A 60,329-nucleotide genomic window follows, 5' to 3' on the forward strand; every position below is an offset into this window, starting at 1 on the left:
AGTTCATCTGAAAGTAAAAAAAAAAAAAAAATAGTTATAGGTCTTTAAGTGTTAAGAGTTCATCGATGTCCATGGGGTGGGATAAGAGGTTTTATTAGTCAACTTGTTATGTCCTTAATAATATTTGTGTTAGCTAACTTTATTTTCACTATTACATTCAGTTCTATGCATCCTGTACTCTGCTGAATGAATGTATGGTATAAAATCCCAGTTAAAAAATATATATATAAAAAAAAGAGTTCCTAGATGTTGAATTCTGATTGTGGCATGAAGTTTAATATAATTACACATCTTACCAAAAAAAAAAAAACTAAATTGATGTATAAAAACTGCTGTTCAACAGTCTATGAACTAGAGAGAAAAATATTTAATGAGTAATAATAATAATTTGTAAAAATGACAATCTGGAAATTTAATTTACACAAACTAAACAACTCACTCAAAATCACAATGCAGATTGAATATAATATAAGTAACTGATTTTTTAGAACTCAGTGCATTCTCTTTAATAATAATAATAATAATAATAATAATAATAATAATAATAATAATAATAATAATAATAATAATAATAGTTTAGATTTCTATAGCGCTTGGCCCAAAGGACTTTACATCATAGATCCATTATTCATCTGCTCTCACATTCACACTCTAGCGGTGGTTACACCTCTGCATGTCATGTCATTTCATTTTCATTTTTCATTTTATTTTATTGTGCTCATCAACAAATACACAGTATGGAGCACAAACTCCATGTCATAACAGAAAAAAACAACGAAATACTTTCAACAATAACAAAATGAATTGAAAAAGAAGTGAAACCCTTTTCAGAAACACTACATGTTTACAGCTTTAGGAGTCTATATATACATAACAGCAGACACTGTTCAGAAAATAACACTGCTGGTGTTAAGTCATGTAATAAATTCTAGATCTTGAAACTTCCAGTGAGGTCCGCTCAGCACTGCCATTATCAACAGGACACAGTAAAAAGTGAAGTAGTGCAAATATAATTAGCAAATTGCAGGTTTTACGGCCCTTGCAGCTTATCACCTGTGATGCGCATGATTGGACCGTCTGCAACCTGTTGGTGTACTTTCAGATTGAAGCACCTGTCGTCATTTTAGTCATTTTAGTCATTTTAAAGTGTTACCACAAAAGGATAAAACCATTCTGAGGTGAGAGTGTACAAATGAAAACAGCCATTCATTTATTATCGTTATTATTTACTTGACCCACTTGAGGTTCTGAAATAAATGATTAGATGTTCAATACAAATAAACCTTTAGACTTTTGCTTACATTTAAGCTGGCTTTATTTGTTTTGGTTTTTTCACTCAGTGCCATAATGAGGGATGGGAATCAAGAACCAGTTCTTTTTGAGAACCGGTTCCCAGTAGCTTGATTCCATGGAATCATTTGCCTGCCTGCTTAACGATTCTGCTAATCGATTCCACCTTTGTTGCATAATGATGTCACAATCTGTGCTAATATAACTTGCGCATAAAAATTTACCGAATGGAAAAACGACAATTTCACCAAATGTTACGCCCTAGTCTAGGGGTAAAATAAGGCATAACATAAAATGACTCCCCACTCGATTCCCACTCCCAAGGAAGACCGTGACAGATAAGGTTAAATTAAATCCGAGCAGCAATTTATTTAACGTAGGGTGAGCAGTAATAAAAATAACAAACAAAACCAACTCAAACACTCTGTACTTCCCTAGTAAAAATAAAAGAACAAAAATACACAGGACTAACCTGGCCTCCTAACTCAAAAACAGGAGAAAACGTGATGAAAATAAAATTCACTTCTCACCCTAAACAAGTGCTGCGGTGTCCAATTAACTATTTACAATGTGCATAAATACTGAATTCAAAATGTCGAAAATCTCTCTCTAATCATGCGAGCTGGCGGCGTTAGTTGGGAGCAGGACGAGGACGAGGAGCGGGGCTGGGCTGTCCACAGGCGGTTTTAAAGGCGGGCTCCGTCCTCCTCCACCAATTAGCGTTCTGTGCGCTCCAGGCTGGCCAACCCACAGGATGCGCGCCCCACCAATCCAATAAAGCCACCTGGACTTCAACACACATACATAACAGAAAAATACACCACTGGCCCTCTACAGGCCAGGGTGGGATAACAGGACAAATTACAAACACATATATACGACCTCAGGGTCGTAACACCAAAAGTCTCATTTTTCGATTAAAAGTTTTTGCGCTGGCAAGAGGTGGTTTTTGGGGCGTAGCACAAATGGTATGTCACACAAAACTGCAATGGAAAGACCTTTTATCGCAACTAGAGTCATGTGAATTTAAAAAATGGATGTTGATGAACATTACAACAAGCGAAGAAGAAGAAACTTGTCGCGGTATGTGTGAACACACCAGGAAACCCAAACATTTTTTAATTTAGTACGAGATAGAGGGGTAATATATAATAATAATGAATATATCTGTAAATCAATTCCATGTTTACGTTCGTCGCCATGCTTATGGAATGACTTTTTGTGTCATCTCGCGATAATAAATAAACAAATCATCGCATTTGTGATTTAATGGAAAAACTGACATGACACACTTCGTTTTTTTTGACACTTAGTAAATATCGGTAAAGTTTTGCGCAGATGTCCAATGGAAAAGCAACTAGTGAAATGTGCTGCCGTGAATTTTCTGTTTCAGTCCTAAAAGCTGCTGTCAGTATGAACTTGTGTTCCTTTTCTTCAGTGGTTTTTCTTTACTGTGTGTTTTAGGGTCAAAACAGCCTGCATTGGTATTTACTGATTATTTATTGTTGATAATTTAATGCATCTGTTCAAAGTAGCTTCCAATGATATTATATTTGTACACTGATTTATGTTTGTCACATTGCACTTTGGATGTGGGCTGATGTCTGTGGTAAGCTGCAAATGAGTTACCTGTAAGGCAGGGCTGTCAAACTCATTTTGGTTCAGTTCCATATTCAGCCCAGTTTGATCTCAAGTGGGCTAGACCAGTAAAATAATGACTTAATAACCTATAAATAATGACAAATCCAAGTTTTTCTTTATGTTTTAGTACAAAACCCCCAATTAAATTATGAAAATATTTACATTTTACAAAAAAGATGTGAATAACCTGAAAAAACAGAAATTTCATTTGAAAAATTAGTGCAATTTTAACAATATTATGCCTGGACTTATTATTTATACATGTACGTTTACACACAATGTTACACAAACCTTGGTAACAGGCAGAATATTGTGAAAAATTTGCAGTTAGGAACTAAAATTTGAACAATTTCTACAATATTCCATCTCTTATTATTAACACAACTACAGATCACAGTGGATCCATTAATGCACCAAACATTTAGTAACAGGTGGAATATTGTTCAAATTGCACATGTGAGGTTGAACATCTTTGTTTTTATTTATGTATTTATTTGCGTTTTATTGTGAAAGAATAGTTTTGTAAATGTAAATATTTTCACAGTGTAATGTTATTTTTTTCACTTACTTTTTTTCCACATTATTTTTCACCAAGAAAATTTGTTGTTGTCATTATTTATGGTTTATTGTGTTGTTATTTTGACTGTAGATCACATTGGTCTGTATGTGGAAGCTGAACCAAAAAGATTTGGACAACCTGGACTGTTCAGGTTCATTTTTGCACTTTTATCCTGTGGGCCGGAATGGAACCTTTGGCGGGCCAGATTTGGCCCCCGGGCCGCATGTTTGACACCTATGCTGTAAGGGATAAATAAAGTTTTCTGAATCTGAATTTGTTTGCATAGCATTAAAGTTGTGTTTTTTTGTTTTTGTTTTGTTTTGTTTGGGCTTTTTCAGTCAGTGGTATCTTGTGAGTTAAATCAGACCAGTATCATGCTGAGCCGTCATCATGGAGCTAAAAAAAACAATGTTGACATCTTTACACAGTTCGCAGACTTGGGTTTATTCCAGGTTGTGTCTTTGGCAGAAGAAAACAAATTTGTTTTTCAGCTTAGAGCAGTAGTGTTGCTGTGTGTTGGACCATGATACTCGGCAGTTAAAAATATCACAGGAATATAATCACATATTTGCAAGACGTTCTACAGTTTAGCAGCTGTATCATTCAAATTCTGTTTTTAATAATAATTTTGCAGATGACCTTTTGGCTCACGGCCTTGATTCAGTGCCATGTGTTCCCTGGATATTGACATCAGACTATTGAAGGGAGCATTGGCCCTCTGTCTGTGTAATGTAAAGACAGACGGATCAATATTTGAAGAGTGCATTTAAAGCTGCAGTGACTGTCATTATTCACACAGGTGATTGAATGAGCACGTGTAGAAAAGTGTCCTTTTACAGCTGCAATAACACCTGCCGTTGCACTGAAGCGGAAGATAAAGTCAGACTCAGGTATACACTGCAAAAATCTAAATCTTACCAAGTGTAGTTTTCTCATTTCTAGACAAAATATCTCATCACACTTAAAATAAGACATAATCACCTAAAGAGGAACTTTTCAGTGAGATATAACAACTTATTTTTAGACAACAGATCTAGAAAATCTCATTTCAAGAAATCTTACCAGGATAATTTTCACTTATTCCTTTGGCAGAATTTTTGGTTTTGAATTAAGCAAAAAAATCTTGAATTAAGCAAAAAAAAAAAAAAAAACTTGAATTAAGAAGAAAAAAATCTGAAATTCAGCAAAATAAATAAATAAATCTTGAATTAAGCAAAAAAATTCTTGAATTGAGCAAAAAAAAACCAACTTGAATTAAGTAAAAAAAAAAAAAAATCTTAAATTAAGCAAAAAACTATTTTGAATTAAGCAAAAAAAATCTTGAATTAAGCAAAAAATTGAATATAGTAAAAAAAAAAAAAATTTTAAATTGAGCAAAAAAAAAATCTTGAATTAAGCACAAAATATCTTGAATTAAGCAAAAAAACCAAACAAACTTGAATTAAGTAAAAAAAAAAAAAATCTTAAATTAAGCAAAAAAATCTTGAATTAAGCAAAAAAAAAAAAAAAAAAAACTTGAATTAAGAAGAAAAAAATCTGAAATTCAGCAAAAAAAAAAATAAATCTTGAATTAAGCAAAAAAAATTCTTGAATTGAGCAAAAAAAACAACAACTTGAATTAAGTAAAAAAAAAAAAAATCTTAAATTAAGCAAAAAACTATTTTGAATTAAGCAAAAAAAATCTTGAATTAAGCAAAAAATTGAATAAAGTAAAAAAAAAAAAAAATCGTAAATTGAGCAAAAAAAAATCTTGAATTAAGCACAAAATATCTTGAATTAAGCAAAAAAAAACAAACAAACTTGAATTAAGTAAAAAAAAAAAAAATCTTAAATTAAGCAAAAAATCTTGAATTAAGCAAAAAAAAAAACTTGAATTAACCAAAAAATCTTAAATTGAGCAAAACAAAACAAAACAAAAAAAAAACTCTTGAATTAAGCAAAAAAAATCTTAAACGATGCAAAAAAATTCTTGAATTGAGGAAAAAAAACCAAACAAACAAAACTTGGATTAAGTAAAAAAAATCTTAAATTAAGCAAAAAAAAAAAACCTTGAATTAAGCAAAAATAATTGAAATAAGTTAAAAAAAAAAAAAAAAAAAAAAAAATCTAAATTTAGCAACAACAACAAAAAAAAAAACTTAAGTGGAAAAAAAAATCAAATTAATTAACAAAAATCTTGAATTAAGTAAAAAAAAAAAAAATCTTAACTTAAGGGAAAAAAATCTTAAAGTAAGGGGAAAAAATCTTGAATTAAGCAAAAAAAAAAAAACTTGAATTAACTAAAAAATCTTAAATTGAGCAAAACAAAACAAAACAAAAAAAACTCTTGAATTAAGGAAAAAAAATCTTGAACGATGCAAAAAAATTCTTGAATTAAGCAAAAAAAAAACCAAACAAACAAAACTTGGATTAAGTAAAAAAAAAATCTTAAATTAAGCAAAAAAAAAACAACCTTGAATTAAGCAAAAATAATTGAAATAAGTAAAAAAAAAAGAGTTAACTTTAGCAAAAAAAAAAAAAAAAAAAAACTTAAGTGAGAAAAAAATTAAATTAAGCAAGAAAAATCTTGAATCAAGTAAAAAAAAAAAAAAAAATCTTAAATTAAGGGAAAAAAATCTTAAATTAAGGGGAAAAAAAATCTTGAATTAAGAAAAAAAAAAAAAAAAAAAATCTGCCAATGGAGCAAGTGAAAATTATCTTGGTAAGATTTCTTGAAATAACATTTTCAAGATCTATTGTCAAAAAATCAGTTCTTATATCTCACTGAAAAGTTCCTCTTTAGGTGATTCTGTCTTATTTGAAGTGTGATGAGATATTTGGACTAGAAATGAGAAAAATACACTCGGTAAGATTTTAATTTTTGCAGTGTATGCTCTGTATCCCATGTTGACCTCAATGTTGTTACTGCATTTACTTTACATAATAAATACATAGCTCTATTTTTAAATCAACAAGATAAACAATATACCTTCAATATTGAATTTCTATAACAATGAAATTCGACGTCTTTATTTTGCATAAACACAAAATATGCTTTAGAGGTGTTTGTTTACTGTAATCATAGGTATTCTGTTTGTCTAGCAAGGATTATATTTGCTGTTCTTGGAAAAATCATTACCGGAATGGACATGTTTTGCTGTGAAATATGTGGGGGGTTTTTTTGCAGAAAATGATACACATATATTAAAAACTACAGCCGAGAGCAACAAAATACTACAGTGTTCTATCAAAACAGGCAGTAAGAGGAAATGACCAAACATAGCACCATCCCATACGTTTACAGATCCCCTTCAGTAATTGGCTGGGACATGGACTGAGCCTGTCCACACCCCTAACACAAATCTGAGCCCAGTCCTGTCCTGAAGCCTCCTCTGAACCACATGAACTGAAGCTTTATTCTCAGTGTGACCTGAAAGATCACACACATCCATGAGGTTTTGTTCTGAAGCTAAACTGTCCGTTGAATAAAATCATAACCCTTTCGTGCATGAATTATGAGAACCTTAGTCAATAATTTTTTCCTGACTGTTTTTATTCCTTTTTAGGCACGAAAAAAAAAACAAACAATGCAAGTGAATTTTTTTTTAATGAACCTATTTTTCATGGAGTTCCAAAAATGTCTACTCAGCTGGACACCATGTGTTTAATTTTTGAAGCAAAGAAACATAAAATGCAAGATCAGAAAGTGATAAACTGTGAAAACTATGAAATAAAAACATTTTTAACCCTCCGGTATCCCGTCCAGCAAGGCCCTTACTAAGCACCAAGTGTGTCTTTTTGGCACACTTGTGGAATAACGTCAAAAAAATTTTCATACAGTTTGTTTTTCATTCTATTACACTTTTTTCTATTTCATCAACTTGAGCCGTAAATAAAAATACCAAATACTCAATAATTGTCACATTTTTTAACCCTTTAAATGCCGTTTTTGTAATGTAAACAAACCATTTTTTTTTTGCAAAAAACACAATTTTTTTTTCCAATATACTACATAAAAAGTGGATCACATATTATTTGATTTTTTCATCCTGGCATATGTCAGTGATTAACTCCAACACTGGTTAATTTACATTATGATTTTTGGCGCTAGGTCAAATGTTCAAAAATACTAGCATCTGTCACCAAGTGTGCGTAAAAGGCACACCTATAAATCAAACTATTAAATACTATATATTGATTTATTTTTCTGCTCTAATTTGATTTTATTTTTGTAAATCCAGGTCAGCCCTAATCATACATATCAAATGGGAGAAATCGTGCATTTTAGGCACACTTGGGAGACAGATGCTAGTCTTGTAATTTTCTTTTGTTTACAATGTGCACATTTTAGTTGGTGGCCAGAATTTTAAAGATCATGCACAAATGAACAACTTTTGAATTCTAACCTTATTTAAATTGTGAAAAATAATATGAAGTTTTTTAACACAAAGTGCAAAGTGTGCCTAAAAGGCGGAGGATTAATGCAGCTAATCTGATATTTTCTCACATTTTATCGTATTTACAATTTTTATAGCAATTAATTTACACTCAAACATGTTACTGCAGATCAGGTTTATCAAGAACAGTAAAGTTACAGTAATAGTATGAATGTCAGTGTATTATGGGATGGTGCATAAGTGTCCACTGTGTTGGCTGATATGAAACTAAAACAACAAAAGCCATGAATATATTAGAGAACAGCTGGAGAATAAACTGTCCACTGTGGTGACCACTGTGCATGAAAGGGTTAAAATCCTCTATGTAAATATTATTTTTCAGGAACATTGTAAATCTCTTTTAACTCATAAAGACCCAAATATTCATCACCAACTGAAAGCACCTACTGATCTAAACTGTTTAACACCTACTGATCCACTAATTCTATCAATCCATGTAAATAATTGGTGTAAAATGCAGTACTTTTCATGGTCATCACATATGACCCATTTGGACGATCAGAGGCTCTGTAGTTACCATGGAAACACCGTCATCTTAAACCCAGTGGATGGATACACTTGGTTTATGTTTATTTAATGATATTTTTGTCCCATTTTCTTCAGGTTTCTCTGTTTTGATGTAACAACCATTGAATTTTCTCTGAGTTTTCATGAACATCTGAACTAAAATAAGATATTAAATATAGGAAAATACATAATTTACAGTGAAAATGCAAAATATAGAGCACAATACTGTAATAAATAGTGATAAATTGTGGAGAGTAAAATTCATTTGGGAACTGACACAATAGTAACACTGGGTCTTTATGGGTTAAAGCCAGTGCAAATGGGTTATTTGCACTGGCTTTTAATACAAGTGTGGGACTTTTGATTTGTTTTATTTTCTGGTTGTATTTTTAGAGACTATTTCATTATTGTGTACTTGTTTTATCAGTTTTAGTATATCTTAGCTTTTATATCCATCTGTTTTTATTAGTTTTATTATATTTTGCATTTTTCTATATCCTCCTGAGACCCAGTAAGCCACAGGTGTCAAACATGCGGTCCGGGGCCCAAATCTGGCCCACCAAAGGTTCCATTCTGGCCCTGGAGGATGAAAGTGCAAAAATGAACCTGAACAGTCCAGGTTGTCCAAATCATTTTGGTTCAGGTTCCACATACAGACCAATGTGATCTACAGTCAAAATAACACAATAACCCATAAATAATGACAACGACAAATTTTCTTTGTGAAAAATTATGTGGAAAAAATGTAAGTGAAAAAAAAAAAACATTACACTGTGAAAATATTTACATTTACAAAACTATTCTGTCACAATAAAACACAAATAAATGCGTAAATAAAAACAAAGATGAACAACCCGAAATGTGCAATTTGAACAATATTCCACCTGTTACTAAATGTTTGGTGCATTTATGGATCCACTGTGATCTGTAGTTGTGTTAATAATAATAACAGATGGAATATTGTAGAAATTGTTCAAATTTTAGTTCCAAAATCCAAAATTTTCACAATATTCTGCCTGTTACCAAATGTTTATGGAACACTGTGTGTAACATACATGTAGAAATAATAAGTTGAGTCATCATATTGTTAAAATGGCACTAATTTTTCAAATGAAATTTCTGTTTTTTCAGGTTATTCACATCTTTTTTGTAAAATGTAAATATTTTCATCATTTTATTGGGTTGTTTTGTACTAAAACAAAAAGAAAAACTTGGATTTGTCATTATTTATAGGTTATTAAGTCATTATTTTACTGGTCTGGTCTGCTTGAGATCAAATTGGGCTAAATATTGAACTGAACAAAAATGAGTTTGACACCCCTGCAGTAAGCAAAAGTTTTTTTTTTGTTTTTTTTTTATTTAAATAATTGCCGTGATTGGAAACCATATGATGCCACAGTTTTTCAGTGTTTTTTTTTATTTTTTTTTTTATGAAATGTCTTTTGCAGTGGACAGTTTTTTGTTTTTTGTTTTTTAATAAAGATGTGAAATTCTTGTCCACTACAGAGGACAAAAATTAATAGCTGGGTCTCAGGAGCATATCCTTGTGCAGCACTTTGGACACTTTGCATTGTTGTAAATGTGATATAGAAATAAACCTGACCTTGACCTCACGAAAAAAAAAATTATTAGACCACCCCTTGTTTTCTTCAATTGCTTGTTCATTTTAATGCCTGGTACAACTAAAGCTACATTTGTTTGGACAATTATAATGATAACAACAAAAATAGCTCATCATAGTTTAATTTCAGAGCTGATATCTATCCATTTTCCATGTTTTCTTAATAGTAACCAAAATCACTTCATTTCTTCCATCATTATCTATGGCATTGTACTGACAAAAACAGTGCTTTTAGACATTCCATGTTTTCTTTTGTGTCTGTTTTAGTCACATGATACACACAGGAGTTAGTACTGGATTACATAACTATTCTTTTTGATGACTTTTGATGGTTTAATATTTTTTTTCATGACTGTATATGAAATCTTTCCTTAGAGCCTGTTTTTGTCTTGTGACATCCTCATGTGACAAACCTCTTTGAAATGCATAAATCCAACCTTACTTTGTAATATTTTTTCAATACAATGTAGTGTTTTTCTGAAATGTATAAATCAGTCCTCCTACAGTTTATTTACAACACACTTGAATCAACAATTCACTCCATATTAGTGTCATTTTACATCTGCTGTATAACATTCCTTTTATGCTTTTGTTAATAATCTATTTTTGACATTAGGATTCCCTAAAAATAGAAAACAGATTTTGCTCAGATCTTGCTGTCACACGGCACCACAGTGTCACAGTGTAGATGCTGCTGTTGGCAGACAGTTGCATCAGTGCTGTCTTGAAATGAGTTTTGACAACTTTTTTAATATTTTGCACCAGAGCTGAGAGACAGAACAGCTGAGAAAAGCACACTGGCTGCTGGTTTTATTCTAGTTCTACTATAGAAGCTTCAGTCCATTTTAGAGTAGGTTCAAAATAATAAGGCTATCATCTGTCATAACTGAATATTTTCTTGAATTATTTAAAACACAGGTGTCAAACAAAACCAGCCCTCCAAAGGTTCCGATCTGGCCTTCGGCATGATTTTATGGAGTACAAAAATTACACTGAAGATATAAACAGTCCAGGGTGTTGAACTGGTTTTATCCCAATGTGATCTAAAGTAAAATAATAGTCTATTAACCCTTACAATAAAATGTAAACAACCTGAAAATAAATTACAATTTGAACAATATTCTGTCTGTTACTAAATGTTTTGTGGATTTGTAGATCCGATTTGTAAGTTGTGTTAATAAGTTGACACATAATATTGTAGACATTCTTATTTTAGTTCCACATTCCAAACTTCAAAATTTCAACAGTGTTATGTTTGTGTAACATTGTATGTAATGTACATGTACAAGTGATAAGCTGAGGCATAATATTGTCAAAATTTAGCTTATTTTTCTTAAGAAATTACATTTTTTTCTGGTTATTCACATCTTTTTTGGTGAAAAGATAGTTTGTAAATGTAAATATTTTCATAATTTAATGGTTTTATTGCACTAAAATGAAGACAAAAACTGGCAGTTGTCATTATTTATAGGTTTTTATGCTATTATTTTAATGGTTTGGCCTGCTTGAGATTTAATTAGGCTGAATGTGGCCCCTGAATTAAAAATGAGTTTGACACCCCTGATTTAAAACAAGTGGTGCCAGGCACAACAAACCCCACCCCTCGCCTTGCTTATTTTGGCATCAATCCAGCTGATGTCATCATGTTTATGCGTGGGCTGATGTTTGCATATCAGTTTTCTCTATATATGTGCTAAGTTTGAAGCAAATTGAAACAAAATTGATGTTTTTATAGACATGTGAAATTTTGCCCAGTATAAGTAAATGAGAGAAGATTGTTTTTTTTCTTTAATTCCTAAAAAAATTTGAACTTTAACCTACTTTTCCCAAAATATAATGACATCTGTCCCAGGTCACTGGCAATCTATAAACCAAATATGGTTTGAATTCAACCAATAGTTTTGCTGCTAAAGACATGTCAATTTTTGCCCATTATAAGTGAATGGGGAAAAAAAATTTTTTTTTAAATGACAGAAAAATTTGATCTTTCACCTACTTTTCCTAAAATGTAATGACATCTATTCTGGGTCACTGGCAATCTATAAACCCAATTTGGTATGAGCTCAATCAACAGTTTTCCTGCTACAGACATTTAAGATTTTGCCCATTATAAGTAAATGGGGAAAATGTTTTACTTTTTTTAAATTCAGAAAAATTTGAACTTTCACCTACTTTTCCTAAAATGTAATGACATCTATTCTGGGTCACTGGCAATCTATAAAACAAATTTGGTATGAATTCAAGCAATAGTTTTCCTGCTATAGACATTTGAAATTTTGCCCGATATAAATAAAAGGGGGGAAAAAAAGATTTTAAAAATTCAGAAAAAATTTGAACTTTGACCTACTTTTCCCAAAATGTAATAACATCTATTCTGGGTCACTGGCAATCTATCAACCAAATTTGATATTAATTCAACCAAAAGTTTTGCTGCTAGAGTGTTAACAAACAAACAAAAAAAGAAATACAGAAACAAACAAACTGTACCAAAAACAGTCCCCCTTGCCTCCCCTTCGGGGGTAGGGAAACAAAACATAAAAACAAAAAGCCAATCTACACAATCACAGTCCACGCATGACATGAGGTTGGATAATACATGTTCAGTTAAGCAGTAAATTCCCATTATTGATATCTTTTTGTTTTTGTCGTTTATCACTTATTGTGTGCTGAGAGAAAACAGAGAGCAAAACATCTTATCTAGTGTTGTTTTTGTTTGGAGAGAATTGCAACACACACACACACACACACACAAACACACAAACACAAATGTAGGTGAAAAAAATAAAGCCAAAACTGTAAATGCATTGTTTTATTTTAATCTTTATTCACTGGTTTTCACACAAGGAAAAACAGGTTCTTCTTCTTCTTCTTCTTCTTCTTCTTCTTCTTCTTCTTCTTCTTCTTCTTCTTCTTCTTCTTCTTCTTCTTCTTCTTCTTCTTCTTCTGTGACCTCTGGGTTCAGTTTTACATGAAAGCCAAATTCATTAATCAAAAAAATATTTACAATATGTTACTTGCATTGAGTAACCTTACATTTAATTGCAGGTACTCTTCAGTCTGTAGTGAAGTATGTTCTAAAAGTGAGTTCCACTGTTGTCTGTTCAATCAGACAGTTCTATGACTGTGGTTTTTTGCTCCCTCTAGTGAATCATCATGTTCCTGCAGAATAACACTGTGGATAACCTCCTGGTGATGATCCATATTAACCCTTTCATGCATACTGGTCACTCCAGTGGACAGTTCTTCTACAGCCGTTCTCTTGTGTATTCATGGGTATTGTTGTTTTAGTTTCATATCAGCCAACACAGTGGACACTTATGCACCATCCCATAATACACTGACATTCATACCATTACTGTAACTTTCCTGTTCTTTTATCTAAATCAGTTGCTAATTGTTATTAGACTGTAATTTTTTTAATTTTTTTTTTTTGCGCATTATCTGAGTGAATAATAACTAGTAATATAGTGTGTTCAAATGTGAGAAAACATCATATTAGCACCATTAACCTCCTGAGACCCAAGAAAATGAAAAATTTAGCTTTTTTTTTTTTTTCCATTGAACAGTTGTCTTGATTGGAAATCGCATAATGCTGCAGTTTTTTTTGTTTTTTTTGTTTGTTTGTTTGTTTGTTTTTTAGATACATTTTTTAAAATCATTTTTTAAAATTTATTTATTTTTAATGGAATATCCTTTGTAGTGGACAGCATTTTTTAAGTGAAATTGTCAAACTTTTGTCCCCTACACAGGGCAAAAATGCATTGCTGGGTCTCAAGAGGTTAAAAATGTTTTTATTTCATAGTTTTCACACAGTATGTCAGTAAATGTATGTTTCTTTGCTTCAAAAACTAAATGCATGGTGTCCAGCTGAGTGTACATTTTTGTAACGCCATGAAAAATACGTTCATAAAAAAAAAAAAAAAAAAAAAATCACATTGTTTTTTTTTCATGCCTACATGTGAATAAAAACACTTTGGAAAAAAAATCTTGATCAAGGTTCTCATAATTCATGCACAAAAGGGTTAAGACAAAAGATTGGTCTGTTGTGGTATGTTTAGGTAAGACACGAGAGAAGATGTACTCTTTTCTCATTTATACTTTATTATTGATTAACTAAGGCAGGGGTGTCAAACATGTGGCCCGGGGGCCAAATGTGGCCCGCCAAAGGGTCCAGTTTGGCCCCTGGGATGTTTTTGCTAAGTGCAAAAATTCCACAGTCTTGAATTGAATTTGAAAAAAAAAAAAAAAATTAGCTTGAATTAAGGAAAAAAATCTTGAATTAAGCCAAAAAAAATCAAAAAAACAAAAAAAAAACCTTCAATTAAGTAAAAACAAAATCTTGAATTAAGCCAAAAAAAACCCTCAAATTTAGCAAAAAATCTTGAATTAAGCCACAAAAAAAAATTAAAAAATTCTTCAATTAAGTAAAAAGAAATCTTCAATTAAGCCAAAAAAAAAAAAAAAATCTCAAATTTAGCAAAAAATCTTGAATTAAGCCAAAAGAAATCTTCAATTAAGTAAAAAAAAAAAAAAAAAAATCTTGAATTAAGCCAAAAAAATCTTTAATTAAGTTTAAAAAAATTTTTTGAATTAAGCAAAAAAAAAAAAAAATCTTCAATTAAGTAAAAAAAATTGTGAATTAAGCAAAAAAAAAAAAAACTTCAATTAAGTGAAAAAATCTTGAATTTAGCTAAAAAAATCTTCAATTAAGCCAAAAAAAATCTTCAATTAAGTAAAAAAAATCTTGAACTGAGCAAAAAAAAAAAAAAAAAATCTTCAATTAAGTAAAAACATCTTGAATTAAGCAAAAAAAAAGTCTAGAATTATGAATTTTTTTTTTCTTTGTTTTAGTGCAAAAAATAACATTAAATTATGAAAATATTTACATTTCCAAACTATCCTGTAACACTAAAATGTGAATAACCTGAACAAATATGAACAACCTGAAATGTCTAAAGAAAATTAGGCACAATTTTAATAATTTTTCTGCCTGTTCCTCAGTGTTTAGTGTCTTTGTAGATCTGATCCACAATGCACATGGACAAATGATTAACTTGAAGAATAATATTGCTAAAATTGCACTAAATTTTCTCACGTTTTTTAATTTAATTTTTTTTTTTTTTTTGATAGTTTATAAAAGTAAGTATTTTCATAATTTAATGTTTTTTTTTTTGTTTTTTTTTTACATGAAAACAAAGACAAAAATGTGGAGTTGCCATTATTCATAGGTTATTCTGTTATTATTTTTCTGGTCCGGCCCACTGCAGATCAAATGTAGCTGAATATGGAACTGAACTGAAATGAGTTTGACACCCCTGAACTGATGATGATGATTAACTTGAAGAATAATATTGCTAAAATTGCACTAAATTTTCTCACGTTTTTTAATTTATTTTTTTTTTTTTTTTTTTTTTTGATAGTTTATAAAAGTAAGTATTTTCATAATTTAATGTTTTTTTTTTGTTTTTTTTTACATGAAAACAAAGACAAAAATGTGGAGTTGCCATTATTCATAGGTTATTCTGTTATTATTTTTCTGGTCCGGCCCACTGCAGATCAAATGTAGCTGAATATGGAACTGAACTGAAATGAGTTTGACACCCCTGAACTGATGATGATGATTAACTTGAAGAATAATATTGCTAAAATTGCACTAAATTTTCTCACGTTTTTTAATTTAATTTTTTTTTTTTTTTTTTTTTTGATAGTTTATAAAAGTAAGTATTTTCATAATTTAATGTTTTTTTTTTGTTTTTTTTTACATGAAAACAAAGACAAAAATGTGGAGTTGCCATTATTCATAGGTTATTCTGTTATTATTTTTCTGGTCCGGCCCACTGCAGATCAAATGTAGCTGAATATGGAACTGAACTGAAATGAGTTTGACACCCCTGAACTGATGATGATGATTAACTTGAAGAATAATATTGCTAAAATTGCACTAAATTTTCTCACGTTTTTTAATTTAATTTTTTTTTTTTTTTTTGATAGTTTATAAAAGTAAGTATTTTCATAATTTAATGTTTTTTTTTTGTTTTTTTTTTACATGAAAACAAAGACAAAAATGTGGAGTTGCCATTATTCATAGGTTATTCTGTTATTATTTTTCTGGTCCGGCCCACTGCAGATCAAATGTAGCTGAATATGGAACTGAACTGAAATGAGTTTGACACCCCTGAACTGATGATGATGATTAACTTGAAGAATAATATTGCTAAAATTGCACTAAATTTTCTCACGTTTTTTAATTTAATTTTTTTTTTTTTTTTTTTTTTTGATAGTTTATAAAAGTAAGTATTTTCATAATTTAATGTTTTTTGTTTTTTTTTTTACATGAAAACAAAGACAAAAATGTGGAGTTGCCATTATTCATAGGTTATTCTGTTATTATTTTTCTGGTCCGGCCCACTGCAGATCAAATGTAGCTGAATATGGAACTGAACTGAAATGAGTTTGACACCCCTGAACTGATGATGATGATTAACTTGAAGAATAATATTGCTAAAATTGCACTAAATTTTCTCACGTTTTTTAATTTAATTTTTTTTTTTTTTTTGATAGTTTATAAAAGTAAGTATTTTCATAATTTAATGTTTTGTTTTTTTTTTTTTTTTACATGAAAACAAAGACAAAAATGTGGAGTTGCCATTATTCATAGGTTATTCTGTTATTATTTTTCTGGTCCGGCCCACTGCAGATCAAATGTAGCTGAATATGGAACTGAACTGAAATGAGTTTGACACCCCTGAACTGATGATGATGATTAACTTGAAGAATAATATTGCTAAAATTGCACTAAATTTTCTCACGTTTTTTAATTTAATTTTTTTTTTTTTTTTTTTTTTGATAGTTTATAAAAGTAAGTATTTTCATAATTTAATGTTTTGTTTTTTTTTTTTTTTACATGAAAACAAAGACAAAAATGTGGAGTTGCCATTATTCATAGGTTATTCTGTTATTATTTTTCTGGTCCGGCCCACTGCAGATCAAATGTAGCTGAATATGGAACTGAACTGAAATGAGTTTGACACCCCTGAACTGATGATGATGATTAACTTGAAGAATAATATTGTTAAAATTGCACTAAATTTTCTCACGTTTTTTAATTTAAATTTTTCTTTTTTTTTTTTTTGATACTTTATAAAAGTAAGTATTTTCATAATTTAATGTTTTTTGTTTTTTTTTTTACATGAAAACAAAGACAAAAATGTGGAGTTGCCATTATTCATAGGTTATTCTGTTATTATTTTTCTGGTCCGGCCCACTGCAGATCAAATGTAGCTGAATATGGAACTGAACTGAAATGAGTTTGACACCCCTGAACTGATGATGATGATTAACTTGAAGAATAATATTGTTAAAATTGCACTAAATTTTCTCACGTTTTTTAATTTAAATTTTTCTTTTTTTTTTTTTTGATACTTTATAAAAGTAAGTATTTTCATAATTTAATGTTTTTTGTTTTTTTTTTTTACATGAAAACAAAGACAAAAATGTGGAGTTGCCATTATTCATAGGTTATTCTGTTATTATTTTTCTGGTCCGGCCCACTGCAGATCAAATGTAGCTGAATATGGAACTGAACTAAAATGAATTTGACACCCCTGAACTAAGGGGTTTTATGCATAAACAGCAAATACATAAAAACTCATACCTATTCAGCACAGTTATATATTATGTGCTTATCAGTAAACAAGCCCAAACATGCTCTTTTTAAGCGATTGGCGGCAATGTTTCTCATCCTCACTACTTCAACAATAACAGGTCAGTGAGGGTATTGAGTTGCAATTTGGCATTATAGAAACAACAGCAACCTCAGACTACTTTATTGCTGCGTCAGCTCCCCCAAGGTCTGTATTGTACACACTCTTAGGCAGAGATAAACACTCCATGTGCTTATAGAAACAGGTGTCAGGCTTCAGGAAGACACACATGCACACGCATACACACACAGTTAATTATTTATCCACTCACTCAGATGCTGACATACACACCACCCTACCTGTAGTGTCACTTTAGACTACGCAGGAGATGTTACTATCACAGGTGGTGATGGATGACTATTTGTCTTCAGAGACATATGCAGTGAAGGATAAAAATGTAGTAGAATTTAATCATGTGTAATAATAGGGCTATGTTCAAGTGCAGTTCCCACAATTTTAAACCACCTTTTAACCCCCATAGAGCTAAATAACTAAAAACATCTGCGGCTCTAAGACCTTTAATAACTTCTGAGCCACTAATCTTATCGAATAATTCTAGTAAAATACAGTTTGTTTTCTTTTCGTCAGCATCACATGTTCATCAAACATCAAAACACCATTCATCAACGTTATTGCGTCACGGATAAAAAACTATATTGGTTGAAAATACTTGTTTTTATGTTCAGTTAATGACTGTTTTGCTTAAAAAGCCAGTTTTAGCTCTGTTCTGTTGTAATAACCTCTGATTTTACTATTAAGTTTTATAAACATTTACACGGTCAGTGAATCAAATATAGGAAAAAAGCTGCTGGATTGTATTTTTCTGCAGATAATGTTACAATAAATGGAAAAAAAAAAATCATTTGATGTAGAAGTAAATCACCAGGAAATGTAAAGCATAAATATCCTGTGGATTTAATTTTTTTTTTTTTTTTTAGGTCTTTAAGAGTGAAACAAGCAAAAACAAACTACTATAACTCCTATATTTTCTTTTTAATGAATTTACTATTAAGTTTTACAAACATTTACACGGTCAGTGAATTAAATATAGGAAAATAACTGCTGGATTGTATTTTTCTGCAGATAATGTTACAATAAATGGGAAAAAAATCACTTGATGTAGAAGGAAATCACCAGGAAATGTAAAGCATAATTTTCCTGTGGATTTTTTTTTTCTTTTTTTTTTTTTTTAGGTCTTTAAGGGTTAAACAAGTAAAAACAAACCACATCTATGACTCCTATTTTTTTTTTCCAACTTTATTAACAACATTTGAGTACACAGTACAACATTTTAAACAAACAACAAGATGTCAAAAGGGAAAAGCATTTGAACATATAAGTTTAAGAAAATAATGCATAGTTTTAAAAATACAAAGCATAATATATAAATAATAGTAAAAAAATAAATGAATAAAAAAAAGCAAATAAATAAAAAATAATAATTCTAACAAATATGAATAAATTAATAAATGCAACAGAGAGTTCAGTCAGTATTAAAAAATTGTTTATAAATAATTGAGGTGTAAGTGCTTTTTTTTTTTTCTTTTTTAATTATAAATGAGTTCTAAAGATTTAATATAATTTCCAAATTCTAATAGGAAGATTTTAAAATTTGGGAGTGTTTTAGTATATCTGTTTTTATGTATATGAAATTTTCCAAATAATATGAACAAATTTACAATAAATTCTAGATTGTTAGTATCATGTTTAAAATAAGTAATTACAATTTGGGATGTTATATTTATTTTTATGTTACTTTTACATATGATATAATTTTCCATTTTGGACCAAAAGTCAGAAGAATATTTACATAAAAAGAATAGGTGTAGTGTAGTTTCAGATTCAGATTGACAAAAGTTGCATATTTCTTCCACAACATAAAATCGACACAAAATAGCGCTGGAGGGATATATGTTATGTCAAAGTTTGAACTTCTATAACTCCTATATTTTCTTTTTAATGCATCTTTAGCATCACAAAAAGAAGCACCTCACAAAATCCCCACATATGACAGAAGCCTCTTCTTTTTTTTTTTTTTTTAAATGTACTATTTTGTGTGTAATGCACATGTACAAGTGATAAGTTGAGGCGTAATATTGTTAAAATTTAGTTTATTTTTCTTAAGGAATGACATTTTTTTCTGGTTATTCACATCATTTTGGTGAAAAGATAGTTTGTAAATGTAAATATTTTCATAATTTAATGGTTTTATCGCACTAAAATGAAGACAAAAACTGAGAGTTGTCATTATTTATAGGTTTTTATGCTATTATTTTAATGGTTTGGCCTGCTTGAGATTGAATTAGGCTGAATGTGGCCCCTGAATTAAAATGAGTTTGACACCCCTGATTTAAAACAAGTGGTGCCAGGCACAACAAACCCCGCCCCTCGCTTATATCGTTGCTTATTTTGGCATCGATCCAGCTGATGTCATCATGTCTATGCGTGGGCTGATGTCTCATATCAATTGCCTTTATATATGTGCCAAGTTTGAAGTAAACTGAAACAAAATTGATGTTTTTTATAGACATGTCAAATTTAGGCCATTATAAGTAAATGGGAGAAAATAAAAGATGTTAAAAAATCATTAAAAATTTCAACTTTGACCTACTTTTCCCAAAATGTAATGACATTTATTCTTGGTCACTGGCAATCTATAAACCCAATTTGGTTTGAATTCAACCGATAGTTTTGCTGCTACAGACATGTAAATTTTTGCCCATTATAAGTAAATGGGAAAAAATAAATAAAAAAATAAGAAAATTAAAAAAAAAAAAATTGAACTTTCACCTACTTTTCCTAAAATGTAATGACATGTATTCTGGGTCACTATCAATCTATAAACCAAATCTGGTATGAATTCAACCAACAGTTTTCCTGCTACAGACATTTGAGATTTTGCCCATTATAAGTAAATGGGAAAAAATAAATAAATAAGAAAATTAAAAAAAAAAAATTGAACTTTCACCTACTTTTCCTAAAATGTAATGACATTTATTCTGGGTCACTGGCAATCTATAAACCAAATTTGGTATGAATTCAACCAAAAGTTTTCCCACTACAGACATTTGAGATTTTGCCCATTATAAGTAAATGGGAAATTTTTTTTTTTTTTTTTAATTCAAAAACATTTGAACTAAAATGTAATGACATTTATTCTGGGTCACTGGCAATCTTTAAACCAAATTTGGTGTGAATTCAATTAATAGTTTTCCTGCTACAGACATTTGAGATTTTGCCCATTATAAGTAAATGGGAATTTTTTTTTTTTTTTTTTTTAAATTAAAAAAAAATTGAACTTTCACCTACTTTTCCTAAAATGTAATGACATTTATTCTGGGTCACTGGCAATCTATAAACCAAATTTGGTATGAATTCAATCAATAGTTTTCCTGCTACAGACATTTCAGATTTTGCCCATTATAAATAAATGGGGAAAAAAAAGTTAAAAAATTCAGAAACATATGACAGAAGCCTCTTCTTTTTTTCTTTTAAAATGTACTATTTGAAGGCTGTGAGTGGAGCTTTTGAGCTTTTGCCTGACTTGTGTAACGTTTATTTAAGATATTGGGCTAATAATAGTCTCCAGTGATAATTTTCCACAGGACGCTCCTGTGACTGTTTCTGCAATAGATGTGGACGAATCCATTCAGTTTGTAGGGGGGTGTTGGAATATTACGCGTACACGACAAACCACATTTATAAAGAAAAACACCTTTAACTCAATCTATCAAATATATATGTGTATATTAAAGTTCTTTTTTATACTATAAATCAAATTATATGTTGATTAAATGGTGTTTTCCCTCTCTTGGAGACAGCTCACCCCTTTAGTTGTGACTTGGGTGAGTCGGATGAAAACCGAGCTGTGTGCCACATCTTCCTCTGAAGGATAAAGCCGCTACACCGGGATGTGGAGGTAGGACCGAGTCCAGAAAAACGCAGATTAAAAGCAGGTTTTAGGCACTTGTGTTAAACTTTATCGGATTTATAGTTCCAAGTGTGAAAACGACCACGAAACACGCCCCCGTGTGGCTTCTGTCCTGTTGTTTGGCGGACTTCAGTGAGTAGGAGGTTCAGGAGTGTTCAGGTCAGTGAAGTTAACGGTGAAGTTGGACCGGACCGAAGAACCGGAAGAACCAACAAAACTAACCCCACCAGAGGTAAGTCTGAGTGAGTTAAAGGAGAAATGTATTTAATGCCTGTGTCCGTTATGTTCAGTGTTACATTCTGGGGCATAAAAGGTTTTACGAGGGTTACACCCATCCACAGCAGCCTTCACCTCAAGTGCATGTGTTCAAGTGGGCTCTTATTAAAACACAGAACCCCACTCCAAAAAAAAATAATAATAATAATAATAATAACACTTACCCATAATATTTAAATCCCTATCACCTAAAAAAAAAAAAAAAAAAAAAAAAAAAAAAATCTAATGTTTTTTGCATTAACTGAATCTGGGTGATGAGCTACTATTATTAAAAAAATATTAATATGTAAGTTATCATTGATATCACCCTTGTAGTCACAAAAAGGCAAGAACACACTCTTTAAAGTTATCAGTAGAAATATATGAATGTGTAACTGCCAGTATAACTTCATATTAACATATATTTAAAAAAACAAAAAAAAACAAAACGTCATTAATAACTATTATTAAAAAAAATATTAATATGTAAGTTATCATTGATATCACCCTTGTAGTCACAAAAAAGGCAAGGACACACTCTTTAAAGTTACCAGTAGAAATATATAAATGTGTAACTGCCAGTATAACTTCATATTAACATATATTAAAAAAAAAAAAAAAAAAAGTCATTAATGTTTGTCTTTTTGCATCAACTGAAACTGGATGATGAGCTACTATTATTAAAAAATTATTAATATTTAAGTTATCATTGATATCACCCTTGTAGTCCCAAAAAGGCAAGAACACACTCTTTAAAGTTATCAGTAGAAATATATGAATGTGTAACTGCCAGTATAACTTCATATTAACATATATTTAAAAAAACAAAAAAAACAAAACGTCATTAATAACTATTATTAAAAAAAATATATTAATATGTAAGTTATCATTGATATCACCCTTGTAGTCACAAAAAAGGCAAGGACACACTCTTTAAAGTTACCAGTAGAAATATATAAATGTGTAACTGCCAGTATAACTTCATATTAACATATATTAAAAAAAAAAAAAAAAAAAAGTCATTAATGTTTGTCTTTTTGCATCAACTGAAACTGGATGATGAGCTACTATTATTAAAAAATTATTAATATTTAAGTTATCATTGATATCACCCTTGTAGTCCCAAAAAGGCAAGAACACACTCTTTAAAGTTATCAGTAGAAATATATGAATGTGTAACTGCCAGTATAACTTCATATTAACATATATTTAAAAAAACAAAAAAAAACAAAACGTCATTAATAACTATTATTAAAAAAAATATTAATATGTAAGTTATCATTGATATCACCCTTGTAGTCACAAAAAAGGCAAGGACACACTCTTTAAAGTTACCAGTAGAAATATATAAATGTGTAACTGCCAGTATAACTTCATATTAACATATATTTAAAAAAAAAAAAAAAAAAGTCATTAATGTTTGTCTTTTTGCATCAACTGAAACTGGATGATGAGCTACTATTATTAAAAAATTATTAATATTTAAGTTATCATTGATATCACCCTTGTAGTCACAAAAAGGCAAGAACACACTCTTTAAAGTTATCAGTAGAAATATATGAATGTGTAACTGCCGGTATAACTTCACATTAACATATATTAAAAAAAAACAAAACAAAACAAAAAAAAAAGTCATTAATGTTTGTCTTTTTGCATCAACTGAAACTGGATGATGGGCTACTATTATTTAAAAAAAATATTAATATGTAAGTTATCATTGATATCACCCTTGTGGTCAGAAAAAGGCAAGAATACATTCCTCACAGGTATCAGTAAAAATATATGAATGTGTAACTGCCAGTAAAACTTCACATTAACGTATATTTAAAAAAAACAAACAAACATAAAAACCCAGCTCATTAATATTTATCTTTTTACATCAACTGAAACTGGATGATGAGCTGTTATTGAAAATTATTATTAATACATAAGTTATCATTGGTGTCACCCTTGCAGTAATAAAAATGCAAGAACACATTCTTCACAATTATCAATAGAAATATATGAATGTGCAACTACCAGTTTAACTTCATATTATCATATATTAAAAAAAAACAAAACTCATTAATGTTTATCTTTTTGCATCAACTGAAACTGGATGATGAGTTACTGTTATTCAAAATTATTAATATGTAAGTTTTCATTGGTATCTCCCTTGCAATCATAACAAGGCAAGAACACACTTCTCACAGGTACCAGTAGAAATATATGAATGTGTAACTACCAGTTTAACTTCACATTATCATATATTAAAAAAACAAACAAAACCAAACAAAAAACAGCCCAAACCATCCTTCCACACATGTTTATTTTTACATATTTATCTTTACTGCTCTGTTACATATTCCTGCTGTTTTAGTTGTAGTAGTAGTAGTAGTAGTAGTAATTTATTTGTCCATTTAACAAAACATGATATATACATACATACAGTTTGGATTTTTATATCTATAAACATGGGCGAAAAGGTGTAGGCTGAAGCAACAGCTTATTTATGCCTACCCTATTTACGAAAAAGAAAGTTGCAGAAACAAAAAAGATGGCGCAGTTTTGAACAATAATATAAATAAACAAATAACAGGCTACAGTTTAAGCAAAATCTTAGACTTATGCCGATAATTTGCTTACTTTATCCTAATATTTTATATTTATTGAATACCTTAGTTTAAACATCCTTTTAAATATAGTGACTGATGTTTTCTTCACCTTCACAAATCTTATTAAATATTTCATAAGAAGAACATAAGTTTCATTTTTATTTTTCACGGTTTCATTGGAAAATATGCTAGTAGCGTGATGCAACTCTTGCTCCATTTGACACATTCAACAGTGAGTGAAATATACACACCCACAACATGAAATGTTCTTTTTTTTTTTTTTCCTTTTCAGTCTCAGTGTATCTCTTGCCCTGCGTGTGCCCTAGATTGATAGTTATACCGCCCTCCTCTCATAAGCCTCAGCACTACTATCCCGTTGCCTTGACTACTGGTGTGTCAGGGGACTTCATCCTGATCTACTGCATGATTTTCTCCGACTCTAGTTCAGAGAGACTGCGGCGCTGAAAAGAGAGAATAACGAGAGAGCTCATTTTCTCTTTTTTTTGCCTTTTTTCTTACACTCGACCAACTCCTCACCCACCTGATGCAGTCTTAGCTGCAAACGCACACACTGCTCACGCCGAGCTGCATATCTGCTCTGCTCATCCACTTCACAGCAGGTTATACGCAGCATTAAAATGGAAAGTTTGTCTTCTATTCTTTCAAAACATTCAGTTGATTTCATTTACATTCCTGTCAAACTCCTGATAGCAAGTGAATATCGTCTGCGTTGTGCTTAGGCAGAGATAATAAGAGGAAATGATCTGTATGACCCTTCTGACATACTGAGAAGAAATGTTGAGGTTGACCTTTTAACTTTTCGCCAGAATGCAGAAATTGTGTCTTTTTTTAAAAATGTGGGCGCAAATTTTGACATGCATGGCCTTTAGTTTCCTCACTAAATATGCAACGCACTGTCAGAAGCATACTAAGCAGTGCATTTTGCTTTCTTACAGCGCACGCATCTAACGAAAACACACAGTGCATCTTTGTTTTTCAGAGAATTCACAGTCAGAATGAACATCTGCTAAAAGAAGAACGGTTTTGTTTGTTCTGACAAGCTATTAACCAAGAAATGAGGTGTGTCTGAGCGCAGCCAAACCTGGTCAGAGGTTTACAGGAAGACCACTGTCGCTTTGAGGAAGGGGGTTGCATGCATGTCGGAGGGGAGTCTGGAGCTTGTGCGAAACAGTCTCATTAAGTAGAGAAACCACTGGAAAAAAAAAAAAAAAGTGGCCCAGGAAAGGAGAAGGGGGTTGGGGACAAGGAGACAGGCTGTTGTTGTGTAATCGAGGGGGAATTGCAAACACTGAAAGTGGAATGGCAATCTGGAGGGGCTGTTGTACATCAAGTTCGCAGACGGTTCACAAACGTCTGGCAGTGCAAGGAGAGCGTGTTTTCCCCGCAAAGGACATTGTATTGACTTTAGAGTGATGTCCAGCAGTTCCCTCTAAACATTCCTGGCGCGGAAAGTTGTCATTTAAAGAAGAATGTGACCAGAAATCCTCTCCAACTGTGAAAACATTTCAAACATTCAGGACTGTGTCAAATGTCAGCCTTTATGACTGTACCATTTTATAAGCACAAATCCAATAACATTTTGTATCATTCAACTAGTGTTTTGAGAAGAGCGACAATGCCTGCAGCAGAAGCATGAATTCAATTCTAATACAAGTGGTGGCAGGCAAAAGAAACCCCGCCCCTCGCACGTATGGAGGATTATTTTGGCATCGATCCAGCTGATGTCATCATGTCGATGCATGTGCTGATGTCAGCAACGACATAGACAGCATAGACACATTTCAGCTGTTATAAGTAAACGGGAAGAAAAAAAAGATGTTAAAAATTCATAGAAAATTTGAACTTTCACCTACTTTTCCCAAAATATAATCACATCTAGTCTTGGTCACCAGCAGTCTAAAAACCCAATTTGATGTGAATTCAAACGATGGTTTTACTGCTGCAGACATGTGAAATTTTGCCCATTATAAGTAAATGGGGAAAAAAAAAAAATGTAAAAATTCAAAAAAAATTTTAACCTCCACCTAATTTTCCCAAAATGTAATTACATCTCCTCTGGATCACTGGCAATCTATAAACCCAGTTTGGTTTGATTTCACCCAATAGTTTTGGTGCTACAAACATTTGAATTTTCACCTATTATAAAGAAATGGGAAGAAAAAAAAAGATTAAAAAAAATGTGTTAAAAATTTGAACTTTCACCTACTTTTCCCAAAATATAATCACATATAGTCTTGGTCACCAGCAGTCTATAAACCCAATTTGATTTGAATTCAAACAATGGTTTTACTGCTACAGACAAGTGAAATTTCGCCCATTATAAGTAAATGGGAACAAAAAAAATTTAAAAGTTCATAAAAAATTTTAACCTCCACCTACTTTTCCCAAAATTTAATCACATCTATTCTGGGTCACTGGCAATCTATAAACCCAATTTGGTTTGAATTCAACCAGTAGTTTTGCTGCTACAGACATGCAAAATTTCACCCATTATAACGAAATGAGGGAAAAAAAGATTTTAAAAATTCATAAAAAATTTGAACTTTCACCTAATTTTCCCAAAATGTAATTACATCTCTTCTGGATCACTGGCAATCTATAAACCCAGTTTGGTTTGATTTCACCCAATAGTTTTGCTGCTACAGACATTTGAATTTTCACCCATAATAAGTAAATGGGAAAAAAAAAAAAGATTTAAAGAAATTCGTTAAAAATTTGAACTTTCACCTACCACCCAAAATGTAACCACATGTATTCTAGGTCACCTGAAATCTATAAACCCAATTTGGTTTGAAATCAACCAATAGTTTTGCTGCTACAGACATTTGAAATTTTGCCCATTATAAGTAAATGGGAATTTTTATGTATTTGTTTATTAATTAATAAAAAAAATGAAACTTTGACCTACTTTTCCCAAAATGTAATGCCATCTCTTCTGGATCACTGGCAATCTATAAACCCGATTTGGGATGAATTCAACCAATATTTTTGCAGCTAGAGTGTTAACAAACAAAGAAAATGAGAAAAACAAACAAACAAACAAACAAACAAACAAACAAACAAACCAAAAGCTATACCCTTTGCCTCCCTTTCGGGGGGGTGGGGTAACAATCCTGATAATTCCATGTGTAATTAGAATAAACAGTTTGCACATAAGACTTGCACAATATGTAATAAACTTTTAATTGCAGCCCACATTTTCTTTGGAGGAGCTACTTTAACTTACATATCTGAGGTCAGTGGCATCTGTCGCACAAACTTTCCAAAGTATGTGCATATTATTATAACTAACAATCATTCTGCTAAAAATGCACTCAATTTTTTTCCTCTCCTGTTGCGAGACGGTCTTATTTTTAGCCCTCAATCGTCACAGCACCACTTTTCAGTCTTCCACTTGGAATATTCTTGGTTTCATGTGGTTTTTGTGTGTTCGGGGGAATAAATAGCAACGCCCATATTAGTGTCTGCTCCAGCTCAGCCTGCGCACAGAGCTGTCCTGGAAGAGTTCATGTGACCCAGAGTCGAGGAGGTGCTGTCGCTTCCTCATCCTGTTGTATGGTAAAGCGGAAGAACCACAGGCAGGTGTGATTTATAGTGAAGCCCGGTCGAACACAGTCAGTTGGATGTGATTATAGGCTTCGAAAATGAGCATCGCTGTTGTTTTAATGGGACTTTCCTGCAACATGATGGTCTTGCAGTAATTTTCTTAATCTATCCAATATTTCCTGTAGATCCTTATTTGTTATACATACCTTTTGTATATTTCAGTAGTTCTAGTAGTGCTTTAGTAGCGCATGTGTATTTTATATTTTATTCTGGAGCTTTTGAACATGTCGATATTTTTCTTTAGTATTTTGTGTGATATTTAATACAGTTTAAGTGTTTTTGCTGCTAAATTGAACAGAGCTGCTAAACTCATTTTCATTGTTCATGTGACATTAGTCGGTTTTCCATTGAACCTCAAATTGCGCGAACATAAATTGTGCTTAAAAATTTACCTCATAGGTCAAAACACGGTATTCAGAATCTCTCTGATGGGATATTTTAGACAATTTGACAGATTAGTGTTGCTAAATGACCCACATTTTTACTTTAAAATACATTTTTGCTTTAGTTGGACCATAAGGGATTATCCAAAACAAGGAGCTACTTTATATTGAAATAAATGTTGGAATGGGAAACAATTAAAGTTCGCTCTCTGTTACTGGGTTTTGACCCTAATGGGAAAACGACAACTTCGCCAAAACTCTCATTTTTCGATTGAAAGTTTTTGCGCTGGCAAGAGGTGGTTTTTCCGGCATAGCGCAATTGGTGTATCACACAAAACTGCAATGGAAAGACCTTTTTCCGCAGCTAGAGTCACATGAATTGAAAAAGTTGATGTTGACGGATGTTACAACATGCGAAGAAGAACAGTTTTTAAAGGAACATGGCATGGTATGTGTGGACACACAAGGAAACCAAATCATTTTTAAATTTAGTACGGGATAGAGGGGTAATATTTAATCTATTTTATTTATTTATTAAAATATTAATATTTACAATATTTACATTCATCGCCATGTTTATGGAATGACTTCTTGTGTCATCTCGTGATAATAAATAAACAAATCATCGCATTTGTGATTTAATGGAAAAACCAATGTTATGCACTTCTGTTTTTTCAACATTTAGTAAATGTCAGTAAAGTTTTGCGCAGACGCCCAATGAAACAGCGACTACTGATAAGACCATTTTACTGCATAATAACTACTTTAAATGTTCACAGTTTAAATACGTTTTACTGAATACTTCAACTATGTAAGGTTATGAAACTTCCCTTAGAATCATTTTCACCTTCTCATTTTATTACTGTACCTAAATAAAAGATATGTTGTTAATATTTAAATGTTTTAACTGGTGAAATATAATTATTATCGTGCTCTGGGGTTGGTTACTACTAAACCCCCCCAGAAAGACTCTGAGTTCACAACAACCTCCTCCTGAACCATACAGTGGGGGTGCAACTCAAAAACACCACACTCATGTTTACCTCTGCTTTCTGGGTACAGTCCTATTTGAAGTGGATAGACAAATATAAAAGACCTCCTGTCTATTCTATTCTATTCTATTCTATTCTATTCTATTCTATTCTATTCTGTTCTGTTCTATTTTGTTCTGTTCTGTTCTATTCTCTTCTTTTCTATTCTATTCTATTCTCTTCTATTCTATTCGGTTCTATTATGTTCTGTTGTTCAATTCAATTCTATTTTGTTCTATTTTGTTCTATTCTATTCTATTCTGTTGTTCAGTGCTATTCTATTTTGTTCTGTTCTGTTCTATTCTGTTCTATTGTATTGTATTCTGTTCTGTTCTATTTTGTTCTTTTCTATTCTGTTCTATTCTATTCTATTCTATTCTGTTCTGTTCTATTCTGTTCTATTCTATTCTGTTCTATTCTATTCTATTCTATTCTATTCTGTTCTGTTCTGCTCTGTTCTGTTCTATTCTATTCTATTCTATTCTATTCTATTCTATTCTATTCTATTCTATTCTACTGCTGCAGGAGCTTGTGTATTTATGTTGCTTTGGCTCTCTGGTCTTTATCAGTGAAGGTCATTTCTATCAGATCAGCCATTTTTGAGAAGTTGGGGCCGATGTTCTCATTTTTCTCTTTCCACCCTTCCTCTTTGCAAAAAAAAGGAAATCAAATAATACATCTGAGCAGCAGTGTACTCATACAAAATCATATCTACGCAACCAAGTTAAGAATCATCCTGTTATTACTTTGAACCTTAAAGGGAATATTAAATTACTCAATTATCTACACATGGGTACATTTCTTTTCCCATATGACTAAGTGGAATTTTAAAGAGTTCTCTCCTGTTACAGCACAGTGTGACAGCCTTTTGTGAAACACCAGGAAATTACACCTGTGTGCCAATTATGAGAAATGAGGGCACCCGTGTCTAGAAAAGAAATCTCAATTCATGCCGCTGTCATTTGTTTTACGTCTGATAAAATCGTGCCGGTGCCAGTAACACATGAGCGATGGGGTTTCAATAATTGAAAGAGAGAGAGAGAAGGGGTGGATAATCGCCCTCATCTCGCTCTCTCTCCGATAAATTCATTAGAGGTAACTCAGAGGAGTGGAGGTGTTATTCAGAGGGATGATTATGTAATTTCAACCTCTGGTACTGGTTAAAACGACTTTGCAGTATAGCTGGAAATAGTTTTTCTTTCTATGTGTCATACTTTTCCATTCTTTCTTCCTCCCCGCCCCCGCACATCTCTCGTTTCTGTCCCTCCCACTCGCACTTTAACAGATACATGTAAAAGATTAACCGAAGCTTTGGCCAACTCTTACTAAAATATTCAACTTTCATCTCTTCTACTTTTTATTTTATGTTACTTTATTTCGTTGTTTTCATGGACCTATCTGTGGTTTTTTTTCCATGCTCACACTGAAGTCAGATTTGGACATGGTTAATATTTAGGGGTGTGTATTGGTAAGAATCTGGCGATACGATACAAATCACAATACTAGGATCATGATACGATATATCACGATATATCATGATACTGTAAAAAAGGCAATTTTTTGTTTGTTTCTTTTTTAAAAGATGATTATTTCCTGGAAGAATTGAATTACACCAGAAATATGCACAAATACTAAACACATTTTTATTTGATCACAACAGGATCTAATGCTATATCACAAAATGTTCCCGTGTTCAAACTTAAATTATATTTTACAGACATTACAGTTTAAGATCCTGTTCAAATGTTCATATTCTTAGTTCATAACTGACATCATAACATTATTTTTGTGCAATCCCAACAAAGGAACTAACATCTGCCTCTCTCAGACAGTAAAAAGTGCTTTTAGGATGCTTCAAATAATCATTAATTAATAAAAGTGTTAGATAACGCTGGTCAACAACAAATTTACTGTTTAAGTTTTTTGAGCTGATTTAGGATAATTTTGGTGTGCTGAATCCAAAAATCACATTAATTTTGCTCAATCAGGTCAACTTTCTGAACTATGCTACATATTGGCTTTTTAACATTTTTGCTTACATTTATGGGCATTTTCACATCATATGATACAAAATTCTTTCGTATTTCTTGCAATAAATGAGTTCTGAAGATTTTACTTTTGCCAATTTATGATTAATGGTTTTTTTAATATTACAGGTGAATGAAATGGCTTCGACTAGAAGAAATTGCAAAAATAAGCCTGACGTATTCTGCTACATCTGCGGTGAATACACCATTGTACCTAACAGGAATCAAGTCACAAGTTTCATAAAGTGTGCTTACCAATCTTATTTTGGTATTAATTATTATATTTTGTGAGAAGATCAAATTTTTCAAAATCAAATTAGGAAAAAAACCTGACCTGACTGAGAAAAACAGATGTCATTTTTTGATTTAGCGGTGTAAAATGGTCCTAATTCAGTTGAAAAAACCTAGACAACTTGCAAAAAACATTTTTTTGTAACCCAGTGTAATAATAAATAAAATATAAACAATAAAGAAAACCAAAAAAGCAAAAATGAACCTCCACAATATCTGCATTTGAATAAATACCTAAAAATATGGATACAGTACTTTTTAATATCGATACAGTATTGTGAAACGAAATATTGCGATATATTGCAGAACTGATATTTTCTAACACTCCTATTAAAGAGATAGATTTTATATTTAATTTTCAATAAACTGCACTTTTAATTGAATCACGTGCAGTTATACATCCATCCATCCATTATCCACCGCTTATCCGGGGCCGAGTCGCGGGGGTAACAGTCTAACCAGGGATGCCCAGACTTCCCTCTCCCCAGACACTTCCTCCAGCTCTTCCGGGGGGACCCCGAGGCGTTCCCAGGCCAGCCGAGAGACATAGTCTCTCCAACGTGTCCTGGGTCTTCCCCGAGGTCTCCTCCCGTTGGGACATGCCCGGAACACCTCCCCAGGGAGGCGTCCAGGAGGCATCCGAAACAGATGCCCGAGCCACCTCAGCTGGCCCCTCTCGACGTGGAGGAGCAGTGGCTCTACTCCGAGCTCCTCCCTGGTGACTGAGCTCCTCACCCTATCCCTAAGGGTGCGCCCAGCCACCCTGCGGAGGAAACTCATTTCGACCGCTTGTATCCGGGTGCAGTTATACAGCCACAGAAAAAATTATTAGACCATCAAAAGTCATCAAAAATAATAGTTATGCAATCAAGTACTAACTCCTGTGTGTATCATGGGATTAAAACAGACCTGATCGATATCAGAACAGTCAATACCTACAGTTATCATCATGACACCAGTGAGATACAGCAGGATCTCAATGAAAATATCCATTCACATCTTTTAATATTCTTTTGGTATTGTTATTCATGTGAATATTGCCACACAGTTGTTATTGTAGCTAGTTTGGTACCTGGCCTCTTCAATGTAATTATTCAAAATAGAGCCCAATGGGATTTTTGGGGCCGATGTCGATACTGATACTGGGGGCTAAAAAAAGCAAATATCCGATATATTGGCCGATAACCGGTATATTGGCACATATATGAAATAATAAATTACTACCAGGAAATATTCAAAAAGTATTCATAGAAAGGGAAGGGGGTTATGAATTAACCCTTAGGGGTCCACGGTCACGGCCCCGCGACTGAATCACATGACATTTTCAACACATTGTAGCATCAGAAGTCGGTCATGTAGACCACTGCAGACAACTGCATTTGAAAGTGCGGATTTGAAACACTCTCCCACTCTTTATTTGATGCTGATAGAATAAATACAACCGCAGATATGATGGTTTGAACTCGGAGCAAATGAACGTGAATAAAAGTATAAAAATGAGGTGGGGGGGCGTTCTATTTCTGACCATATCTTCGTCATTTTTTGTCCTTTTTCAAAACTTAAAAAACTGGCTTAATCTTTGGATTCTAATCCACAGACTGCATTAGCATTACAGGTAAGGGTGAGAATGACCCCCACCTGAACCGGATGTGGAAACCAGGAGGACTGCGGGTGTAAAGATATGCTTTTATGTCAAATATTTGAGTATAGTTTCAATTTATTACAATTTAAATTTTATAAACCTAATATTTGGAGCCGATATTCACTTTTAAAGTCTTTGAAATGCTTCGTTAAGCATCTTTTTGTTATTTATGCAATAAATTATATAAATATTTCAAATTGGGTTTTATATTTTTTGTGTTTTTTGTCCTTTTGTGTTGATATAGTAGGCTAAAGTCAAAAAATAATAGGCCGATGACATAGATGAAGTTGTGCTGAAAAAAAAAGATACCAAACATGGGCGTAGTAAACATTTCTGTATATAGTAGCCTATATAAAGGCAAAATCAAAAGTACTCAAAAACATCCAAAATAGGCTCAGACCCCTAAGGGTTAAGAGGACAACATAATTTCAAAACTTTCCGGGGGGGTGGAAGTGAAAGTGAAACTGACGTGCTTTACTATTCCTCTAACGCTCCGCTGGCACAGATACACAGGAGCAGAGAGTGACAGAATCTCCGTGTAGCAAAAAAGTTGATAAATCGGCTACATATTGGCCAATGCTGATTAATCGGTGATACGCTATAATCGGCGCCAATTAATCGGCCGGGCTCTAATTCAGAAAAGCACTTTTTATGGGTCTGTACCACATAATCACAGTGACTCACAGTTTTTTTTTTGTAAAGATATGCTTATTAGGAATGTATGCACACAGTTTGTACGAAATAGATACATTCCATAAATTAAGCATGTCATCCATTGGAACAGCACCACTCCTAATCAAATCATTCAGGGTCATTTTACAATAACACATGACAAAAAATAAAATTAAATCAACATACAGTCGCGAAAAAATTATTACACCATCAAAAGTCATCAAAAATTATGGTTATGCAAGTAGGTACTAACTCCTGTGTGTATCATGTGACTAAAACAGACAGAAAAGAAAACATGGAATGTCTAAAAGCACTGTTTTTGTCAGTACAATGCCATAGATATTGATGTAAGAGCTGAAGTGATTTTGGTTATTATCAAGAAAACCATGGAAAATGGATAGATATCAGCTCTGAAATTAAACTCTTATGAGCTATTTTTGTTGTTATCATTATATTTGTCCAAACAAATGTAGCTTTAGTTGTACCAGGCATTAAAATGAACAAGAAATTGAAGAAAACAAGGGGTGGTCTAATAATTTTTTCCGCATCTACAATTTAACCCTTTCATGCATGAATTATGAGAACCTTAGTCAAGATTTTTTTCTTGAGTGTTTTTTTTCCTCTTTAGGCATGAAAAAAACAATGCAATTGAATTTTTTTTAATGAACCTATTTTTTATGGAGTTACCAAAATGTCCACTCAGCTGGACACCATGCATTTGATTTCGGAAACAAAGAAACATGTATTTAAAACGGATGGTCAGAAAGTGATAAACTATGTGAAAACCATGAAATAAAAACATTTATAAAGTCACTAATGCCATTTTATCATATTTTATCATACTCTAATACTAGTTGTTACTCAATTCATGGAGATAATATGCAAAAAAATAAATAAATAAATAAATAAACTTTTTGATTAGGAAAACTGTTAATTACAGTCTAATAACAATTAGCAATTGATTTACACTAAAACATATTACTGCAGATCAGGTTTATCAAGAACAGCAAAGTTTTTTTTTTTTTCTTTCCATTTTCTTTATTTATTTAGACAAGGACAATGCACAATATACATTAACCTTAAAAAGGAGAGCTATAGTGTACCAGGTTCTAGCACTAGTGCTAATTTCCACCTGTAGTCCCTGAACAGGCTGATGTTCTCATTAAAAAACACACATTAATACAAACTACAACATTAAAAAACATTAAAAAAAAAAAAAATGCATTTCTATAACTCCATCTATATAAAATATTCATTCACATTCAACCATTCACTCTTATTCGTCCCACGGCAGTCCGTCACACACATTAATGGTATGAATGTCAGTGTATGGAATGGTGCATGAGCGTCCACTGTGTCGTCTGATATGGAACTAAAACAACAAAACCCATGAATATACAAGAGAACAGCTGGAGAATAACTGTCCACTGTAGTGACCAGTATCCATGAAAGGGTTAAAGGCCCAGATTTAGGAGGTTATAGGGTGATCTATTTGTAGAAATGAAAAAATAAATACAGCCTCATAAATCACCATTTGCAGTATGATTTTATTACCAGATTGTTTAACCCTGTTGCCTTTTTTTTTTTTTTTTTTTTTTTTTTTATCGCCACTGATTCTCTAAATCAATCTACAACATCCCAGTTTGATTCAATATCTCTTCAGTTTAATCCAATTTACAATCAGTTCCAGTTGTGATGCACGGATGCACAATGGCTGATGTCAGCTATCAGTAAATTCATTTTCACTGATGGCAGTAACAGTGGCTGCTGGGTAATAACCTACACTGCATGACCAAAAAAAGACCACTCCTGTATTTAGCAAAGCAAACAGGAAAAGCCTTCCATTGGATAATTACTACTGTAACGTAATGTAATGTATGTTTCAGCTGCAGCAAGTTATTTAAACTGAACTGATGCAGTGAGAAGCCTCTTAGTTCTCAAACAACCGAAAGTTTGTTCTAGAGCAGGGGTGTCAAACTCATTGTAGTTCAGGGACCACATTCAGCTAAATTTGATCTGAAGTGGGCCGGACCAGTAAAATAATAACATAATAATATATAAATCATGCCAACTCCAAACTTTTCTCTATATTTTAGAGTGAAAATGTAAAATTAAACAATGAAAATGTTTACATCTGCAAACTATCCTTTCAAACAATGTGAATAACATGAATGAATGAATGAATGTTTATTTCAGTTAAATACAAGATACAAAACACACACATATAAAAAAGACAACAAAACAAAACACCTACATATTAAAAAAAGAAACAAACAAGCATAAAATTAACACATTTTGTAACTGAAAAAGGAAGAAGCTGAAGCCGGAGGCTTATTTCTGCTTCTCCTATTTACACCCTTAGTCCATGTCCACACCTTAAGTTGCAACAGAAAAATACTTAAACTTAAATTATACTACATTCAGTGTAATAAGTTATTTTGTAAACATATTACTCTCATAGCCCTTCATAATTTGACCAATTAAATTCTTTTTGAAACTCAACAGTGAGCTACACAATTTCACTTCATCCTTCAATTCGTTCCATAGCTTGACACCAATAACTGAAACACTGTGATATTTAACGTTTGTTCTTACTTTACACTTTTCAAACACAAACATCCCTCTTAAATTATAATGTCCTTTTCTTAACTTAAAGATTTTCTGAATACAAAAAGGAAGGTTTTTACTTTTAACGTGAAACATAAATTCCATTGTTTTTAAATATACAATGTCAAGAAATTTTAGCAAACCAGATTCTACAAAAAGTGGATTACTTGATTGGAGATAACCAGCTTTGTTTATGACTCTAATAGCTTTTTTTTGGAGTTTAATTATTGGGTCTAAATTAGTCTTATACACATTGCCCCATATTTCCACACAATATGACATATATGGCATTACAAGTGAACAATACAACATATGCAAACATTTTTGCTTAACAAGTCTCGAGTTTTATAAAGAATCGCAACAGCTTTGGACATTTTGCGTTTGATATATTCTATTTGTGGTTTCCAACAGAGTTTATGGTCAATAATCACTCCCAAAAATTTTGTTTCATACACCCTTTCAATTTCAATTTCATTAATTTTCAGTTTTATATCATCACTTCCCCTAGCACCACCAAAAACCATAAATTTTGTTTTATCTTCATTAAGTGATAACTTATTTACATCAAACCATTTTTTAACTTGCTCAATTCCTTTTCCACAATTTCTAATATTTGTTTCATATTTACTCCCGAATAAAGCAAATTAGTATCATCTGCAAATATTGTAAATTTTAACTTACTAGATGCCATAAAGATATCATTTAGATAAAGTATAAATAACTTGGGTCCCAGAACTGAACCTTGTGGGACCCCACATGTTACGTTTCTAAGTTGTGAATTTGTATTTCCAATTGATACATACTGAGACCTATTTTGTAAATAACTTTTTAACCAGTTTTGCGTCACACCTCTTATACCATACATTTCACATTTCCGGAGTAATATTGAGTGATCAATTGTGTCAAATGCTTTCCTTAAATCAATAACATGAACAAACTGAAACAATAAGTGTAATTTTAACAATATTATGCCTCACTTTATCATTTCCACATGTTCATTATAACTTACAGATCACAGTGGATCTACAAATACACAAAATATTTAATATCAGGCAGAATATATTTAACATTGTGCTTACCTCTCTTAAAACATTTCAGGTTGGTCATATTTGTTCAGGTTATTCACATTTTTTGGTGAAATTATACTTGTTTTAGTGTAAATACATGAAAATATTTACATTTACTAAGAGAAAAAAATTTGGAGTTGTGAGTATTGATAGGTTATTATGATAGTATTTGACTGGTCTTACCCATTTGAGATTGAATTGGTCTGAATGTGGAACCTGAACTAAAAGGATTGTTAATATTTTAGTGTAATTTTTGCATTTCACAAATTCATCCCAAGGGGCCGGACTGGACCCTTTGGCGGGCCGGATTTGGCCCCCGGGCCGCATGTTTGACACCTGTGTTATAGAGCATAAAGTTTGGACAATGCCAGGATTCTTTAGGCCTGTGACATCATTTTCACAAGTTTGGTCCTCCAGAGTCCAGACCTGAACCTCAGTGAGAATCTTTGAGATGTACTAATGATGTTTTGCAGTGGTGTGACTCTTCCATCTGGACAAAGATAAATGTTATGATGTTGATTCAGGAACTGCAGATTATGTGGGTCTTACCAAGATAAAAAAAAAAACAACTTAGATTTAAAGGTGTTAGGCTAGTCTTTGGTTTATATATTTGTGTATTTGGGGACCCTAATAGTTGATAAAAATTGAATTTGAACCCTATCTTTATATTAATTTTGGCAAAAATCAAGTGGATTTCTACAACCCGTTTGAATTCCTGCTTAATTTGTTATGTTTCGTAACTAGTTATGTCACAACATTTGCACATATAAGGTGAAGACTTCCGACAAACATGTCTCAGAGTATGCCAAAATTGTTTGGGGTGTGTCAGTGATGACACATCAGGTTTTAAAGGGGTCATATTTTGCTAAACCCACTTTTATTAGTCTTTGGTACATTTATTTGTGTGTTTGGACCCTAATAGTTCAAAAAGTTTGAATTTGAACCCTCCAGGTGCAGCAAAACTATCTTTGTATTCATTTTGGCAAAAATCAAGTGGATTTCTACAACCTGTTTTAATTCCTTCTTAATTTGTTACGTTTCATAACTAATTACATCACGACATTTGCACATATAAGGTCAAGACTTCCGATGAACGTTTCTCAGAGTACGCCATAATTGTTTATCAGCAGCAGCGGTTGTAGTCCATACTGAAAATATGTCCAAACTTCGAGCCGATTACCTAAAAGGTTCAGTTGTTGGTTGAATGGGACAGAGCAGCACAGTCAACAACCTGGAGGGGGTGGGGCATGAAGTGGCTCATTTGCATTTAAAGGGCCAGTGCTCAAAACGACCTTTCTAGTGTCATTACTCAGAAATAGGGTTGAAGATGGACCTGTGGAGTTGAATTAATGAAGAATTTAGACCCAAGCAGAGCATTTACAGTTTATGTAGACCACAGGGAAATGTTTTTAAAATAATAATATAATAATAATAACTTTATTTGTATAGCACCTTTAAAAACAAAGTTTACAAAATGCCTTGACAGAGGGCACAACAGCAGGATACACGAAGCAAGTAAAAACACTAAAACAGAAGCAACACAATAAGAGAGATGTGTGAAACAAATTAACAATCAAACAGGATAAAAATCAAATTTAAAAATTAAAATTAAAAAGTTAAAAAGGGACAGACATCACATAAAAGCAAGTCTATAAAAATGTATTTTAAGAAGTGATTTAAAAGATGTCACTGATTCCGCAAGCCTTACCTCCTCGGGCAGGCCGTTCCAAAGTCGAGGGGCCATGATGGAAAATGCCCGGTCACTTTTAGATTTAAGCCTCGACTCTAGAAGCGCCAGGAGCCCTCTGCCCGAGGAGCTAAGGCTGCGCACTGGCTCGTAGTCAACTAGCATCTCATCTATATAACTTGGGGCCAGACCCATTCGGGCTTTAAAAGTGATCAGTAAAATCTTAAAATCAATTCTAAAACACACAGGGAGCCAATGGAGGGATGCGAGGATAGGGGTGATATGAGGTTGCCTGTTAAAACCAGTGATAATTCCATTAAAAAAGCAAAAAAAAAAAGCAAAATATCACTCCCTTCAGAGTTAATTTCTTATTTTAAGTGTTCATATATCTGTAGATATGCTTATTTCTAGATTTAACAACCTTAATTCAAGAAATCTTGTCAAGTGAAATTATGTTGCTGTATGGACAGATATTTCACTTGTTTTCAGTACCTTTTTTTCTCTCAGACTTAGTGTTTTTAAATAGTATGGAATTTTGAAACACTGTTTTCCAGACCTGGAAAAGTCTGGGATTTTGTGTTAAAGTCTTAATAAAGTATGGAAAAAAGTTTATGTCATGGTTAAGTTTTAAAGTATGTTAAAAGGCACATAATCTTGTAAGATAAGAAATAGCTACATGAGGAAAGCATATTAAAAAACTTGATATGATTTCACTAACTGGTTGGTACTGGAATGATTCTAGTGAAACTTGTTTGTGTGATATCCATGTCATGTTTTGAAAACATTTCTGTCAGTAAAACACAATTTACAGCAAATTATGCATTCATTCATTCATACATTTATTAAAACAGTTTTTTTCTACTACACATAACAGGTACAATCTCAACCAAAAAAGTAGACACACAATTATAAAAGTACATAAAGTCAAGGGGGAAAAAAATAGCAGTTTTGAAAAAGTCTGGGATTTTTATTTGGATAAAGATCAAGCACCCTGTAAGTTCGACAATACCACAACTAATGATGACCCGAAAGAAATATTGTGAATATGACTTTTTTCTTTCTGGGTTGTGTATTAAAGGTTGAATTCGTATGGCTGAATTCAAAGATAAGGTAATGAACACTTAAGCTTAATAGAATAAAGACACAAAAGGATGGTCTACAGATATGAGCTAAATTATTACTTTTTTTTTTTTTTTACACATCTTTATCAGGTTTGACCCAGGGCAATTACAATCAGTGCGTCCCTGATTTCAGTTTTTTCTCCAGTTATGCTTTTGTGGAAGAGATTCTGAGGGACATGATTCTGTAAATGGTACGAGGAATCCTGTAACCTGGTTTATTATTAAAAGCTATTGATTGCAGTTACATTAATGGACCGCATGTGGCAATAACAACTTCCTCTAGTGCAAAGGGGACAAGCAGGGATGATGCTCAAACTTTACTAACTGAACACAGGAAAAGACATGTATTAAAAAATATATATATTTTAGGATTTAATTTTTTATGTCAGATTATTCAAGTGAAGATCAATTTAAATCTCATAAATGTACTTTCTTAAAATATTCTTTCTTTCGTTCTTTCTTTCTTTCTTTCTTTCTTTCTTTCTATGTATTTGTTTCGAGCAGAAGAAAAAAACTAAACTTTTGTGTACAAGGAACTAAAAGTAGAGCAAATAAATTAATAAATGGGTGCTTCTATGAAACTGGGTTCATTTTTCCAGCTTTTTAGACCCAATAATAAAAGAGAAATTTAGACATATTTCCTCCCAGGATGTACCTAATGATGACCTCAGATAAATGCAAAAAAAAAAAAAAATTATACTCTTGCTCTGGCCATCCCAAAATTAATGAATTTTTAATAAAATATTGGGGTCAATAATAGGACCAAAATTGGGACATGAAAAACTACCTAGGTGTCAGTGCATTTGATCTGGAAAACATGGCTTGAAATGGTCTTATATCACGCTATAAATAAAGACATTGTATTAAATTTGTTGATCCTAGTGGTTTTTCTAATCCAGACATATGGGTTTTTCATGAATCTCAGTCTCATTCCAGGTTTTGTATGTAACCCATTGTGTCCACTTGCGTTACATGCAGAACTTGCCCATTTAAACACAAATAAATCGTGAATGATTTTGCAACGGCTGTCATTTTTGTCAAAAACTCTGCCTTGCATAATTAGTTCAATTCCCAAAATGTACCTGTGAGAGAATGAAGAGATATTAAAAAAAAATAGTAGCGCGTAATTTTCGTTTCCTTTTGATCGTGTTACATGCAGATTTTTGAATTAAATGTAATGTAAAATAATATAAAAATGTGTTTTACCTGAAAAATACTTTGTCTTTTATCTCAGTAAGTATTTATTTTTAAAATAGACCCAAAGTGCTTCCAAACTTGCTTCATAACATTAGTCTACATCTGGTTTGAATATTTAGCCCCCATGTCCTGTTTTTATGGACCAGTTTCATAGAAGCACCCAAATCGAGGTGATCAAGACAATATAGCAATTGCCATGTACTTTTGTAATAACAAAATAAATTCAATATGAATAGCTCGAAAAGGAGAGGGAAGAAGAAAACTAATCATACAACCACAGACTAAAAAAACTTTCCACCCTCATGACTTTTCTTTACCCTAAAAACACATCCTCATGCAGTTATACAGACTCATAACTGTCGTAACCTTTTGCTTAGTAACACACCCATGTTTACTTGTGCTTCATCAGTGGTTTGGATGCACAAAGCATCTCATTTATTACTTATTATGTGGTTATGGCTTTAGTTTGGATGTGTTGCTTTTATGCATCCTCATATCTTCAATCATGAATACCTGTTTCATACATGAATAAACAGATTTCAGAGAATATAACCATGGAAACGGAATTTGGAGAAACTACAGACAACAAAGGTGAAAAGCCCAGGTGGTCAAACGCTTTAGTATCTCTGGTCTCTAGTGGTTTGCATTGGTATTTTATTTTATACTAATTGCTTATTTGTTTTTTTTTTTCTACATTCAGCAACATGAGTCTCACCTGTTGAATTTTCACGTCAAGATGCAGATTATTGTTGCGGTGATTGTCTGGCCTTCTCAGTAACAACAGTCGATATCAGTGACCTTTTACAAAGTGGCTTTATTGAGAATTACAATGCCCCAGGACACTTGTTACTCCACCATGCGGGGAAAGGTCGATAAATTATCATCGCGCTGAAGGATTAATACTGTATCCACGGAGACCAGTAAAACCTCTGCCCTCCACCGCAGAAACACAGACCCATAGAGTTCAAACAGGAGTGAAACATTACATTAGGTTGTAATATAATCTAATTTGTGTTTTATTGTCTCCACTGTTCAGATGTGTCCTTTGTCTTCAGCACATGTTTTAGAATAAAGCACTGCTGCAAACTGAAAGGATTTATTGAACCCATGAATGATTTATGATATTCACACAAGGATATTAATGAGGCATGTTGGTCTCCTGCAGGAGCAGAGGAAGCCGAGCAGCCAGTGTTGTGGAGAGAACACGCGTAGCAGAGAAGCGCGAGGAGAAGGGATTCAGAAAGAAAAAAACACAGTCCAGCTATCGGCTTTCCTGAGGGAGCTGTGTCATGGGGAAACAGAACAGTAAACTGAGGCCCGAGGTCCTGAACGACCTGAGAGAAAACACAGAATTCACCGACCACGAGCTGCAGGAGTGGTACCGAGGCTTCCTCAAAGACTGTCCGACCGGTCACCTGACTGTCGAGGAGTTCAAGAAGATCTACGCCAACTTCTTCCCCTACGGAGACGCTTCGAAGTTCGCCGAGCACGTGTTCCGCACTTTCGACACGAACGGAGACGCCACCATCGACTTCAGGGAGTTCATCATCGCCTTGAGCGTGACGTCTCGCGGAGGGCTGGAGCAGAAGCTACGCTGGGCTTTCAGCATGTATGACCTGGACGGGAACGGGTACATCAGCCGGGCAGAGATGTTGGAGATAGTCCAGGTGAGAGCAGGCAACACGTATTATAAACCAGCATCTGTTCAGCTGTGTATGCAAACCAGTCTATCTACATACTGTTTAAGAGGCACTCGGAGAAATAAGTCATTTATTCATGTAGGCTGGAACATATGGTGTGGATGATACATTTTTTGCATGGTTATTTTCAACTCAGATATGACAGAAAGGTGTTAATCTAGTCAGACTCTTTTGGGGATTGACAAATCTGGTCCAAATGAAAGAATAAGACTAAAAATCACACTAGTGTTGAGCAATATCCTGGATGAGTCAGTAATTTCCTGCACCATATGGGTTTTTTATATTCCATCATACTGTAGTATAGCTGAAACGAGAGCTGTTTACATTCTTATTGATGGTTCTAAGATTGTAATGCAGTTAATATGAGGAATATTTGGTTTGGAAAGGAAGGTGATGGTTAGAGCTGCATAATATACAGGGTGGGGAAGCAAAATTTACAATATTTTGAGGCAAGGATTGAAAGACAGTGTATGACCAATTAGTTTATTGAAAGTCATGAGAATTTATTTGCCACAAGAAAATTGACATGATAGAAAATGTTTTTATTCTATGTGTCCTCCTTCTTTCTCAATAACTGCCTTCACACGCTTCCTGAAACTTGCGCAAGTGTTCCTCAAATATTCGGGTGACAACTTCTCCCATTCTTCTTTAATAGTATCTTCCAGACTTTCTCGTAATAGTTTTGCTCATAGTCATTCTCTTCTTTCCATTATAAACAGTCTTTATGGACACTCCAACTATTTTTGAAATCTCCTTTGGTGTGACGAGTGCATTCAGCAAATCACACACTCTTTGACGTTTGCTTTCCTGATTACTCATATAGGCAAAAGTTTCTGAAAAGGTATGGATAATAGTGTTAGGTATGATTATGACATCAATATATGTCTGGTTTCAAAACAATTGACGTAGTGCCTGCTGAGAAAAAACAACTAAATGTTCATTGTAAATTTTGCTTCCCCACCCTGAATATCGTTTGAGCATCGGCATCGTGATGTACGTGTGCGCAATAGTCACATTGCAGATCCTGCAATGTAGGTTGCAAATTAACTCGGCATGTTCTCATCTAATTTCAACCTGGATACGTGACACTAGGGATGGGAATTGATAAGAATTTAGCGATTCCGATTCCATTATCAATTTTGCCCATCGATCCGATTCCTTATCTTATCTTATCGATTCTCATGAGGGAATAAAAGAGTACAGACAGGTGTGTTTGCATTAACTGTCTTTTATATTTCCATCTCTGCACAGAAAATATAACATATACAGTATGTACAAATAATAATAACAGATGCCAGGTTCTTGGCAGGGGGCACCATACAGTGAAAGTGAAACTTAAGACGCTTTACTAATTCCTCTGTGTCTCCCATCGTTGTGCACCTAATTTCCTTTCCCCTACCTTTGGAAACTTTTATTTGAGGGGGCAGGACGTTTGTTGCCCACATCGGAACCGGCCTGGTGTTCGCTCTGCCGCTAGATTCACAAGCGTCGCTAAGTAGCGCATCAAATATGTGACATTCCTGTAAATGAATCACATGCTGTGGACAAATGTTTGAGCATATTGGAGGGATTCCACCCTTTTGAAGAAATGGAAGCTTTGCAAGTGTTCCAAGTGGACCTGGTGTCGTCTTTTTGGACCATTTCTGCCTCAATGCCATGTTGGATATGTTCTGACCAAAACAGTGCAGCGTGCACGAGAAGTCATCATGCATGCCCAACGAAGGCGGAATCGGTAAGCAGAATCCTTAAGCAGGCAGGCAAATGATTCCAAGGAACCGGGCTACTGGGAACCGTTCTCAAAAAGAACTGGTTCTCGATTCCCATCCCTACCTGACACACACTACGCACAGCGATCCACCAATCACAATCGTTCTTAATCAGTTTGCTGAAGCAGACCACGCCCCTGCACATGGAGTGAGTCACTGGTAACAACATTGAAAAATGAGCAACGAACAAGAGAAAAATCATCGAAAATGAAGACTTGGCGCCAAAAAGAAAGGCAACGTCAGTTACCTGGAATTATTTCGGCTACAAGAAGGATGATACTGAAACACGTGTTCTGTGTCGACAGTGTCTTACACCTGTCGCCACAATGAGAGGAAACACAACTAATTTGACCATTTATGTCAGCACTACACAGATGATATATCCTCTTGAGTATTTTTTCATATTGCAATATATATCGCAGGGTTAAAAAAAATCGCAATGTCAGTTTTTTCCAATATTGTGCAGCCGTAGTGATGGTACAGTTTTTGACTTATTTGTTTATTTTTCACACAATATGTTCCAGTCACAGCATGATAAAAAATTGTTTACATTTTGTGTTGCAAAGAAAACCCTGTATTTATCATAGTCGTCATTCTAAACATTATTTAGTTAAAATGTTTTTATATTCAGTGTTTTCAATAGGATGTAATCGTGGAAAAAAGCAAAACTGTGATATTCTGTGAAAGTCAGAATCTTATAAAAACCATGATTAAACATTCTGGTCACACTGCCCAGGACTAAATTATATATTCAGACATAAATCAAACTACTTTTATGTGTTATGTTCATAGGGATCTCTTTTATTTGTGCTTTTTTTTTTTTACTGTTGTATAATATTTCAATGGTCCCAGTCTGAACTCATCAGGTAATTTCGCCTCACATCATGGATTCAGGCTGCCCTTTCAGTTTTTTTCTTATCAACATGGCTATATTTACTCTTCCAATATGGTGAGCCGAGCAGCCTGCAGGGCCATATCAATATTGGCTCAGTCCGTTGTGTTTGTAGATACAAATGAATGTGAAAAAAAGAGAAAAAAAGGGTAAAGCATCTGTGCTTTGCTACAGTAAAATGTGTTCTGTTTTTGAGCAAAACACCTCTCAGCCAGAGAATGTGTTAGATGATGTGAAATGCAATTTTAGAAGATACAAAAACACACATCATACTCTAGCCATGAGCTGTTCAGAGTAACTTACTTTAACTATGAGCCCTTTTACATGCACACCAAATACTCCGATCATTATCCGATTTCTGGAGTTATCAGATTATTCAAGTGATCATGTAAACAGGATAATCTGATAGGCTTTATCCGATTACAGCAGTAATCTGATTAGGAGAAATCAGATTAACACACCTAGATTCATCCCCAATACTCTGATGTTTTCACGCATGTATACAGGTTAATCTGATTTCTTTTATTTTTTTTTTTTAGATCTGCGCACATGTAAAAAGAAAATATAAACGAAAGTAACACAGCGACACTGTGAGGCTAAGGAAAAAGGTAAACAAACAATGAAATTAAATGAAAGATAGCAGCAACATGTGACCTATTTTGTAGTCTTATCCCACATTAGGACAGCTAACTCTGACACCATAGGCATTGCCATGGTAACAAGACAAGACCAGATGTTTTGGAAATGACAGGAAGTGTACATCTTACGTCATAACAGACGTACGTACTCCGAAAGAATTCAAACAAGTAGTGCCAGGCACAACAAACTCCTCCCCTCGCACATATTGTATCTTATTTTGTCATCGATCCAGCTAATGTCATCATGTCTATGTGCTGATGTCAACATATCAATTGTCTCTATATATGTGCCAAGTTTGAAGTAAATTGAAACAAAATTGATGGTTTTATAGACATTTAAAATTTTGCCCATTATAAGTAAATGGGAGAAGAAAAAAAGATTTTAAAAATTCATTAAAAATTTGAACTTTGACCAAAATGTAATCAGATTTATTCTGGGTCGCTGGCGATCTATAAACCCAATTTGGTATGAATTCAACTAATAGTTTTGCTGCTACAGACATGTCAAATTGTGCCCATTATAAGTAAATGGAAAAAAAAAGATTTTAAAAATTTAAAAAAAATTTGAACTTTGACCTTCCGTTCCCAAAATTTAATCAGATCTATTCTGGGTCACCGGCAATCTATAGTCCCAATTTGGTATGAATTCAACCAATACTTTTGCTGCTAGAGTGTTAACTAAAAAAACAAACCAAAAACAATACCCCTGTCCTCCCCTTTGGGGGGGTGGGATGATAATGGACTGAAACATGAAAACCAGGGATTTTCGATTAGCACATTTCTGAAGTGCATCTAAAGGCATCACATCTGATTATGACAATTATCAGATCACTCTCAGTTATCGGATTTTTATGGTCATGTAAACGGGCTCTACGACAGAAGGATAAGCTTTATTTCCCAGAACACCTGGAAGCAATTGAAGTAAATATTCATATGGGAAGAGATATTTCTTCTTTTGAAGACATTTTACTGTTTCAACTGTATCTGTAGGCAATATACAAGATGGTGTCATCGGTGATGAAGATGCCTGAGGATGAATCAACACCAGAGAAACGGACAGACAAGATTTTCAGACAGATGGACATCGACAATGACGGTAAAGCTGCTGTTTTACGTTTTATTTGTGATTATTATTCACTTTGTTTGCAGAAATTACCAAGAGCAGGCACTAATAATGTGAATTAAAACGCCAGAACTGAATGAAAATAGAATCTCACAGGAAGGAAATAGAAAAAAAAAACAAAAAAAAAACATAAAAAGACTTCTGTATGAGTACACTGACTTTTCATGACTGCTGAATGGTGAAGCCTACAACAAAGGTTATGTAACTATGGCACGCTTAAGTTACACTCACAGAGCAGTTTGGAGAGTAACAAAATACTGTATATGAGACGGAAGGAAAAGAAAAGAGTTGTAAAAGGATGTGACATAACATGAGCACATGACCGTTTGATTTAACATTCAGTGTGAAAAGGTGAAGACACTATTCTTAACTCTGACTTTCTGAATGGTTTGACATGTCACATCCTGGTAAGACATTTAGAACTACTGTATCATGAATCCAGCAGCTCTAAATATCTTATTTCTGTAAACATAACAGCATTTTAAGCAGAAGGTTTGGAGAGTCTGAAGGTCGGGCTGTGTCTCAGAGGTGAGTTTTATAACATCAGATGGTAAAAGGCCTGCGGCTACAGCAGCAGTGGACCGTAAATCCAACGAAACTCAGTTAAATACAGCTTACACTTGTGCTGCTTGTCAGAAACGTAGAAGATAATAAGAATTGCAGAGATTGTACACTTCAGCGTTTTAGCTCTGGGGCATGTTCACAAGCATGCTGCCAGATTTATTATTCACTGCACTGATTTTTATTTTAATGCTATAAAAAAGCAAAATAAATAGGAAGAGCAGAGCTGTTGTCTTGTATTAAAATGAAAACAACCCGGTTACATGTTGTCATCTGCACCTATGGTTTTGTCACGTGACAAGACGTCTCGAGTGAAAAAAAACCTTCAGGAGGATACACTCTGCTGGAGACGACCCGATCGGTATCAGAACAGTCAATACCTAGAGTTATCATCATGACGCCAGTGAGATACTGCAGGATCCCAATGAAAATAACCATTCATATCTTCTAATATTCTTTTGGTATTGTTATTAATGTGAATATTGTCACACAGTTGTTATTGAAGCCAGTTTGGTACCTGGCCTTTTCGATTTAATTATTCAAAACAACACTTTTTATGGGTCTGTACCACATGATCACAGTGACTCACAGGTTTTTTTGTAAAGATATATTTAGTAGGAATGTATACACACAGTTTGTACAGAATAGAAACATTCCATGAAATAACCATAACATCCATTGGAACAGCACCAGTCCTAATCAAATCATTCAGGGTCATTTTACAATAACACATGACAAAAAATTAAATTAAATCAACATGCAGTCACAAAAAAAATTATTAGACCATCCAAAGTCGTCAAAAACAATGGTTATGCAATCAGGCACTAACTCCTGTGTGTATCATGTGACTAAAACAGACAGAAAAGAAAACATGGAATACCTAAAAGCACTGTTTTTGTCAGTACAATGCCATAGATATTGATGTAAGAACTGAAGTGATTTTGGTTATTATCAAAAAAAACAAACATGGAAAATGGATAGATATCAGCTCTGAAATTAAACTCTTATGAGCTATTTTTGCTGTTATTATATTTATCCAAACAAATGTACCTTTAGTTGTACCAGGCATTAAAATGAACAAGAAACTGAAGAAAACAAGGGTGGTCTAATAACTTTTTCCGCGACTGTATATTACCCCTCTATCTCATACTAAATTTAAAAAATGATTCGGTTTCCCAGTGTGTGTTTCTTTTAAAACTCTTCTTTGCTTGTTGTAACATCTGTCAACATCTGTTTTTTTTTCTTTATTCACGTGACTCTAGTTGCGGAAAAAGGTCTTTCCATTGCAGTTTTGCGAGATATACCAATTGCACTATGCTCGAAAAACCACCTCTTGCAAGTGCAAAAACTTTTAATCAAAAAATGAGAGTTTTGGTGAAATTGTCATTTTTCCAATAGGGTCAAAACACAGTAATGTCCCATCAGAGAGCGAACTTTAATTGATTGCCATTCCAACATTTATTTCAATATAAAGTAGCTCCTTGTTTTGGAAAATCCTTTATGGTCCAACTAAAGCAAAGCGGAATTTAAAAGTAAAAATATGGGTCATTTAACAACATTAATCTGTCAAATTGTCTCTAAAATGTCCCATCAGAGAGATTTCAAATACTGTTTTGACCCATAATGTACATTTTTTTCAGCTCTTAAATTAAACTCTTATGAGCTTATCATTATATCTGTCCAAAGAAACATACCTTTAGATGTACCAGGCATTAAAATGAACAAGAAAATGAAGAAAACAAGGGTGGTCTAATATTTTTTTCCGTGACTGTAGGTACACAAGTTAAACATATTGTCCACAGTTGAGCATTACAGTCTATTAATGGTAAGGGGTTCACAAAGGGGGCCCATATATGCTCAAAGTTGATAGTTTTTCCCCTAACAGAATTATAGATATAATAATATATTAATAGAGTATTTTGTCTCTTAGTGCAGTAGGACAGACGTTCATTTATCCACCATATTTTTGTAGGGGATTTCTCAGATTTTTAGTATTTATCAGTGCATTTTTTACTGCAGTGTTTGCAGTTAAGATAAAATACATCCTATAATGTGTTATATAACACTGGGTTACAAAAAAATGTTTTTTGCAAGTTGTCTAGGTTTTTTCAACTGAATTAGGACCATTTCACACCGCTAAATCCAAAAATGACATCTGTTTTTCTCAATCAGGTCAGGTTTTTTTGCTAATTTGATTTTGAAAAATTTGATCTTCTCACAAAATTGATTACATTTTTGTGACTTTATCAGTTGATTTTTTTATATAGTTCTCACCCAAAATAGGTTTTCAGAGAAAAAAAAATCATTTTCTAACAGGATTCCTGTTAGGTACAATGGTGTATTCACCGCAGATGTAGCAGAATACGTCAGGCTTATTTTTGCAAGATCTTCTCGTCGAAGCCATTTCATTCGCCTGTAATATTAAAAAAAAACATTAACCCTTTCATGCATAGTGGTCACTACAGTGGACAGTTACTCTACAGCTTTACTCTTGTATATTCATGGGTTTTGTTGTTTTAGTTCCATATCAACCAACACAGTGGACACTTATGCATCATCTCATAAACTCCAGCTCATACCATTATTGTAACTTTGCTGTTCTTGATTGGTTCTTGAGTGGAAATCAATTGTTAATATTTATTTTTTGCATATTATCTCCATGAAGTGAGTAATAACTAGTATTAGAATATGTTAAAATGTGAGAAAACATCAGATTAGCTGTATTAAACATGGTTTCATTTCACTGTTTTCATATCACTTTATGATATTGGGTTTTAAATACATGTTTCTTTGCTTCAAGAACAAAATTCATGGTGTAGCTGAGTGGACATTTTTGTAACTCCATGAAAAACAGGTTGATTTAAAAAAAAAAAAAATTCAATCACATTGGGGTTTTTTTTCTTGCCTAAAGAGGAATGAAAACACTCAGGAAAAAAAATCTTGATTAAGGTTCTCATAATTCATGCATGAAAGGGTTAATCATAAATTGGCAAAAGTAAAATCTTCAGAACTCGTTCATTGCAAGAAATGTGAAAGAATTTTGTATCATATGATGTGAAAATGCCCATAAATGTAAGCAAAAATGTTAAAAAGCCAATATGTAGCATAGTTCAGAAAGTTGACCTGATTGAGCAAAATTAATGTGATTTTTAGATTCAGCACGCCAAAATTATCCTAAATCAGCTCAAAAAACTTAAACAATAAATTTGTTGTTGACCAGTGTAACAGGAGCTTTTAGAGATTTTAGAAGATTTTAGAGTTAGAGTCAATGTGAATTTTTCCGAAATTGTCACAGCCGATTTCTAAAAGTCTTCCAGGGCTGGACAATCCCAAAGCATGTGTAGAAAAGTTTCACATATGTCAGAAATGCCAGTGTTTAGCTTGCTCAGTCTGTAAGGAGTGTTGTATGTTCAGTTTAGAATGTTATAACTGAAAGTGACTCCCAGGTTTAATTCTCAATCAGCCAGACATTTGTTTATCCTCTACCGTCTTTGCCCACATTTCCAAATTTTGTCCATACAGAGTTATTTGAAAAGAATGAACCGATTTCATGACGCATTGCTTCAGTTCTCAAGCATCGTCATGGAACAAGTCAGTGACCATTTGAAAGAGGAGTTTTCTAAGTTTTGAATGGCTCCCTCGATGACCTTAAATATCGAATAACAACAGCGATCACCTCAGTGGATCGTGATATGCTGATACGCGTCTGGGAGGAATTCTCTTTTCGCATTGATGTTGTTTATGTTTATGTTTATGCATTTGGCAGACACTTTTTTCCAAAGCGACTTACAGGGGAAAATCAATTAAATCACTCAATCAATCAAATTTTATTTATATAGCACCATATTGCAACAAAAAAGTTATCTCATGACACTTTATATATAGAGTTGGTCAAAACCAGACTCTAAGCCAATTTACCGAAACCCAACAGAATCCTCCAGGAGCAAACACTTGTGACTGGTGACAGTGGCGAGGAAAAACTTCCCTTTAACACCAGAAACCTCGAGCAGACCCAGACTCCTGGAGGATGGCCGTCTGCCTGGACCAGTTGGGGTTAAAGAGAGAGAGCAAAGAAAGAGAGAAAGAGCGAGGGATAGAGATAGAGACTGGGGGAGAGGGGGAGAAGGGGGAGTAGGGGGAGACACATGGAGGCAGTTGAGGATAAGTGAGGGATGATGATGAAGGCAGGAGAGAGGCAGGACCACCGCAGCAGGTTCAGAGATAATCCTGGGAAAATCTGTGATAAGCCTAGGAGGAACTTTAATAAAATATTTAAAATGGAATGTCTGACAGTGCTAGGACAGGAGGTGCTCCTGGAAGAGCTGGGTCTTCAGGAGCTTCTTGAAGATAGGCAGGGATGCCTCTGTTCTCATAGTACTTGGTAGGGCGTTCCACCAATGTGGAATGACCCATGAAAAGAGCCTGGATTGTCTTGTACAAGGTCTGGGGACCACCAGACAACGTTCCCCAGACGAGTGGAGTGGTCGTGGGGGAACATAAGCTTTTATCAGTGCACCTAGTGTTGTCCGTGCTGCAGGTGGTAGCCACATTGAACACTTGTAAAACAAGAAATAAAAGTTGCTTGTGAGTAGAATACTTGTGACTCGGCTGGAGTTTTCTATTGCTTTTCCTTATTAAAATGCTGCGTAATGAAATTGGTTTATTCTTTTTGAATAACCCTGTACTTTGTCTTTCAAATTAAAGCAAAAAATGTCCAGAAAACAATCTTAGATCTGGTCTAGACTTTTCAGTTTGGTCTGAAGGAGGTGTGAAACTGAAAACATCCTGATCATGAGTAAACAGTTAACCTTTGTCCAGACATTCAGATGTGAAAAGACAAGATGAAGACATATATTCTGCATGATCAAACCTTCAATAAGCATTAATATTGTGAGGCTAGAAAGGTTATTTACATCTATTTATGACGATTCTTAAGAGTTTGTCACTTTACTTCTATAAGTCTGTGTACATTTTTTTTTCTCTTGCTACTAATAAATTTAAGTTAAACCAGTTTCACTATCTTAACTCAGCTGCTGGTGGCTTTTGACATCAGACCATTTATCTTTTACATTACTGAGAAGTGTAAAAATACTCATGGCTCATTATGAAACTGTGACAGAACAGATTAGACCAGTGTTTTTCAACCGTGGGGTCGGAACCCCACGCGGGGTCACCTGGAATTCAAATGGAGTCACCTGAAATTTCTAGTAATTGATAAAAATAAAAACTTACTAACAGACAGAAACAATCCCAATCCATAAAAGACATGACAAACTGTGAGTCTGAAACTGAAGCACTGTGGTACTGTTTATCTTTCAAATGTTCATTGTGGTCAGTTTCAGATGCTGCAGCTCTTTCATAATTCATAGTTTGAGTTCTTGTTTGTTCAGTATTAATTGTCAGTTTTGTAAATCCAAGCTGGACTGACTGTACATATCCTGACCAAGGAAAATAAAATTCTCACTTTGTGCAGTAATCTACACCTGGATTTACTGCCTCCGTCCATAATAATTTACATTATATAGACTAAATGTCGTCTAAAATTAATGTTTATTTGCAACATAGTATAGCAAACTATTACATGATCAAAACAAATTAATTTAAGTAAAAAAAAAAAAAATCCGTTTTAAATGTCTGGGATCAACCAGAAAATTTGTGATATTAAAATGGGGTCACAAACCAAAAAAATTGAAAAGGTTGGGAACCACTGTTCTAGCAGCAAAACTGTTGGTTGAATTTGTACCAATTTGGGTTTACAGATTGCCAATAACCTCGAATAGATGGCATTACATTTTGGAAACATAGATCAAAGTTTCAATTTTTTTATGAATTAAAAAAAAACCAAAAAAAACATTTACTTATATTGGGCGAAATTTCGCGTGTCTGTAGCAGCAAAACTGTCTGTGTGTTAAAATGGGTCATGAGTCAAAAAAGGTTGGGAACCACTGGATTAGACTGTGGTGAGCGCTGATCTACATTATTGGGTTTTTCAGTTTGTTTCAAAACTGCAGGTGTGACATAAAAATGAACTGGATCAGATGTTAAAAAAAAACAACTCTGAAATACTTAGTAATAAGATACATTTGTTCAGACATGGGCAGACTAATGAGCAGAGCATGATTACATTTTGGGAAAAGTAGGTCAAAGTTAAAATTTTTAATGAATTTTTAAAATAATTTTTTTCTTACCATTTACTTATAATGGGCGAAATTTCACATATCTGTAGCAGCAAAACTATTGGTTGAATTCATTCCAAATTGGGTTTATAGATTGCCAGTGACCCAAAATAGATGTCATTACATTTTGGAAAAAGTAGGTCAAAGTTCCGATTTTTTATGAATTTTAAAAAAATTTTTCCCCCCATTTCCTTATAATGAGTGAAATTTCACACGTCTGTAGCAGCAAATTCATAATTCATAGTCTGAGTTCTTGTTTGTTCAGTATTAATTGTCAGCCTTGTAAATCCAAGCTGGACTGACTGTACATATCCTGACCAAGGAAAATAAAATTCTCACTTTGTGCAGTAATCTACACCTGGCTTTTCTGCCTCCGTCCACAATAATATATATTATGTAGATTAAATGTCATCTAAAATTAACGTTTATTTGCCAAATAGTATAGCAAACTATTACATGATCAAAAACAAATTAATTTTCGCAAAAAAAAAAAAAAAAAAAGTCTCTGTTTTGAATGTCTGGGATCACGAGCCAAAAAAGGTTGGTAACCACTGCACTAACAAGACTTTTTCAAAATGTTTTATAATGTCGAAAATCAAGGTAAATGAAATTACCATATTTGGTTCCTTACCCATAAGTGGCAAAAAAAACAAAAAACAAAACAAGGAGTGTGTATAAAAACACAAGAAAAACACATCTATATAGCCTAAATGTCGTCTAAAAATAATGTTTGTTTGCAACACTATCACATGATCAAAAAAAATTTTAATTTTAGGGAAAAAAAAAAAAAAAGACTCCGTTTTAAATGTCTAGTTCAGTGGTTCCCAACCTTTTTTTGGCTTGTGACCCCATTTTAACATCACACATTTCTGGCGACCCCAGACATTCAAAACAGAGACTTTTTTTTTTTGTTGCTAAAATTAATTTGTTTTTGATCATGTAATAGTTTGCGACAACATTTAAGCTATATAATGTATATTATTATGGACTGAGGCAGAAAAGCGAGAATGTGAGAATTTGATTTTCCTTGGTCAGGATATGTACAGTCAGTCCAGCTTGGATTTACAAGGCTGACAATTAATACTGAACAAACAAGAACTCGAACTATGAATTATGAAAGAGCTGCAGCATCTGAAACTGACCACAATGAACATTTGAAAGATAAACAGAACCACAGTGCTTCAGTTTCAGACTCAGTTTGTCATGTCTTTTATGGATTGTGACTGTCTCTATCAACTTACCATATATTTTTTATTCGTAATTTTTTATTTTTATCAATTACTAGAAATTTCAGGCGACCCCATTTGAATTCCAGGCGACCACACATAGGGTCCCGACCCCAAGGTTGAAAAACACTGGTCTAGGGTCACCAGAAATATGTGATGTTAAAATGGGGTCATGAGCCAAAAAAGGTTGGAACCACTGCCCTAGACATTTAAAACAGAGTCTTTTTTTTTTTTTTGCTAAAATTAATTTTTTGATCATGTAATAGTTTGCTATACTATTTTGCGAATAAATGTTAATTTTAGATGACATTTAGGGTACATAGATGTGTTTTTCTTGTGTTTTTATATACACCCCTTGTTTTGTTTTGTTTTGTTTTTTTTTACCATATTCGGTTTTAAGGAACCGAATATGGTAACTTCATTTACCTTGATTTTCGACATTATAAAACATATGACAAAAAAATGAACTGAATCAGATGTAAAAAAAAAAAGTGGAAAAACTCAGTAATAAGATACATTTGTCCAGACATGGGCAGACTAATGAGCAGAACATAAATAAATAAGAACTCGATCAAATCTTACTTAACCCTCCGGTATCCGTGTGCACCTTTTAGGCACACTTTGCACTTCGTGTTAAAAAACTTCATATTATTTTTCACAATTTAAATAAGGTTAGAATTCAAAAGTTGTTCATTTTTGCATGATCTTTAAAATTCTGGCCACCAACTAAAATGTGCACATTGTAAACAAAAGAAAATTACAAGACTAGCATCTGTCTCCCAAGTGTGCCTAAAACGCACTATTTCTTCCATTTGATATGTATGATCAGGGCTGACCTTGATTTACAAAAATAAAATCAAATTAGAGCAGAAAAATAAATCAATATATAATATTTAATAGTTTGATTTATAGGTGTGCCTTTTTGGCACACTTGGTGACAGATGCTAGTATTTATGAACATTTGACCTAGCAACAAAAATAATAATGCAAATTAACTAATGTTGTTTTTAATCATTGACATATGCCAGGAGGAAAAAATCAAATAATATGTGATCCACTTTTCATGTAGTATATTGAAAAAAATAAATTTTTTGTGTTTTTTTTGCATCCAAAAAATGGTTTGTTTACATTACAAACACAGCATTTAAAGGGTTAAAAGATGTGACAGTTATTGAGTATTTGGTATTTTTATTTACATCTCAAGGTGATGAAATAGAAAAAAGTGTAAAAGAATTAAAAACAAACTGTATGAAAATTTTATTTGACATTATTCCACAAGTGTGCCAAAAAGGTACACTTTGTGCTTAGTAAGGGCCTTGCTGGATGGGATACCAGAGGGTTAATGTCCTATTTCTATTTGTGTCAATAGTCCTTCACTGAAATTACATGAACATAGCCCAACAGCACCACCTTCTGGTTGACATGTGAACGACAGCAGGAAATGACTGATTCTAGATGGTTACATCCTCTGCTCCTGGACACCGAACACTGTTTAGAAGCAGTTTGTACTGTTTATTGTTATGTTTCTAAAGCGGCGTTCTCAGTCATTGTTAATGCTAGTGTGTTATTTAGGGCAGCAGTGACGTAATATTGTCAAATTTGCTCCAAAAGAACATTAGATATCTTGCTGTGGTTCATGTGGGTGGTCGGTGATTCAGCCCATGGTTACATGTACCACCACTGATCCTTTTTTGTGCTCTCTGCTCCACAGGTAGACTGTCCTTGGAGGAGTTCATTAAAGGTGCCAAGAGCGACCCTTCCATTGTCAGACTTCTGCAGTCGGATCAGGGGGCCTCACGTCAGTTCTGAGAATAGAGACAGTGACACACACACACACACACACACAGACGCCCCAAATATCCATCCAGCTTTTGGTGTTCACCCAATAGAAGCTCTGTCATTTCCACCCCCACCCCCCCCCTCACCAGACAATCATGTGACGCTTTATTTTAACACTCCCATGTCTTAATGTTTACATTTATGAAGACTCTTCTCTGTGGACGTTGATGTGCTTTTCAGTTTTGGTATTCTGTATGCTCTTCTTCTAAAGAGGTCTTGCTTTTTACGTGTTCTCTCTAAAGTGATGTGCCATATCATATATTTATACTGACTGGATGATATGCTCGCAAGTATTATGATCCCATTATGTTACACTAAGCGGAAACTAATTGCAACACTTGGTATAATTTGATTCGATTTTGGTCCTAATTGTGTCGGTAAGCGGCTTATTGTTGTTCAGATTCAGGGTTTCTGCAGGTATCAGCAAATCTCATTTAATGCCCACGTCCAACTGCAGATACAGTTTTATATATCAGTGGCCAAAAAACAAAACCTCCTATCTGCAAATTTTTCACATTAAATGGTGAGAACAAGGATGACTCCACATTTTCAGTGTATCTGCAAGATAATCCCGCCCTTTCTTATGACATGAAGGTCACCTGACAACAACAACAAAGACCATACTGTAATAAAACTAAACCATCAATCGATCCATCAAATTTTATTTTTATAGCGCCAAATCATAACAAAAGTTATCTCATGACACTTTACATATAGAGTTGGTCAAAAACAGACTCTAAGACAATTTACAGAAACCCAACAGAATCCTCCAGGAGCCACGTTTTTTTTGTTTCCTGAAAAACGTGATTTTTTCAAATAGGTTTTGTATTTTGGCCATCGATATAGTTTTATGACCGTTTACTGTTGACAGGCTTTAAGCAGGTTCTGAATAGTTCCTCCTCCGATCACTTCTGCTGAAACTTGCATTTTAACATTTTTCCGACATTTGCTAATATTCCCTCCGCTCTTTCGCCACGGCACGTTACATTCCAAGTATCCGGTGTTGATGACCTCATCCATCAGCCATAAACAATAGCCAATTAAAGGGTTCCGCCTGTCAATCATCATATATATATATATATATATATATATATATATATATATATATATATATATATATATATACATATATATATATATATATATATATGTACTTTAGATCAAAATTATTAAATGTTTATAGAACCAAAATAAGTTGTGAATTACAATGCTTTTTTTTCCATCAAGTGTATTTAATTTTTTAATGCAGTGTTTTTCAACCTTGGGGTCGGGACCCCACAGGGGGTCACCTGAAATTTCAAGTAATTGATAAAAAATGAACACTTACTAATAAAATGTACATTATATAGCCTAAATGTTGCCTAAAATTAACGTTTATTTGCAACATATTATAGCAAACTATTACACAATCAAAAACAAATTAATTTTAGCAAACAAAATGTCTCCATTTTGAATGTCTGGGGTCGCCTGAAATCTCTAATAATTTATAAAAAAAAAAAATAAAAAAAAAAATAAAATTTACAAATAAAAATGTACATTATATAGTCTAAATTTTGTCTAAAATTAACGTTTATTTGCAACATAGTATGTTAAACTATTACATACTCAAAAACAAATTAATTTTAGCAAAAAAAAAAAAAAAAGTCTGTTTTGAATGTCTGAGGTCACCAGAAATTTGTGACGTTAAAATGGAGTCATGAGCCAAAAAAAGTTGGAAACCACTGTTTTAACGCCTCTGGACATTGAATGCTTTTTAATGTCATTTAAGGTCTTAATTTTCACAAAATCTATTTAACCCTTTAACCCCTGAGTCTGTCTCATTCACTGCTCTGTGTTTTGCCCCCCATTCCACAGGTGGTGGGGGGTGCACTGAGCATGCTCAGATGTCTAAGTACAAGGTCTATTCTCTTACAACATTTTGAATTTTTTCCTATTGAGGAAACGGTAAAATTTGTATGAATATTTAAAATAAATCAGTATTCAGAAGGCTCATCACAGACACATAAGGGGTTAAAACAGGGGTGTCAAACTCATGTTCTTCTGGGGGCCACATTCGTCCAATTTTATCTGAAGTAGGCCGGACCAGTAAAATTATAGCATCATAGCCAATAAATAATGACAACTCCAAATTGTTTTAGTGCAAAAAATAACATTCAATTATACCAATATTTACATTTACAAACTATACAAATAAAAAGGATGTGAATAACCTGAAAAAAAAAAATTGTTAAGAAATATAAGTACAGTTTTATCAATATTATGCCTCGACTTATTTATACATGTGCATTACAGATCAGATCTACAAAGACACAAAACTTTTAAAGACACAAAACTAATAGTTAAAATTGCACTTAATTTTCTTTAGACATTTCAGGTTCATATTTGTTCAGGTTGTTCACATTTTCATGTTCAAGGATAGTTTCTTAATGCAAATATTTTCATAATTTTAATGTTTTTTGCACTAAATCATGAGAAAAAAATGGGTGTTGTCATTATTTATAGGTTATTATATTATTTTT

The 60,329-nt window shown here is 33.2% G+C and overlaps 1 protein-coding gene across 1 annotated transcript; it reads left to right on the forward strand.

Moving 5' to 3' along the window:
- Positions 1-21,641: 21,641 nt before the first annotated feature.
- hpcal1 (hippocalcin-like 1) lies at positions 21,642-57,900 on the forward strand. Its single transcript, XM_030128811.1, has 4 exons — positions 21,642-21,920; positions 43,055-43,556; positions 47,876-47,981; positions 57,683-57,900. Exons 2-4 carry the CDS (start codon positions 43,179-43,181, stop codon positions 57,778-57,780), a joined length of 582 nt encoding a protein of 193 aa, XP_029984671.1. The 5' UTR covers positions 21,642-21,920; positions 43,055-43,178; the 3' UTR covers positions 57,781-57,900.
- The last annotated feature ends 2,429 nt before the right edge of the window (positions 57,901-60,329 follow it).

Source organism: Sphaeramia orbicularis, chromosome 24 (assembly GCF_902148855.1).
Source record: "Sphaeramia orbicularis chromosome 24, fSphaOr1.1, whole genome shotgun sequence".
NCBI classification, from domain to species: Eukaryota; Metazoa; Chordata; class Actinopteri; order Kurtiformes; family Apogonidae; genus Sphaeramia; species Sphaeramia orbicularis.

Coding starts and splice junctions, on each gene's coding strand:
- hpcal1 (XM_030128811.1), top strand. CDS start 43,179: ATGGGGAAACAGAACAGTAAACTGAGGCCCGAGGTCCTGAACGACCTG. Junction 43,557..47,875: donor AGATGTTGGAGATAGTCCAG/GTGAGAGCAGGC, acceptor CTGTATCTGTAG/GCAATATACAAGATGGTGTC. Junction 47,982..57,682: donor GATGGACATCGACAATGACG/GTAAAGCTGCTG, acceptor TCTGCTCCACAG/GTAGACTGTCCTTGGAGGAG.